The sequence below is a fragment of the Olea europaea genome, unplaced genomic scaffold (genome assembly GCF_002742605.1).
Source record: "Olea europaea var. sylvestris unplaced genomic scaffold, O_europaea_v1 scaffold1994, whole genome shotgun sequence".
Taxonomy (NCBI): domain Eukaryota; kingdom Viridiplantae; phylum Streptophyta; class Magnoliopsida; order Lamiales; family Oleaceae; genus Olea; species Olea europaea.
The window spans coordinates 659-72,747 of NW_019237810.1; the positions used below are offsets into that span (position 1 = coordinate 659).

General features: G+C 32.3%; 2 protein-coding genes and 1 long non-coding RNA gene across 3 annotated transcripts; 2 read left to right on the forward strand and 1 right to left on the reverse strand.

The window, feature by feature from the left end:
* Positions 1-4,715: 4,715 nt before the first annotated feature.
* On the reverse strand, positions 4,716-11,955 carry LOC111379475 (ubiquitin-conjugating enzyme E2 32-like). Its single transcript, XM_023002844.1, has 3 exons — positions 11,886-11,955; positions 10,862-10,989; positions 4,716-5,060 (listed from the first exon to the last, which is right to left on the reverse strand). Exons 1-3 carry the CDS (start codon positions 11,953-11,955, stop codon positions 4,716-4,718), a joined length of 543 nt encoding a protein of 180 aa, XP_022858612.1.
* A 2,568-nt stretch (positions 11,956-14,523) lies between these two features.
* On the forward strand, positions 14,524-15,127 carry LOC111379476 (BTB/POZ domain-containing protein At1g03010-like). Its single transcript, XM_023002846.1, has one exon. It carries the CDS (start codon positions 14,536-14,538, stop codon positions 15,049-15,051), a length of 516 nt encoding a protein of 171 aa, XP_022858614.1. The 5' UTR covers positions 14,524-14,535; the 3' UTR covers positions 15,052-15,127.
* Positions 15,128-34,208: 19,081 nt separating this feature from the next.
* Positions 34,209-38,408, forward strand: LOC111379473. Its single transcript, XR_002700050.1, has 3 exons — positions 34,209-34,330; positions 34,768-34,830; positions 37,775-38,408. It is a non-coding gene; the product is annotated as an uncharacterized LOC111379473 (long non-coding RNA).
* The last annotated feature ends 33,681 nt before the right edge of the window (positions 38,409-72,089 follow it).

Sequence of the window (72,089 nt, forward strand, 5' to 3'; positions counted from 1 at the left end):
GTCTACCATAATTTGAATTAATTGTTCAATACGGATTCTATTGTGAACAAATTTCTTTGATTTTGTTCTCTATTCAATTGACTCTTCTACTTCTTCAATCTCTACCAACATCTCAATTAACGTGCTTAATAGAACCAACTTTAAGGACTGAAAAAGAATGTTCAAATCGTTCTTAGCTACGTGGACTTAGACCTTACGCTAAGGACTGAGTAACTTGTTGTATTTATGGATAAAAGTTTTGTTGATGATCATTGAAATCGCATATGATCATGAACTGTAGAATTCCAAAATCATTCAGGGGTGCTGTGTCCGATATGGTAACTATTGTCAAGAAATTTATTGATGAAATTGAAAAAAAAAGCTTTGGGAAAAGCGATTAAGTCGAAACTAGTACGCATTTGGCAAACTTGATTTTACTAAAATATAAAGGTAAAGGAAACATTCTGAGTACATTATGCAGATGTCTCATCATGCTTCAATGCTAAAGACCCTAAAGTTAGAACTATTTGATGATTTGCTCGTACGTTTGGTTTTGATTTCTCTTCATGCACAATTCAATCAATTTAATGTTAGTTATAAATGTCAAAAGTAGAAGTGGACTCTTAATGAGCTCATTTCATACTATGTATAATAAGAAGAAAGATTAAAGCAAGACAAAATAGAAAGTGTTCACTTGGCTAGTACCTCTAAGGACAAGTTCAAGAGAAGAAAGAATAAGGAAATTACATCTTGTCAGGTCAAAAGAAACAACCAAAACTTGAAAAGGATGAATCATTTGATTGTTATATTTGTGGAATTTCGGGACACTTAAAGAGAGATTGTACCAAATACGTTTCTCACTTTGGTTTGTTCCGAAGTTAATTTAGTTTCAGTACCTAAACATACTTGGTGGATTGATTCTGGAGCAAATACTCATATAAATGTGTCAATGCAGGGTTGCCTGAATAGCCAAAAGCCAAATGATATTAAAAGATTCATCTATGTAGGTAATGGTGAATCGAAGGAGCATCCCTATCAATAATTATCTAGGAAAGGGTTGACCTTAAGGTTATAAGGATTTTTAGATTAATATTAAAGATTGATTTTTATTTGGATTTGAAGGAGACTTTTGTGGAACTGTATTTTAGACAGAATTTGATTTTTATTTCTGTGTTGGAGAAATNCGTGTCATCATCCTCTTAGTTCATACATCTAATCCTAGGCATTATTTTTGACTTGTTAGCGTGCTATACATTTACTTTTACTCATTCTAGATATCCAATTAGTATCAGTAATTCCTTCTAATACAATTGGGAATTTAGTTTATTATATGCCTAAATTCTTGGCTTTTTTCAAATAGTTAAGAACTATTCCAATGGCCTTCCAATGATCGTTATTCGGATTACTAGTAACCCTACTAAGGCCCCTATAACATTTGCATACTCCAATTGAGCAACTGATATCTCATCATTCTTTATAATCTTTAAACTTGGATCAAGGGGTACTAAATCTTTTTTATGTTTATTAAATGTTTGAACTTATTTATCACATTATCAATATGATGTGATTAACTTAAATAGTAATCCCCACAAGTTTTAATAACTTTGATACCTAAAATGGTATACGTTTGTCTAATATCCTTCATCTTGAATGTGAAAAATAGAAACCTTTTTGTTTCTTTTATTCCATTCATGTGATTACTCATAATCAATATGTCATCAACATATAAATAAATAATGTAACATAATTATCACATAATTTGAAGTACAAACATTTATTTACATTATTATCGATAACTTTTGCCTACTAGTCTAGCCTTAAAGGTATTAAGAGAACCATCAACATTGTATTCTCCTGAACACCCATTTACGTCCAATAGGCTTGGATTTGGGTGGGAAATAAACAAGTTTTCATGTACTGTTTGACATAATTGAATTCATTCCATCTTTAATTGCATCTTTCCAAAAGGCGTTCACACGAGAAACCATAGCCTTTCTCTAAGTTTTGGGATCGATTTCTACTTGCAAAACAAATGGAGTTGTTTTAAAGACTTCTCAATTCGAGTTCACTAGCATAACCAACATTTGATGATTTTTTTTAACTAAAGTTCTTTTTTTTTCTTTCAGTCAAACCATTTTGTTCGGGTGTCTTAGATGTATAATATTGATGAATTACACCCTATTATTTACAAAATGAATCAAAATCACTCGAAAAATATCAATCTCTTCTATCATTTCTTAAAGTTTTTATTTTCTAACTTAAATGATTTTCAACTTCATCCTTATATGTTTTATACATGTCAAAGGCCCCAAGTTTAGTGGTGGACAAAAACCAACCCAAACCGATCCAACCCGAGCGGTTTGGTCGGTTTTTGCAATGAAATGGGTTGGGTTAGGTTTATTTTTTGCCCTTTTTTGTCGGGTTGGGTCGGGTTATGGGTTAACCTATAAACCCAACCCAAAATTGCCCACCTAACCAATATAGAAATGTAATATAAAAAAGGGAAGAATACATAATTTAGGCATTAACTATGCCCAAATTCAATTTTAAGAGAAAATGTTTAAAATTTCAAAATTCAGGTTATAATTAACGAGTATTATATATAAAATAATATATTATATATCTAGTAAATATCCATCCGGATATCTCGACCCATTCCAGTTCCTTTCTTATTCTCTCTCTACCTCTCATTCTCTCTCTCTCTTTCCCTGTCCTTTTTTCTCTCCATCTTCTCTCTTTAACAGCTAAGCTCGTTGTCGGCATTCCTCAACAGTGATCTTCACTGTGCCCGACGAGACACAACATCGTTAACTGCATTGTGGCGCGTGCCTCTATAAGGCGGTCTTAGAAGTTGCGAACTTGGTGGAGGTGGATGTGGAGGTCTAGAAGGTGGGTGTGGATTAGGTGGAGGAGAAGGTGATGGTGGTGAACTGGGCAATGGAGTTGGCGATGGATTGGGGTTAGATCTGGAAGTGAACTTGGTGGAGGAGTAGGAGGCGAGTGGCAACGCTAACAATACGACATGTGAATTGTTACCTGTGACATGTTATCTATCCATAAATATATGAAAAATCTGATATGTGACCAATTAATATTGATCTGTGACCTACACAATATGATTTGTGACATGCAGAGTGCAACATTGACCTGCAAAACATAATCTGTGACCAATACTATATGATTTGTGACTTGTGGACATTTACCTGTGATGTATGTCTAATGACCCGTGACATTGTACATGTGACCTATCACCACCACCTACACCAATACTAGATATAAACATAGCATTTGACATACACTCTATGAACATGTCACCACCACCACAAAGCCATTCATTTATTATTTAAGAACGAATATTTTTTATTGGTTAAAATATCGATTTTATTGGTCACATTCACAAATTAACCCAATTAATTGGTCACAGTCACCTACATTATTGGTCATTATACAACTGTGACCCCTACCCAACCTAACCCAAACACAACACTATAACCACCACCATCTGCACCTACATTATTGGTCATTATACAACCCTAACCCCTACCCAACCTAACCCAAACACAGCACTATAACCATCACCATCTGTACCACTTCACTAAGATTTTCCAAGCAATCTACATTGATAAATACATTACCACATTCTGGGAAGCTTTATTACTATTAGTATTTGAAGAAAATCAGCAACTTAAAGCCCCATTTTCCCCAACCCATGATGGAAAATCATTCATATTCATAAAATGAAATTGACATTTACCACTTCTACAACACAACAAAAATATGATTAGAAAATCAACACACAGTAAAAAGTATAAGAGAACAAGAGGGAAGTGGCATACCTCGTTAATCAGCTAGAAAATGCTTCAAAATCTAATAGAAAAGGATTAATTTGTGTGTGGTAAATCTGAGGTCATGGCTTTGGTTTGACGAAGGGAAAAGAAGTAGCGATGCCATGGTGGCGAAAGGAACTCCGCCAATGAGAGAGATGAAGAAAAAGATAGTGAATTTAGCAAAATGTAGATGGAGATATTTCTGCAAAATATTAGCTGGATTATGATTTTTTTTCATAATTAGTAGATTAATTTAATTTATTAATATTATTATTAATATTAAAAGTTTAATTATAACCTGATTTTTGAATAGATTAATTTTAAACCTAATTTTTGTAGTTAAAAGTTAAAAACATGTGTGGATGTAATTTCCACAATTATTAATTTGTCATGTGAGCTTTCATATGTAATTAATTGTATATAAATGCTATCTTAAAGTTAAGCCCGATCTAATAAATAATTAAAGTAATAGGGTTTTGGACATCTAAATAAAGTGTGAGTCTAAGTATGTGTAGTGACCATATTCATTTAGAATTGTATTTCATGCAGACGAAATACATATTGAAACTTTATATAGAGTTGCGGTCCCTAATTCATGTGTAATTTCTCATTCTTTATGTCATTCCATCAACACAAGAATACAAGAGAAAACATATTTAAAAAGAAGATCCAAAACTCACAATCAAAATCAACAATCAAGAATAAAAAACAATAATCAAGAATTAAGAAGAAAGGATTAAAGCAATTAAATTGAAGAGCAAGGCAATTAACATTAAAAGCAAGAAGATAAATAAAGAGGGGATTGCAAGTTAATTTTCAAAATTAAATATTCAAGATACAAAGTCATGGATCAAGGTATACTTTCTTGGCAATTCATTAAGTTTTATAAAGTTTAAGTTTCATAAATATTCAACAAGTGGTATTAAGAAGCAGCTGGTCCTGTCGATACCAGCGTGCATATCGTGCCACAGCAGCAGGAGATGACGCAGCAGTAGGTTTAGGAGGGCACTTGTTTGTGCCATCCAGGTATCCCATCAAATCATATCCAATGAGAATGGTTAGGAAGGTTGCACGCCAGGAGGGATAATTTGAGGATGTGAGTTTGTATGGCAATTGGTTGGAAGTGTTTATGGCAATCAATGAAAGCTCGGAGGAGTCTGAGGTTTGTTGAGCCACTGGAGGAGGAGTGGAATTCACACTGAGGGACGACATGGAGGCTGGGAAAACTTTCTGTTCTCGTGAGAGAAGAATGCTCTGATACCATAAAAGGTTTACACAGATTTGGCAAAAGTGCTTACATATTATTCTAGTAAGTTATTTTTATATAGTACACGGGTTAGCTAAGAAAGGAATATTACAATCAGTTGACAGAATGAATTTTCTATACATATAATTTGATTGACAGAGTAATGCCTGCTAAATATTCCTCTAATCATGTGATTCCCTTATAGAAGTAATGCATTTACCTCAATTGAAGTGGCATCCAAAGCCCAAACCAGTGTAATTGAGATGAGGTACCACGATCTACTACGATCCATTCATGAAACACTAAACCTTTGACTCACAAGGCATCTTACATAGTTTTCCCTCATCCAAGAAATCATTTGTATGAGATCTTTCATACAACTGATTGATTTAATGTCTTTATAGCAGAGATGCCTTCCAGCCACATTGTCAATCTACTTTTCAGATGTCAGACCTAGATCATAGAATGGTTACTTTTTTAGAATCGTTAAATGTCATCCTTACCTTGAATTGCATATGTGACTCCCATGATAGTTATGCGTCGCCATCAAATGAGGTCATGTGTCATTCATCCAACAATTACCATCTTTCTCCTCTAATATAAATCTCAGACCCAGTATCTTTTACATGCTGTGGGAAAAATAAAATGGATCAAGGTAATATATATAATACTATATGAAGTCTATGATCGCAAATAAACAACAAGATAAAAGGCAAAGAATTTATTGACAGGGAAACCTAGTATTTTATTCAATCAACAAATATGGAGAAAACAAATATAATGAATGTGCCAACACAATTATTATATATTTCAATAATACAAAACTTGTGAAAAAAAATATAGTATTTAAATGGTAATCCCAAACCCTAGAAATACCACAAAGATGAAAACAAAATCAAAAGTCACATGGAATAAAGGAAATATATTTTTTCAATAAAAATGAGGGGAACAAAATAAATAATATTTTTCCAATAAAAGCATGTGGAATAAAGGAAACAATATTTTCCTAAATAATCCAATCTAATTTTAGTCGAAAATCCAACAATTTCCACATTTATACAAATTTCGATTCAACGAACCAAACACCAAAATTTCTCCACCTGAAAAAATAAATCCGACTGCAATGAAAAATTTGAACTCTTCACCAAGAATCAAACTTTATCTAACACAAAAATATTCTTTCTCTTCCACAGTATCCAACACGGATGCATGACCCCAAACATCGAGTTCTCCAAAATTCACAAAGAATTAAAAATTACCAAATAGTATCGAAGCACATTCTATATTAAAATCAACTCCCAATGCTTTCATAGAAGACACTTGACTAGTCTCAACACCTTCAAAAACTCTAAAAGCATGTGCAACCGGAGCAGCATTCACGTACCTATCTCTAATGAATCTATCTCTAGCAGTTGAATACAATGGAACTGAATGTAATGGTAGCAAAGCGAAATTATCCAAATCCTCCAAACTTGACTGAGTATTATTTTCCAATATGGACATCAAATGAAACCTTAAAGGTATTGTATCCAACTGAATCTCCACTACGATGCTAAATCTGTACTGACCTTTCTTCACAATTCTGCCTGACATTGCAAAATGTATAACTGGGACATCTTCTGTCCATCCAATACAACACAAACACCATTCTGAACCCTCAAGACTCCACCACCTTCAGAAAACATGTACCCTTTTGCATATAGAGTACTCAACAGAATGAGATTTTTCTTTCAGTCTAGAATATGTTGAATGTGATTAAGCATTTTACATGTTCCATCTCCCAACTTCAATTCCGCTCTACCAATACCAACTAAATGATAAGGTCCGTTGTTACCCATGACAACGATACCTTGCATCACCGTTTTATATGTTTCAAACAAATTTCGATTGGGACACGTATGGAATGCACTAGTTATATCTAAAATCCACTCCTCGTCAAGTTTGGATTTCATATCAAAAATCATCAAAACATTTCCATCACTGAAATAATTCTCGGCTATGTTGGTCTTGTCTGAAGTATTCAATTGCTTCCAATAATTTGCAGTCAAATTATCTTTCTTCGGCCATTTGTAGCAACCTCTATTAATGTGTCATTTCTTCTTATAATAATAACAAACATGATAACTAAAATTTGATCTCGACTTATCCCTTCTCTAATCACTATAAACAACAAGGCATTCTCCATCTTTGGCTTTAGATCCAACTAGATGCTTCATCTTTTCTTTTGAAAATAAGGCATCGTATGCATCTTCAATGGTGAGAGTATCACGACTATCTAAGATAGTGTCTCTGAATGAAATAAACAAAGTGGGTTGCAAACACAATTTGTTTGTCAGAATTTTAGACATGCACAAATACTCCAAACTCAACCACAATGCAGCTGTCATTTTCTCCTTCAAAACGTTTTGAAGAATGTTGCTAGAGAGATGAAAATGAATCGATGAAATTGCCTTTCGATCCTTCCAATGTTTCTCCTCCATCGTTCAAGTTGTGTGCATTTTGTTAGATCCCAACACACTTCCAAAGCTATCTAAATGAGTATAACTCGCTTATTTACTTGTCATAACAAATATCTTGTATTGTGATCTGAGAGCGAAATTCCATGCTTCATGGCAGCCATCAATAACAAAAACCTCGTACAAATCACAACCAATAGTTTAGGTACCACTTGTTAGGTGGTCTTAGTCCTTCTCAAATCCTAAAAGCTATTTCAAGAGTTGAGATTTTTTCTCACACTTATGAACTAACTGCCAGCCCCTTCTATAGATGATGTGGGATAACCTCAACAGATTTCACTTCATTTCAAAGATCGGGAAATGTACCAAAGTACGGGTTAATGGTGTGAAAAGCGGATTAATGGGAAAGTTGAAGGAGTATTTAAAGGCAATTTGTCAACATGAAATAGAGTTTCTGTGGCTTAAAAAAAAAAAAATCTCAGCCTTTACTATTATCTCCTCTGGGGATGTCAAGATCGTGAATACACCAATCGAGTTTGAAACAAAGAGTTTCAACAAAGATTTGTTGAGCTTGGATCCACCAGAATTGTAGCTTTACTGGAAGTCACGGAGATCTAGTAATAGACCAAAAGCAGGTTGTTGAATAAAGGGACAAAGGAAATAACTAGTTAACCAATGAAGCTACGTGACGACAATTCATGTATGAGATAATTGCTAACTACAGTAACTTCCTCGGAACCGTATGCAATAAAATATTTGTCATGAACAGTGGCTTGAATTCTGGTATCAAGAAATGCTCTGCAAAACCAAATTCTCACTAGCCATCACATAGTACAGAAACCATTTGTACAGTGAATATAGATAGCATATAGGTTGTGAAATTAGGATTGCATGGCCTGTGAGATTAAGTGGAAATGAGATAGAAAAATCACAAAGGAAAAAGAAAATGTAAAAAAACCCTTAAAAAAATATTAAAAATGAAAACTAAGAATCAAAATTAACCTTTGAATACTTATTAACATTTTTTCATGATCTTCAAAAAATTGAAGTATGCTTCCAAGGGTTTATTTATTGGGATGTGAATTTCTAAGCTGTAGACAAATTTTAACTCGATTGTCACCAGGGACGGAGCCAGAATTTTTGTATTGTGAGTTAAAAACAATATAACATTAATGAAAATAAATCAATATATTACTACAGTTGTAGCTTCTACTTCGACATCCTATAAAAACACTTTCTAGCAGTACCCAAATCGCCACATTTGGCATACATATCAAACAAAGCAATGTCAATCATGATACATGGTCCCAGACAGTACCTAACAACAAAGTTATGAAACCACTTCCCCTACTGGTTAGCCCGAATGAAAGCACAACCTTGAAGAAGGGAGATAATGATTATTTAATCCGAATTATGGCGTGCTATTCTCATTTCATTAAAGAGATAAGAATCTTATTTAAATTCCCATTCTGTACATATCCAGAAACTATTTCATTCTAGGTGAAAATATCTCTTTCATTCGTCGTACTGATAACATCATAACTCTGCTTTAAACGGCCACATTTTCCATACATAATAACAAGAGAATTATATGAAGGAATGTCTGTTACCATTCCCTGCTTTAACATGTAGCAATGTACAGAAATCCCTAGTCTGATGGTGCCCAATTGCCCACAGGCTGCAAGAACACAGGCCATAGTTCCAACTCCCAATTTTTCTAAATTTTTCTTGGAGGTTGATTAGGATTCGGAGAATTGATTCTTAGTGATTTGTTGTAGTGAACAATCATTTTATAGAGTTACCCCACCAAAAATTTCTATCATTTTTGCACTTATATATTTTTCAATTGACTGGTGCAAAACACTAATCTAATCGAGACTAACATATTCTTATTAGTTTGTCGTACAATTGTCAACTTTATTAATTATAGTACTCCAACTCTAATTATTATTTAATCAATACTTTTAATATGATCGTAAGATAGTGGTTAATCTCACAATATTAATTGAAATTCGACTCTTCATTAAATTTTAGACATATCGAATTGATCATTTAAATTTAATAGGTGCTAAATTCTATATTGGAATGTCTAACTTTATTTTAAAATACAAGTTTTAGAAGCATATACAATTTTTATGCCAAAAATATTTGATCAACACTACATATCAACTTTTTTTATATAATTATTTTCATAAAGATTACAACACTGAAATGCTTTTTTTCTTGTATTGTTTACTCTGTTTTCTTGATGAATCATTTGTACTTGTACATTTAGTAACTCCACTAGCAATACTCAACCAATTTATTAAACATGAACTATAGAGCATATCCAATCAAAGTTTACTACTTCGACACTCGATATAGAAATTAATTAATTCGACACAAAAATAATAAACTTGATATAAATTATCAACACATTGCATATTTATGGGACCAGCCCTAGGCCATTGATTCATACTTGGCTCTATCAGTTTTATACATGTGAGCAATTTCTGGAACCAATGGATCATCTAGGTTCGGGTCGGTCAGCAACGAACATATCGAAAGTAAAACTACACCAAACAAACAATATTTGCACTTAGAAACAATTTTAACAAAAACACTACATTATTAATTTCCATTAAATTCATAAATTTTCACATGTCTAATTTTCCGTGAAGGCCATGTGACAATCATAACAAAGATTTGAACAATTTTGATGATAATGAATGATTTATTGGATGGTATCGGGCCTCTCTCACCCTAAAAGCTAGCTCAAAAATTGAGGTTTTCCCTCACACTTAGAAACTGAATATCAATTTCATCCATAATCAATATGGGACAACCTCAACAATCCCCCCCTCCCCCCACTTCAGGCTTTGCGGGAGACCAAACAATCTCCCCCTCACACAAACCCGTATTTCGACGATTGTTGGGTCAGAGACTTGTTGATAAACCGGGCTTTGATACCAGTATTGGGTGGTATTGGGCCTTTCTCACCCCAAAAACCAACTCAAGAGATTAGGCTTTCTCTCACACTTGTAAATTAAATACTAACCTCATCCACAATCGATGTGGAACAACCTTAACATGATTGTACAATTATAAAGAAGCATGGGACAAGAATATTACATTTGATATGGTGAGAGCGGGGCTCCACTGATCCTTTAGAATATCCAAGCAAATATTACCATTATTATTTATATTTGGATGGAAAACTTTTGTCCTGAAGGCAACTATTTTAATTTGGAATGAAAAACTTTTTTCCTGAAGGCAACCTGCTCATCAATTTGTATCAATATTTTTTTTCTTTTTAATAATTAATAACTAAATGAAGAAAATAAATTAATTTGATTTTTAATTTAGATATGTACCTTGGGAGGTTTAAAAGGATAATCAGGTGGGAAATGGATGGTAACTTGGAAAACACCTCCTGCATATGGATTCTCATTTGGCCCAATTATGGTTGCTTGCCAGTGAAACATATCTTGTGCCACCGAACCTGGATTTAATATTAAAAATAAAGAAATAGGAATATATCGACTCCGACTGTTGTACATGGATATGTCGATGAGAGATGTGATCTAGTTTTGGACCTATATTATATACTACGACCTGTATGATGATGAGAAATTGAGTTCTTGACTGACATATGGTGAGGCTTAACATGAAAATGACACACCATTTGAACTTTATCTCCCAACTTTTTGGGCGGATTTATTTTTCAACGTTGTCCTCTTATTGATGGGAGGTCATGTAACGATCTAGGTCTCGTGTCCAAGTCACTAATTTATGTACTATTTATTTTGAGAGAGTGTAAATCCATTTTAATCTTCATTGATTTCTATCGTGTTCCCTGAAATTGGAAATCAAGACCTTTGCCATACGAGATATTTAAAATGGGTTTAGACTTTCTCAAAGCGGACAACATGTAATATTATTAGCGCAATTAGCACTAGAATTCAACTTAAGTCACTCATAAGAAAGATGTCTTGAATTTGAATCTTGTGGGATAGAAATCTGTGAGGGTAAGATGGCTTAGGCTCTCTCAAAATAAACAGTACATACGATATAACGGTTTGGACGCGAAGCTCAAGTTGTTGTAGGTCACGCTATAACCAAGATTGTATTTTGGTTTATTTGTATAATTAATAAGTGTCCTAGCTGTGATGGTTTGATTTTAGAAGAAAAATAAAAATGTAGGGAATACTATTGTACATAAATTAAGGGAAAGACGAACGTAATAAAAGAAATTTCAAAATTGACGTGATCTTGACAAACTGTGTCAAAATCTAAAAGGACTTGTTATTGACCTTCAAACTTTAGTTAGTTTCGAGCTTCAATTAGATGAACCATGAAAAATAAGGTTAAAGGTAAGTTGGGGGAAGTAATAGGTACCTGCACTGCAGGAAGTAGGAGGGTCTTTTTGCAATTCCCTGAGGTCTTTGAGAATTCTCCTTGATGCCATTTTGATTGGAGGAAGGAAGCAGCTGAACTTGAATTCTAGGACACTTTCTCATGGAAGAAATGAGGTGCTATATATATAGAAAAATTGAGAGAGAGAGAGAGAGAGAGAGAGATTCAATGAACTTTCTTATCAAGTGGGCACAGAACAGATTCCAATGAAAAAAAAGGTAGGAGCCAACAATTTTCCAATATGCTCCCAACATGAACAATAGTCTTAGTCTACTGGTTTATTCTTCATTTGGTCTTAAAGATCTTTAAAAACATTGGTCAGTCATCTACTTTATTGTCGAATTTTATTCAACCTTTGTTCGTCAACCATTCTACCACATTATTTTTTCTAGAGTACTCATTTTCAACCACACATTCTTCATTAAAATAATATTACACAAATCAAAAACTTTTCATTCTTTTTTAACCACACATTTCAACATCAATCACTATTTCATAATACACTTTTTGAAATTAAAGTGGCATAAATAGGCTCTCAGTATTATGTCCTAATCATGTTAAATTGGATAAAGAAAAGCAAAAAAGCCATCAATTCACTTCAAACTTTGTACATAGTGGAAAATCTAGCTTTTCGTGAAAGGATTCGTAATGGATTTTCGCCTCTGCGACCAACTGTCAGCCTCACCCCATTTCTTGAAATTGACAAAAAGAGATGCGATTGATAAGAAGCAATGGTCAATTTTGACTTTCAAGCGTCTAATTGCCTCTAATAAGGGAATCTTATCTTTTACTATTTCAACGTACAGAATAAAAATAGATATTAATAATAAGGCGGGTAGGTAGCTTGATATTAATAATAAGGTAGGTAGGTAGTTCGAATGTAGTATATAATCATGGGACACGCAAATGTTCTCATAATTTCTTTCGAGTGAGATCGAACCCATTTGATTACCTATTTTGATCATTCTACATATGGCAAATGCATGTTTGGTGGTCGTGGACAGTCGAATCACTGTTTTTAGCAGAAACGAAATAATTATCGTTTTATTTTAACTGAAACGATAAATATGTAGTTTTAGTTATGATTTAAACTAAAACGATATCAACTCGTCAAACTTGTGCTAAAACGATAATGATATTAATATGCATCAAAATCACAAGTAAAGTAAAGACATTCATATCGTTTTAGTACAAATTTGACGAGTTGGAAATCATTTCAATACAAATCACAATTACAACGATATAGATATTGTTACTTTTCATATAAAACGATAATGGTATCGTTCTGGCAAAAAACAACAATTCGACCGTCCACGGGCACCCGTCGTGCCTTCAATATAAATGGGACAATCAAAAGAGGTCATCAAGTGGATTGATGCTACTCGAATGGCTTAGAAAGAGTGAACAAAGATACTTTCTGCTGGAATAGTTCGAAAGTTGTATGCAATCATGGAAACACAAATGTTCCCATAGTTTCTTTCCAATGAGATCGAATCCACTTGATTGCCTATTTTGATCATCTTATATATGTCAGATGTATGTCTGGTGGTTGTGGACAGTCGAATCGTTGTTTTAGCAGAAATCATATAATTGTCGTTTTACTTTAACTGAAACGATATATATGTAGTTTTTGTTATGATTTAAACTAAAATGATATTAGCGTTGTCAACTTGTACTGAAACGATAATGATATCATTATGCATCAAAATCACAAGTAAAATAATGACATTCATATCATTTTAGTACAAATTTGATGAGTTAAAAATTGTTTCAATACAAATCACAATTACAACGATATAGATATCGTTTCTTTTCATATAAAATGATAATGGTATTGTTCTGGCTAAAAACAATAATTCGACCGTCCACAAGCACCCTCATGCCTTCAACATAAGTGGGACGATCGAAAGAGGTCATCAAGTGGGTTGATACCACTCAAATGGCTTAGAAAGAGCGAACGAAAATACTTTCTGCCGAAATAGTTTGAAGGTGGTATACAATCATGGGAACACAAATGTTCCCATAGTTTCTTTTGAATGAGATCGAACCCACTTGATTGCCTATTTTGATCATCTTACATATTTTAGATGCATGTCTGGTGGTTGTGGACAATCGAATCGTTGTTTTTAGCAGAAACGATAAAATTATCGTTTTACTTTAATTGAAACGATAAATATGTAGTTTTAGTTTTGATTTAAACTAAAACGATATCAACGTCATCGAACTTGTACTGAAACGATAATAATATCATTATGGATCAAAATCACAAGTAAAGTAATGATATTCATATCGTTTTAGTACAAATTTGACGAATTTGAAATCGTTTCAATTCAAAGTACAATTACAACGATATAGATATCATTTCTTTTCATATAAAATGATAATGGTATCGTTTTAGCTAAAAACAATTATTCGATCATTCACGATCACCCGTCATGCCTTCAACATACGTAGAATGATCAAAAGAGGTCATCAAATGGGTTGATACCGCTCGAATAGCTTAGAAAGAGCCAACGAAGATACTTTCTGTCGGAATCAAAGGTCTTATATAATCATGAGAACACAAATGTTCCCATAGTTTCTTTCGAGTGAGATCGAACCCACTTGATTATCTATTTCGATCATTTTACATATGTCTGGTGGTTTACTACCAACCCAATCAAGAAAAAGCACAGTTCCTATGGCATTTCTTTCAAGTTTGTTGAAATTTGCAATAGCAGCATCAGCATCAACATCTTGTAGATCTGATTTGGAGAGGCGGATTGGCCAGCAACTGGACCAAGCTATTATTGAAGACATTCTTATTCCTGCAAATCTGAACGGAAACAATCACTGCCCGTTGTATGACACAGATTCAGTCCTGAGGATTTTCTCTATTTTCTTAAATCTTGATGAGGATGATGAAGAGGATAATCATCCAAGGGATGAAAGTGAGATGGTTAATGACTTTGACATCCTTGGATCCCCAAAGCAAAGCTCGATAATTAAGGTGTCGAAACTCTTGGACAATTATCATGCGGAAGTAGCATTGGATTCAAACTTGACTCCATCAAAGTTCATAGCACTAGCAGAATTACTTCCAGACCATGCTTGTATGGTCTATGATGGACTATATCGAGCTGTAGATATCTTTCTCAAGGTGAGATGAATAACTCTTTCAATCTCAAACAATAAATAGCTATAAGCAGGTTCAAGCTTTTCAAATTATTGGATAGGCTGCCTAGGGACGTTGCCCATGCTAGCCTTAATAAAATAAATTATGTCTTTTGGCTATGTGCATTTTGCAATTTTCATAGAGCTTTCTATCTGCAAACTGAAGAAAAGCGTCCAACATGAGCCCGAAAGAGGCGACAGGTTTGTGGCTGAGACTTAATAATTTTTTTTGAAAGATATGGATGATATGGATGCTTTTTGGTAATTACCTAATTACAAACACCTTGCCTTGATTTTCAAAATTTTAGAAACCTTCCATGAAGTTTGCTTTTGATAACATAATCTTCTTGTAAGCAAAAGGTAAATATACATTTCTCACTTTACCTTCTGTACCATTTTGAAATTATTATTTTATTATATATTTTTTTCTTTCTTAGTATTGATCAAGATGTACCTCCTTCATGTTTTTGATTTAGAAATGAGAAAGGTAATTGAAATAACAATGAAACAACCTTTCGACTTCCTTATGGAACAAGGCTCCATCTGGTGTGAGAACTAGTAGAGGTGGGTAAAACTTTACAGATCCCGCCAAAACCAACCAAACCAAACTGAACCGATTTGGGCCGATTTTTTTCAATTTTTAGGTGATGATTCAGGTTATAGGTTGTTTAGGCGGGTGGGTCGAATTGAGTTGGTGATGGAAAAGCTACCTACAGATGCTTTATACCCAATCATTCTAGATAACACTTGCATCTTTTGTCTCACCCCTCCGAAAGAATATTTTTTTATAGACACACAAGAGCCGCAAGAGCGGTATCAAATCGAGGCAAACACTGAATACTAGATACGACCTCGATAGTAAAGTAATACTGTGATGGAATGGTGAAAAGAGCCCCATTGGGAATTAACCCATCAAAATCGATACAACCTGCCCAATTGACTCGGTTTGTCAAAAAGAAAAAAATTAAAATTAAAAAAAAGGAACGAAAATCACACAACAGAAGTCCTAAACTTAAACCGAGTCTCTCATTCTCTTTTGCTCTTCCCCAAAATCGTGAATGCTGACCTTCATTTTTCAGTTGCCGACGTTGGTCATCAATTGTCCATTGATAGTCAGTACTAATTGTCCTCCAATGTCCGACTAAATCCCGTTTGAAGTTGATGTTAATAGTTATAGCCAATAAGTTTCTTTTTTTATTCCCACAGTTTTCTTTGTTTGCTCCATTTTTCAAGATTTCGTTGTTAGATTGCATTAAATTCCTTATAGATGGTTTTTGCTATTTTAATTTCATTATATTCAAGTAATTCACAGAATGTTGAATGTTGGATAGTTTAATTTTTCTTAGATTACTCCCAGATTTTATTATCTTATAATGTTTGAATAATTTGAAGATACAATTGTTTGCTTGAGAATGTTTTATCTTATTATTTTAGGGTGAAATGGAGTAATCTTTAAGGAATTATCTATCTCTTTTGCTGCTACATTTTTTGCAGCTAGTGCAGTTTGACATTTATTTCATTTGTTATACAAGCTCTCCCTTCTAGTTTTGCATTTTTTGCAATTAGTATCAATTGCATCACTTTGAAGTGAATATTATTTCAAAGAATTGGTCATATATTTGTATCTCAAAGTTGATTTGATTACTCTATCAAAGGAAAATTACTTGAAATGGACTGTGTTTTTTATTCTTGTTCATTTGGTTTTGTGTGGTACTTGTGACTTGGATATTTACAGTTTTGAATGGGTATTTGGATGATTGTTTTGAAGAAATTTTATTTATGGTTTTTATTGTCCAACAGATCTTTTTGGTCTAAAATCTAAACTGACCAACCCAACTCGACCGAAACTTAATTGGGTTGGGTTGATTTTAGATCAAATCGACCATGTTATGTTGGGTTTGAGTTGGGTAAAAGACCGACTCAACCCAACCTATGCCCATTTCTAAGAATTAGTGATTTTAAGTAGGGATGTCAATGAACCGAGCCGAACCTTGAGGCTGGCTTGACTGGAATAAAAATGTTTCAAATTTTTTTGACCCAAGTCAAGACGAGCTTTTGCTCAGCCAAAAATCTAGTCTTGATCCAAGCTTTCGAATTGGGCCTTATCGAGTCAAGCCAAGTATTTTTTTAATAAAACATAGGGAGCTACTTGGCTACTTGTAAAAGGCGGCAACATGTTGCCTATTTGCAGGCAGTAACACGTTGTTTGTAACAAGAGTTGTTGCCTTTTGCACGTAGATAAGTAGCTTATTTTTTTTTCTCTCTTTTAAGGGTTGGCTCATTGTGGGTCAAAAATGGCCCATGACACAAGCCAGCACGTGTCTTGGTTGGCTCGAGCTAAAGCTTATTCTAGTTCGAGCCACGGGTGGCTCGAGCCTACAAGCCGAATTGACATAAATTTTGTAATATACAAATAGAGAATACTGGAGAGAAATTCTCAAAAAGGTCCCTTATACCTAGAGATGTAAATTTGACTTGCCAGCTCAAGCGGCCAGTGGCTCGGCCCGGGAAAAGCTCAAGCTGGCCTGACCCATGCCTATTAAGGCAGCTATTGTGGCTGCTTTAACAGGCTTTATGTCCATCATTAAATTTGAATATTTGAATTTCAAACTTAGTTAAAATGATTATATTTTTTTGCTATTCATATCAGTTTTTTAATCAATTTAAGTTTTAATTTACAGTATTTTAGTTTCAACATCAATCTCCAATTTCTTTATTCTAATATTTAGTTTCTTTAACTCTAATACTCAGTTTTTTTTTTGTTATAATAACCATATAATATAGATGGACTATTTGTTTCAAGAAAAATTGTACGCGAAATATTTTATTCATATATAATTTTAACTCCACCTAAATTGATTGTAGTCCGTCCCAAACTCAAAAAAATGAGGAGCGTTGTAATTTTATTTAATTTATAATTTGAATAAATTGTACAAATAAATTTTTTTTTAAAAATGTTAGAAATGTCGTGAAGTTTAGAAAAAATTGAGTCAGCTCTGCTCGGGAGAAAGCTCAGGTCGAGCCTAGATTTTTGGGCGAGCAAAAACTTGGCTCAGCCAGGGCATAAAGAAGATCGCACCATTTTACTCTAGTTGAGCCTTGAGTTTCGGTTCTCGAGTCGACTCGACTCATTAACATCCCTACTCATACCCAGTATGCCTTGGGTATTTATTGGTGACTCTTCGACCATGCAACTGCTAAGTGAGTTTTGACTTAACTTGGCTTGGCTCGATAAGGCTCGAGCCTAGATTTTTTGGGCAGGCAAAAGTTCAGCTTGGCTCGGGCTCGAAAAAGCTCATATTATTTTACTCAAGCTGAGCCCTAGCCTCGAGTTTCGGCTTGCGAGTCGATTCAACTCGACTCGTTGACAACCCTACTTATACTTGGTATGTCTTGGGTATTTATAGGTGACTTTTCAATCATGCAACAAGGAAGCGATTTTTCCGCCCATATGTATGGCGATTACCTTCCATTTATATGTATAATAGTTACCTCTCATCCATGTATATAGCAGTACTTGTATATATAACGGTTATTTCTCATCTAAAGATTACTTCCACTCATCAAGCAGTTAACAAAATTTGAGGTAGTCATTATGCAGTTTTTCATCTATGAGAAGAATATCCGAACAATTGAGAAATAGAGTGGTAGATCGAGCTTCCTAGTGATCGACCATCTAGTGGTCGGTCGATCATAGTGGTAGTTAATGAACAATTGTGGTAGTCGATCAATTGAATTGGCAGTCGGTAGGTCATCATGGTAGTCGGTAAACTATCTGGCAGTTAGGTGATTGATTGAAGTCAAAAGGTCATCGCGGTAGTCAGTTTATCATTGTGGTAGCCGGTCAACCATCTAATAGTTGGCCAGTCAATTGACTAACGTGGTGTCGGTAGGTCATCACGATAGTCGGTTGATCATCGCGATAGTTATTCGATTGACATGGTCTACGTAGGTCATTGTGGTAGTCGATCGACCATCGTAATAGTCGATCGACCGACATGGTATCAGTAGCTCATCGTGATAGTCAATCAACCATCTTGGAAGTTAGTCAATCGAAGTGGTGTCGGTAAGTCATTACGGTAGTCAGTCAACTAACGTAGTGTCAGTAGATCATCACGATAGTTGGTAGACCATCGAGGTAACCGGTCGACTGATAGGTGTCAGTGAGTATCGAGGTAATCGGTCGACCATTGTGGTAGTCAGTCGACTATCGCGGTAGTCGATAGATCAGTGTTAATTGGGAAATTATAGTGGTAGTCGAGCAATTGCTTTCATTTGATTTGCCATCGTAGTCTGCTATTTATATCACATAGTACCAGTAATGAAACACAGAACAAATAAGCATGGAAACATTGTCAATGAGTTCACCGATGTTCTCCGAGTTGATTGCTTTCGTTTGATTGGCCATCAATTTTCTAAACTGCGAATTCTTGACATGTCCCATAATGAGTTCACTAGTGTTATTTGAGTTGAATTTTTAGATAATTTCAAAGCCATGATGAATGTGAGTGATAATGAAACTGGTCTTCATATTCTTTCGACTGTTTTGCTGAAGGTGTACGAGTATGAGTTGTGGAGTATCCGAAGCGCCTATACAAACATCGATCTATCAAACAACAAAATTTTCAAGAAGATAGTCCAATTTCTCTAGGAAAGATCACGGGCCTTCACACTCTAAACTTAGCTTATAATAGTTTCATACATCATATCGCATCAATAGAAAATTTGACTTCACTTGAATCATTGGACCTTTGCTCAAATTAATTGGTAGGAGAGATTCTTTGGCAATACACAAAGTTGACTTTTTGTTATTCCTTAACCTTTCATACAATCATTTTGTTGGTCCCTTACCTTAGTAAGGGCAGCTTCTTACATTTAATAACAGTTTATATATTGTCAACCTAGAATTATGTGGATTGCTATTGACAAATATTTGTGGAAATGATGAACCAAAACTGAAGCTTTCAATGTTACGACATAGAAGGATGATGATTTCAATATCTTAGATGAATTTACCTAGCAAGCTATTGTTATGGGGTATAGATGTGGAATGTTATTTGGACTTTCAGTAGGTGACAACAATGACAACAGTTCAAAGTAGTTGTCGGTGGGTTACTGTTTGATTTAGGTTCTCCTGTGTTTATTTTAGAGAGGATTGAGTGGCTATCATTGATGATTGTGTTCGACTCGTCGAGATGCAAGTGGTGATGGAATAAGGTTCGGAGAGACAACTTCAGACCAAACTTTCCATGATGATTTTATTTTTTTACTTGCACTAAACAACTGTTGAGTTTTCCCTTCTTCCCATCTGTTGAGTCTACTATTGATGTTTGTGGGTTGGAGATGTGATTCTGTGCTAAAAGAACTGTGCAAAGATATGGCTGATGTCTCGAATATAGGTTATATGGAGCATGTGATCGCGGAAAGGGGAAATTAGGCATCGAAAAAGGTAAGTTTCAATGATTATTTAGAATATTTTGACTTTCTTCTCTTGGTTTCGATTTTTTTGGTTTTGTATTTTTTGTTTTTTCTGCCGGAGATGCTAAAACTAGGAAGTCAAGCTTGATAGTGATGGCTTTCCTATTGAATAGGGCAAATCTTTAAAAGTTGTGAATCCAAGTCCACACATGATCTATTTGCTGGTTTCTTTGTCTTTAACAATCACCATTTGTCATTTATTTTATGAACACTTTTGAAGTCAAATATCTTCATACATTCTTACTTCATGCTAGGGTAGAGGGTGTATTTTGGTTATTTCAAGCCCAGGAGAGCTTATATATATATCAAGAAAGTAAAATTGCTTCTACATTTACACTCCAGGTATTAGCAATGCTTTCAATATCTTGAAGCTCTTTTTTGTAATTATTGATAAGTTCAGGACAAATGCTAACATAAATTCTCTATGCCATTCTTATTAACAGAAAAAGATCATCAATCTATCCTTAGTTGGAACCATTAGAAGAGGGAAGACACTAGCTGAGGATGAAATTATCGAAATGATGTTACTAAAGGATGAAAAGCAATGTCCAAAATACATCATGCAGGTTGATTTGGGTCGAAACAATGTTTGAAAGGTTTCTTTTCACTTCAACTCCAAACAATATTACAAGAAAAAAATATTAAATGCTAAATTTTGACATCTTGTCATGTATTCGTGTTTTGTTCCCTGACATAATTTCTATGGCATGTATTTGCTTCCAGACTTCCTTTTATATATATGTTCCATGCTTTGTTACTATTATGCATGGGTGATTATCTATCGAAATTTTGAGTCATTATCATATGGGATTGTACTTTGCTCATTAGCCCTCTTCAAAGTCATTTCTACGAAGTTAATGACGATCTTTTTCGTAATAGGCTGTCAAATATACTCAATAAACTTGATACCTCTCAATGTGAGAGATTTTCTTATTAGATCGAATCAAAATCACAACTAAATATGCTAGCTATCAATTACAATATTATTAATGATAACCTATTAAATATAATAACTTTCTTTGTATTCGAGCTTTTTTTATATTCTACTGACATCCTTCTAAATTGATACCTGTACAAACATCAATTTGCAATATGAACTGGTGATAGTGACAATGCTCGTGCCCACGAGGAATAGACCCAGACCACATTGATCATTTACGAAAATAGTGACGACAAGAGACCCAAGCATAGCAAATAAACAAATACTTAGAAACATCCAAGAACTACTCTAAAACCACTTTAAAAGCACTCTAAAGCCACTCTAATGAGCTTACAGCCCCAAGAAGAACTTTCAAAAGAAATTCACGAAGTATGTTGACCTATAATGCACCAACATGGACAAGTGTATCAGATACGTCAACATACGATTTTTCCAAAAAAGTACTGACTCGATTGTTGATTAAATTCTTTAATTTTTTTTTAATTTATATAGTAAAAATTTAGTTTTATACTTGTTATTAATTTTTCTTATTGAAATCTTTTAAATATGAGTACCTATTTGTTATTTACAAATAACTTTGAGATAAAAATATATAATATTTTCAATTAAAAAGAAAAATGTTTAGGTTAGAGTATTTGAGGAACGTCAATATCAATATGTGTTAGACATGATGATGCTATCCTAGTTGAAGTGTTCAAGCTATAGAAATACCGACCGTACATAATAATCTCTATCAGTCAGAATAACTCGATTGAACACATAATTCATGTTCCAACAAAAGTTCTAACAACTAATGCATCAATTAAGAAATCCAGCAATACATTTTCCTTGTGCAGTTAGAAGAAATCCCACCAAATAACCTAAAAAAAAAAGAAAAAAAAAACTTAAGATTTTTTAGGATTTTAAATCAAGAGCTCAACAGATACAACCTATAACCTAAGCACAACATTTAGCTTACAATCCATTGAAAGTAGCCAATTAATCCAAAATAACCAAATCCACTCCCTATAACAACCCACTTATAGACTAGCCCAATACTAAAAGCCAAGCCCATAATATCCCAATAATCAAAACCACCCACAATAGCCTATTTTTTATCTGCTTTAGCCCATTTATCTAAGCCCACTGTCCTTATACATCTACAGAATAAACATTACCAAATTTACGCCAACCCCTAACGTCCGTCATCTTTCCCAAATCGGAACCTTGGCAACTCTGACTGCTGCTCCGTTGATTACCCCATACGCTACCGGTGAAATCTCAACTTTCCACCACCACAAACCACTGCTAATTGAAGGAAAACACCATCAAATTCACCATCACATAATAGTCGCTAACCACCACCACATCAATCGTGCCACCATGCTAGCCCTATTCATCTGCCGGCTGTACCAACAGAAATGTACACACAAGCAATTGCTATTTGCCACCTTCTCTTTAACCCTAAAAAACTATTGAAAATTGCCTTCATCACAATCCAACGCTAAACCTTGACACTATGCTGTCAAGACCTTCCAATACATCCCCTAACTCCAATAAGCTAAAACAACATGCATCTCCATTAGCAGCCACCACCAGTCGATGCCTGCAATCCTTTCATACTAACCATTTGTTTACCTTTTAATGCAATCCAATTCATTAACGGAGCATAAAATATTGCAAAGGGAATAAAGAAGTAAAATGTTCGCACATCTAGTTGTTAATCAATCCACGTATCTAGTCTGGCTACGGGCTGTCAATGGAAGGCACGTGGGCAAAATAAATAAATTGTGAACTTTTATTGAATCAGTTATAAGGTAGCTAATAAGGAAATGCCACCTGTCATTTCTTGACAACGACCAAATTATCCCAACGCTTGGAGAAAAATCTATAAATACCCCATTTCATTTGAAGGAAGACATGTAATTTAAATATCTCCCATTAAATAGTTATTTCTCCCTCTTGCTCCAGTTTACACATTTAGAGTAGCAAATTTAGGAGGTGAAGCTCAAAGTTAGGTGAGAGGATTTGTTGATTGTATTTATGTTAGGTAAAATTTCACAAGTGTATGTGATCATTGACAAGTAATAGATAAAGTGAGTTTAGAGTTATCGTCCTACAATAAATAATGTTTAATTTCGCTTTACTAGTTATTATCAAGTATGATAAAGAGTAAAATCAAAAGAGATTTATTGTAATTTTTTAATCTAATTTTAACTAAGAAATCATTTAAGAGTGGTTTTAGCTAAAATGTGATGAATGTATTGGATTTCTAAATCCCCGTATTAGTGATATTTCAATTCTCGAAGCAAAAAGTAGTATTAATTTTCTAATGTTAATGACAATCAACAATTCTATTTTGTTTAATATCATAAAATATTATACCTATGCTTAACACGACCCGGTCTTATTCCTAATCAGAATTCACATGAAAAACATGTATTTAATAATAAGATTATTTCAAGCGTTGTATACTCCATACATATTATTTCTAACATCTATTATCTGTGTATTAAATATGCAGTGCTCTATTTATTGTGAGCCTCCCAACACTATGAATAGGCAACAAGTTATCTAAATGGTAAACAAGCATTTAAACAACACAGTGTAGATGCATAAATAATCAACAGACTCGAAAAATTACTTAGCTAACGAATCTTGAATTAAAAACAACTAATGATGAGGTTCATCATTCATCTAATATAATAAAAATCTTAGCTTAACGTTCTTATAATTAAATTATCCAAGAATAATAGAAAAAAATTACCCAAAAATAGGACAGATGGAATGCATAAATAATCAAGAGACTCAAGAAATTACTTAATTAATGAATCTTGACTTAAAAACAACTACTAATGAGGTTTATCATTCATCTAATACAATGAAAAATTTAGCCTAACATTTTTATAATTAAATTACCAAAGAATAATTGAAAAACTATTACCTGAAAATGAGAAAGATGGAAAAAGTAGGAGAAATTGATGTTGTTGATTCAAATCTTGAAATCGGGCTATGAATCTTCACGATTCTTGTATGATTCACCTTGAATTGATGTATAGACTTATTGTTTGCCTCCAAAATAGGTAAAATATGAAGAAATTTAGGTCAAATGGAAATCCCCATGTTTTGGTTGAGTTGATGTTTAAAGGATGGAAAAAAGATTGCATTGAATTGTTACTAAAAGTATCATTTTCTCAATTTGAACGTTTGTTATACCAAAAATAGGTCTCAATTTGAGCAATCCGTTGAAGTATCTGCCATGTTACGAAATTCTGGGCGCAATCTATAGTATAAAAGATATGCCTGTGCCTGCTTAGGAATGCCAATTTTTGGACACTTCTTAAACGTGCTCTAGAACATCTCTCATGCCTCAGAATATGTCTCAATATCCCTTTGTTTGAAAGTATAAACTTTATTCCAAATTTGATGGACTGGAGATTGCAAGAAGAATTTCGTTGTGAACTTTTGCAACATGTTATTCCAAGATAATATGCTCCCCCAAGGTAATGAGTAGAGCCATGCTTTTGTGCTATCCTTCAAAGTATGATGGAATAAACACATCTAAAAGACATCTAATGACATCCCGTCATGGTTGATGACTACACATAACATCAGAAAAGCTTGGATATGCTCCTGTGAATTTTCCGTAGCTTTCCCAAAAGTTTTGATGTTATGATGATTCTATAAGAGATTGATGACACTGGTATGATTTAGAAGTTAACCTATTCGAAGGATGAGATGATAGGAGGTAACAATAGTACAGGCATTGGATTCACATAGTCTCTACTAGTATTCGATCCTCATTGCAAATAGGTATCTGTGGAGCTGGTGGTGGTTGTTAAATCAAATGTTGAATATGATTTTTGATTTTGATTCTCAACCATTACCTTGCTTCTCTTTGTTTTCTTCTACGTTTTCTAAATGTTCTTTCGATCTTGTGGTCTACTGGAGCTAGATCATCTCGTTAGAATCTTGTAGAAGCTGATGACAACTCTAAAGAAGTGAAACAGAAAGAATTCAGATAGTATAATGAATAACTTCAAAAAAGGAGAAAAAGAAAAAAATATTGAATCTAATATAAAATAATAAACTAAAATTAAAACTATTATTTTCTAGAGAGATGCTCCTTGTCCCGGGTTGGGGGCAGGGATAAAAACAGGGGCGCCTGCCCCTGGTCGGTACCCCTCCAATAGGGGGCGCCATTGACCCTGTCCCCAACTCGAGACAGGGAGATTTATTCTATTTTCTAACAACGACGCCAAAAACTTTTTTGGTAAGATCTTTCAAGCGTATGAGTTCGTTGACAAGCAATAGATAAAGTACGCTTAGAGTTATCGGCCCACGAGAAATAATGTTTAATGGTTATTATCAAGTTCGATAAAGAGTAACATTAAAAGAGATTTGTTGTGATTTTGTAATCTAACTTTAACTAAGAAAGCAATTAAGAGTGGTTTTTAGCAAATATGTGATGAATGTATTGGATTTCTGGATCCCATTATTAGTGTTATTTCCAATTCTCGACCCATAAAAACTAGTATTATTTTCCTAATGTTAATGAAAATCAATAATTCAATTTATTTAATGTCACAAACCTACGCTTAACATGATCTGATTTTATTCCTATTCTGAATTCATATGAAAACTATGCATTTAATGGCATGCTTATTTCACGTGGTTGCAAACGCTATACATGTTATTCATAATATCTATTGTCCATGTATTAAATATGCAGTATTTTACCTATTGTGAGCCTCCCAATACTGTAAATAGGCAATAAGTTATCTAAATAGTGATCAAGCATTCAAATAACACAACGTAGATGCATAAATAATCAAGAAACTCTAGAAATTACTAAATTGACGAGTCTTGAATTAAAAACAACTAATAAAGCTTGTCTTCTGTCTAGTACAATGAAAATTTTAGTCTAACATTTTTAAAATTAAATTACACAAGAATAATTGAAAAAAATATCAATCAGGAATAAGAAATATGGAAGAATTAGGAGAAATCTACGTTCTAGACTCAAATCTTGAAATTGAGCTATGAATTTTCAAAATCCTTGTGTTATTTACCTTGGATAGACGTATAGACTTATTCTTTACCTCCAAAATACGTAAAATATGATGAAATTTAGGTCGAATGCAGGATCTCTACGTTCTGGTCGAATTTCAGTATTTAAAAGATACTAAAAAGATTGCATTGAATTGTCACCCAAAAAAAAAGGAAAATTGGATTTTTTCCATTTAGGTATAGCTAAGGCGCGCAACTGGCTTGTTTGGGGAGCCTCAGGTTCCCCTAGAAGTACCTGCTCTGCAGGTCTAGGCGCGCACCTAGGATTGTACTGAGCAATTTTCAGTATTTTTTATTATAACTTTCTTTCTCAATACTTGATTAAGGTGATTAAAAAATATGTTCGAAAGCTAACTCTTGAGGTGATTGAAAATGTATTGGAAAGCTAACCCAAAGGGATATAAGAATATCATTTTTGAAATTCACAATTTGCTATACCAAAGACGGGTCTCAATTTGAGGTTGAAAATCGGCTGAAAATCCAAAGTATAACTCTTATGGATAGAAATTGACGTTTGATAATATTTTGCCTACATTTCAGGTTTTTTTTTTTAACTTATTTTCTCATCCAATTGGTCTATATCACTCTCGAATCTTCATCATGAGGTCCATTACAACTTTTGAGTATTTGTAATTTAGTCCTCACACTTTGAATTTCGCCATTCTTCTCTATTTTAGCTCGTTTTCTCCAATTCTTTACCCAATTATGAGTGTTACCTATTAAAAACAATAAATAACAAATTAGATAGTATGTCAATTAAGGAATTATAAAATATCATTATTAAAGGCCCCGAATAAATCCATAAAATACACTTATCAATTTACATTGATCGTTGATTGTAATTGTTTATCAATAAAATCATTTGATCTAGTTTTTACCGTCAATAGTTCATATTCATAGTTTATAACACTGAGGTAGAGTATGAGGTCTTTGCCGTCTAACTATTAGGATATCAACCCATTGGAGTGTAGGTATATTGTAATTCCTAATTGATATCGATGATGTCAGTTTCCAATTTAAGGTTTGAAAATGAATCAACCATAACTTGGAAAAGATGAAAATACATTAAGAAAGCTTAAGACATTGCTATTATTCGAAGACTTAAATTAGAAATGCATAGCCACCTCGCCAACCTGGCTTTGACACTTCTACACAAAACATTTTAATTGGAGTCTTATCTTTACAATATAATTTTCTGAATTGTGTGTCCAAAAAAATTTAGTATATAAGTGTAAAAATGAGCAAAGATTAATAACATTGAATGTAATAAAAAAGTAATGCAACATTCAAAAATAGTTGTCTATATAATTACCTGAAGTTTTATCACAAAGGTAAATTTACCATTGTCTTCACAAAAAAAAAATAATAAAATAAAATAATAATAATAATAATAATAATAATAATAATAATAATAATAATAAAATGAAATAATAAAAATAAAAATCAAATGTATAAAGATAAAGGAAAGAATTCTTCATTTTTTTATTATTATTTTTTAAAACCCACGTCAAAGTGATTGGCAAAAAGTTGGGAGGCGGGTTGGGATAGTAGGGAAGAAAATTTTCATTTTTATTATTATTCTTCATCATTTAATTTTTTTGTTTATTTGTCACAACCTATTTAAAAAATAACATTTTTCAACTTCATTTCAAATAATCTCTCCCACACAAACACTAAGGGTCCGGTTGATTGCAAATATGAAATTTGAGTAGAAAGAAAACGAATTCTAGGAAATTGAATTGCCTAAAAATTATTTTACTGTGAATTGTTAATTATTATGTTTGATTGGTATAATTTTTCACGTGAAAAAGTTAAAATAAAAGTATTTTTGGTGTTCGTTTGGCTTTGTTTTACATGAAAATTGTCAATTAAAGAAATAAAATTTACTGATACTAGGGATAGAATTTGTTTCCATTGCCCAAAAAAATCAAGAAAATCATCTATCTTTTGGTACTCATTTGACTTTGTTTTACATGAAAATTGTCAATTTGTTTCCATTGCAAAATAAAAATAAAAACATCTACTAGCAGCCTAGAAAATGAATTAATTCATTTTCATCAATTTGGTGAAAAATGGCTGAGGTGGCATGAAGGTGGAAAAGTGAATTGCCTAAAAAAATATATCTATAAAACATGCATTTTTGGTGGGATTTCCATTTTCTATGGAAAGCGGGCCTCATCAAACAGAGCCTAATAAAATTATAACTTGTTAATGGGTAATTATATTCAGACATCATTTCATCTGTTAACTACACTAGATTTTAAATTTTATGAACGCCTTAACTTAACATTTTTCAATTATGTCCCTTACCTTTTTTTTCTTTTTCTTTTTTTTTTTGGCACAAATTTTTACCTTCGACTTTCTCTTATTTTGTAAATTGTGTCATTGATAGTAATTTTCTTCAAAAAAATTTCGTAAAAAGACTCGGCCTTTGTTTGGGAAGAATTTATACATTGTTTAATTTATAAATAAATAAATAAATATGAGCGGTAAATATTTGAATAGTACTTGTAGATCCATTGAATATGAGACATAAAATGAAGTTTGAACAATTTACTAATGATTTATAATTTTTTCAACTAGAGGCTTATTTGTCTATCTCATTTTTTATAAGCAAAATAAAAAAAACAAATTCAAAGTTGTAATAAAATATTTGGTCATCATTTCAAAACACAATGACAAAATATTTGGACAAAAATCATTATCAGCAATATAATGTGGTAATTTAATTAAGTAAAAAATATATATTATTCCGATATACCTTCTCCCAGTTAATTAAGGAATGTTGTTTCCACAATGAAAAATGTGATGAAAAATTTTCTTGCGATTTCTAATCGTGATTTATATAGTGTCAACTTTGATGTAATTATTATTACCACTATTTAATTAATAACAAGGTAAAATTGTTCCATGTGACCTCGAAAGAGCAAATATTACGTTATGAAGATTGGGGACCAATATGTTAAACACGTCAAAGTTCGGGAACATCCTCATATTAATTTAATAATTTTTTATTACTGAAACGACGCTGTAAGAGACGGACATGCAGTTGGTGAACAAGTTGAAAAAAAATAAAGAATAAAAAAACTTTGCTACTTGTACAGTTTTCATTACACCTTTAGACACGATCCGTCCCGAATCACCTTAATAGATTCGACTCGTGCCGTGCGCCGATGGCTAATACCAGCTAAACGCTGGACTCACCACCAAGGAGATTTTGACTTGCTTAGTTGAAAAATATTTTTAACAAAATTTTAATAGAGTTTCTCTTAAAATATGAACTAAATCACCTGAACAATAATCAATTTTTCCTCAAATCCACACCTATAATATTAATCAGGGTACGTCAGTTCTTCAAAATACAAACTATTCAAATAAAATGTTGGCAAATAAATATTTACCCGCTTTACAACCAACAATTATCAAATATACTAAAGATACTAAATATACAATAAACCCATGATAACATTTTCTAACATAAGCTACATATAACCCAAGAAATAGGTACTACCTAATCTGATGAAATAGGCCATACAACTAATGACGTGTGGCTCAATTCGGCGAATTGGCAAACTCTAATACTGCTCAACTCGGCTACATCTGATATTGAAAAAGGTGAAAAGAAATACGAGCTTACAGCTTAGTGAGTGAATAATTTGCAAATAAGTATACTTTTCTTTTATGCATATTTTCTGAAAATTCTAGCTATATTAAAATTTTGAGACATTCTGAAATTTGGTAACACTTCTAAAACTCAACATGATTGCATTGTAAAATTCTTTGTTCTTAATTCTAAATAAGGAACTGCAAAGTATAATTACATAAATAATTTGATATCCATGAAAATCTATAAAATATTGCTGCTACTCAACATTATAAGCCGAAAGCTTTATTCTGGAAACTGAATTAACTGAATTCTATAATTTGAAATCTAATAAGCTGTAGAAATACTGAAAAATCACACCAAAAAGGTGCCTAATGAATAGCCTTACTCATTTACAGAGCAATCTCGATGTACAAGGCAAAGCCATTCAAATATGATAATCTAATATCCATAAGCTGAACTGTAAACGGAGAAATGTAAGCTGAAGACTAATAATCCACTATATATTTAAAATTCACATCAAAATATACCCCATATAAACATCTACAAATGATCTAAAAGCTATAAAATTATATGCATATAAACTGTCTTATCAATACTCTGTACACGGCCGTAGCCCCTCAGTGCACAAGATGGAAACAATATAATCATCCTTATAAATGGCTGCAGCCCCCAGTGTATAATAGGTACTTTTACCTATGGCCATAGCCCCTTGGTGGATAAGAGTTATCCTTACACATGGCTGTAAACCCTCAATGTATAGGAGTTAAATACATGACTCTAGTATACGGTTGTAACCCCTCAGTGCACTAGAGTAAGATAATTACATCCCTTATTTTCTGATAATTTCAAAACAATCATGCTCATTTACTAATTTCTGGAAAATAAGACATTTCATGTAATTAATATGCTTCTATAAAATAAAAAGAAAATCTGCTTTTTGGGAAAGTAGGTTCTCCAATCACCAAGACAAGTTATAGGCTATGAATGCTAATAAACTTTTCCAATATCTTAGTCACCACCTTGTTGAAATTTGAAATTAAGTAATCCCCAAGCTTGAGCTCCAATTCGTACTTATCTGACCTCTCTTCTTCTTCCCTTTTTCTTCCTTTCTTTCTTATTCTTTTCCTTTTTCGTTTTTCTTTTCCTTTTTTCTTCTCTTTCTCGGCCTTCACGCTTCATTGCCCGATTTTTCTAGTATGTGTGTGCATGTTTTTGGGAGACAAAATGGTCAAAGGTTGAATATAAAGGCCCACTTACTAAAAATTGCAAGGGAAGTTCCTCAACTCCATTTTAATATAACATTTAATCCTTCTAACTTCCCTTAATATAAATGTAAATTCCCAACTTTAAATTATATCCAATTAAACACTCATATATTGCCAATTATAAAATAAACCCCAAATTTTTATTAACTTTGACATTGACTAGTCAATTTTTGATTTTTGACCAAGAAAAATTGAATTGTAACACCTTTAGTGAACAAGTAAAAAAAACTAAGCCGCGTAGCAGAAGCGAAGAGAAATGACTGTCCAACGGGATCTTCGGCCTTCAACTGAATGCCTTTTACATGCATTGAGCACTTTTACATAGCAACTAACGTAAAAATCAAACCCTCACCATATATTAAATGTATACTGTATCTTCATATATGTATATCATGTATTGATTGGGAAAGGAAACATGTTTGGAAATTTTGTTGTTCCTTTTGAATTTTAGGACTCCAATAATTTCAAAGATGCACTCAATTTTAGACAATATGATAATTGTAAAGCGTCTTCTCTTTCGAAGACTCCAGTTGGTTGTAATGTTTTAGTATAAATACATTATTAATATATCATTCTTTTGACATCCAAACCTAGCACTTTCAACCCATTTTTTTTCTTTATATGGTATCATAGCCAAATTAAACTTGCACTTTTTTTCCAGTTCATAAATCCGCAAATGGCCTCACCTGAAACAAATTTCTCTCCCCTCAACTTTGTAAGCAAAGGCACAAATGGATCCTTTAACCTACGTTATCTTCTACCTGCCTCCTTCAAGCTTGAAGGATCTAACTATCTAGGATGGCAATCGTTGTCTCTACCATTTTCCAACCAATTGCGGTCAATGATGGCTCATATAAAGTATTAGTTACAGACACTTGCACAAGGTAGTTGCACCATTTATGACTATCTTCAAATTGCTAAGTGCTAAGGCTCTTGCCGATCAAAGGACTGCAGCGGGTTTTGTCCTCCAATACTGTCATTTTGCACTCATTTTTAATAAGTAGAAGAATAGTCTCTCACAGAAAAAAGAGACCTCCCTGCAAACAAATTGGCCCACACCAAATACTCGAAATGATGGTTCCTCCAATGTCCCGCAATATACACAAGCGTCAATTTCGAATCAGGGACAATATTCACTAGGAAATCGGCCCATATGTCAAATATGTGGGAATACAGGTCATACTGCTCTTGACTACTTCCACATATTTTATTTTTCATACCAAGGCCGACATCCTCGTGCCAAGCTTGCAGCAATGGTCGTTGAATCTAACGGTGCTTATAAGCACCAAGTATGGCATGCTGAAGTTTGAGCACCAAGTATGGCATGTTGAAGGTTGGGCCATTATGTTCTATATAAAGGCCCATTAGAGATGAATTATGCTCCTTTGCCATATAAATGGTGACAAAAGTAGTGATCGATTAGAGATTGCATTATTAGATGCAAAGCCAACAAGACGATCTCGGGTCCCATCAAAAAAGGGAAAAGTAGAACCCGAAAAAGGGGAAAAAAAAATAATCCAACTATTTATCTAAACATTTTAACATTTTATTTTTTAACTACACTTCGACCCAAGTTGAGTTTCGTTTCAACCCATTAGCTATTGAGGTTCTTGATCTTTTCTTTTCAATGCTAGTCTAATTTTTAAAACACTAATTTTACTTGTAAAGTCTCAACCACCTTGATCACTGTCACAAGTTAGCTTCCGTCTGAACCCCATTATTTCAATTTATAATTTCTGAAATATTATTTTTTTGAAGAATGTATGTGAAAAGGGAAAAAAAAGGTTTTTAATTTATGTGTAATATTATTTTATAGAAGATCGTGTGATTGAAAATAAAAGAGAAAAAATTATAATTTGAAATAATGGGAGCCAAACGGGACTAGTTGAATTGAATATGCCTTTAATAAGAAACTAGCACACACTTGGAAATAAAACATATCTTATCCTATTCTATATATATAAAAGAACGAATCTTTGGTGGACACATGTCGCAATTTCAGCTCCGTGCATTTTTTATTTTTTATAATGGGCTTTATTTTGGGCCCTTATTTTTTATAATATGGTATCCAATACGCATTTTAATCAGATTGCTTAGGGCAAATTCAATTTTTTCGACGGAATATTACTCGCCGGCATCGCCTCTTGTTAGGGTTCTATCTCAAAAGTATTTGCCTTTTAGGTTTTGAAGGAAAAAAAGGTTCTTTTCTTAGTTCTTTTGAGAATCAAATTCAGGGGTTTTTCATTTGTTGGCTATTTGTCGAAGCTTTGATTTTTCTACGGCGAGATGAAGCTGCGGTAAAAATTAGATGAAGTCTCAGACAGGTGAATCGAAAGAAGAATGAAGGCAACTGGCGGCAGAACACAACCGGCGAACCCTTCGTATTTATGTTGTATGTATATGCATTTTCTTGATTTCTCCATACAAATCCTTGTAAACATCGTAGATTCTAACATACGTTTTGGTCTTTTTCAGTATACTTTTTGATTCTCATGTTCTTTTAAAAAATTAATAACCTCCAATTGCTTTGGGAATTTTCACAGGCAAACAGAAGAAGGGCATAAACCCAGAGCTATGGCAAGCTTGCGTTGGTCCACTGGTAAACCTGTTGGCAGCTGGGGATTCTTCAGTCGGCTTCGTTTTGCCTCAGAGCCTACTCTTCTTTCACTCAGACATCTCCCAAGGCAAGTTTTTTCAGAAAAAAATTAACTAATATTGCATCTTGATTATGTATAATTATTTAAATTCTGTTGTTGTTATACAGTAATTGCATATTTTATTGACGTTTTAATTGGAAAATTTTGTTGCCCAGATGGACTCTGAGAGCTATATGTTTGGACCCTATAAGATTGACTCAAAGGAAGTGTTTTACTATACAGAGAATGTTTCAATATCGGGCAACGTTGGGCTACTAGCTGCGGCGAGGGCGTTGGAGGTTTACATGCTATTCTTCTTTTTTTCATTTTTGTATTTTCACTAGGGAATTGATACAATTTTCATATTAATGGCGATTAGGAATCAGAGGTTGATCACCAAACTCTCCCCTTTCTGCCCTAAATCCTGTCATTTCTGTCTCTTTTTTTAATAGATGTTTTGGTTTGTCTTCCATTATTTTGTTTATCACCTAATGAATTTTATTGAATGGTGTTGCGTTCATCTATGTGAAGGAATTAGAATTTTCAATTGATATTTGACGGTAATATTTGTTCGGTTCAATTTTGCCAGTCGTGACAGGTTGCATTTTGATTATTGAAGTTTCTCCCAGCCTCCCCTACGCCCATTGAAATAATACTCCCAATAATTATGTAATCACAGTTATCTTCATTGCTTTACTGTGGTTTATGATTTAATGAATTTTTCCAATTCAAGCAGCTTCTGAAAATCCTTTCAAGGGAATTTTTACTGCGCTTCCCAAGCCCGGAGGAAGCGAGTTTGGTAAGTTTTACAGCCTTCCTGCTTTGAATGATCCTAGAATTGGTATGTGACTAATTTTTGCACCACTTGATTTCTACTATCCATTTTCCATTTATGTTTCATCTCCTCTTCTAATTGATATCATGAGTTTTTGGCGTTGCTGGAGACATTTTAGGCTATTCATGAGATGTCTAGATAATTTTTATCATATTGAGTGTTGATGTTTATGTTTATTTTACTTCAAAATGAATCTTACATTTCTTATCTGTGACATTTTAGGCCATTCATGAGTTGCATTTGAATTATATTCTTATGATATGTGCTTTGATGATCTGAATGCGCTCAAAGTTGTTGCTTTAATGTGCAATTTTCAAAATTTTCTCATGTGAGGTGTTGTTAGATTACTCTATGACGAGACTTTGGCAACGATATTAATCTCCCCTTCACATGTTTGTCAACCCATTTACTGCAATAGACTGAAAACCAATAGTTTAGGGCGGAAATAAGAGGATCAAATTCATCTTGAGGAGTATGTATGATTTCCTTTATTGTATAGGTTCCAAAGTGCAGTTCAAATCTTAATTTTGAAGTACTGGAACGAAGTGGTTGGTGGAATGAAAACATTGGAAACCTATTGAAACTTTTTATCTTGTTAGTTGAAGCACTCATGTTTCTTTAAGCCAATGCACTAAAACACGTAGTCTGTTGCACTTCTATTTAATCTTCAAATTTTTTTTTTAATGATCATTTAGCGTATGTTTGGGGGGTGATTATAATTTGTTCAAATTATAATTAGATAGAAACGAGTGGTAAAATAAATGAGGAGTACATGTTGGTCCCATTTGATAAAAAGTAGGTTTGACTAGAAGTGATTGAAAAAATACGTACCACACATGCTTTAATTCAACCGTATGCAAAAAAATTTCAATGCCTCTTCCTTTTCTTTTATTTACACCGCAATAAAGTTTACAACTCCAGTATTTTGTCTGAAAGCATCAGTGGAAATCTTTTCTAGGATTAACCGACACCTTCTTATGATGTGTAAGATACACTTATTTTGTCCCATTATACATAATCTTTGATAGAGCTTTTGCTTAGGGGGAGTGTTGTTTAGTCCTTCACTTTTAATTGCGGTCATTGTAACCCTTCAAAGCAAGCACTGGTTTTAAGCTGTGGCAAATATTAGCTTTATAGGAAGTGTATAAGTATTAATTTATAGTTCCATTTTCCTGTAAGCACTACGCGTGGATCAAATGATACTAAATGCCAGATATGATAAAGTGTATTTTGCACGTATATGAGCGGATTGTTAGTAATATGGTAATACCTTTATAATGACATCAGAGAAATCATTTTCACGGTCCACGAAGTGTTTTTCTTTAACGTTCGTCATCAAGCAGTTAATTTGGTTTGTTAGTTTTTAACATTGAACATGTATCCTTGAGCAGTCGGTAAACTTATGTACCACATATCTCTGTGTAAAGCATTAACAATGTGTGTGAGAGAGAGAGAGAGAGGGAGGGAGGGAGGGAGTGAATTATGATTTCATCCGAACCCAGTGGGAGAGTTGCATGCACCACTAATCCAACTGTAGTCCATCCCTATCTGTTCAGTGTTATTTACTTTGCAGTGCATCATATTTTTGGGTCCAAAACATTTGCTGTGGTAAATTATCTCTAACTTTTATTTTTGGTATGGGAAAGTATAGTTATTATTTTCAATTGAGTGCAAACATGAGAAATTTGCTCAAGAAGAAGCTAGCTGATGCTGATGTATAAGATAAATATCAAAATTACCTATTCAAATTTTTAGAGAAGAATGAAACTGAATATATGCGCATTCAGAGACACAAAATGGGTGTTGATGATTTTGAGTTACTGACAATGATTGGAAAGGGTGCTTTTGGGGAGTTAAAGATTTTTGCTGAAAATATGACTGACTTGACCAAATGATAAGATCTCTATTATCAATAATTAGTTCCGCATTTACTATCTAATATTTGATATGCAAAATTTATAAATCATGTACAAAATGTCAAACTTCATTCTTAAGCACACATTCTAATAGATCCAAAAGTATTATCCACAACCCATTTATAAACAGACCGTTTATAAATTCTTCCAACCGGACTTTGTACTTCAATTTTTTCCTGTCCTTTTTTATGACCATCTAAAAGTCATTATTGTCACTTGGGTGTAATAGCTATATGTTTTGATGCTAAGCATAACATCTAAATATGCCAATCGTCTTGACATATTGCCCTTCACCAATGATGAAGAGCCAAAGAGGCACTTCTGTTTTTGTCTCCTTGATGCCTCATACACACCATAGGGTAATATATTATACTGGGAGTCTTTAATGAGTACACTTGGGTGAAATAACTATTAAAAGCTGAATACAAAAGGTGTAGATGTTACTAATGCATATAATGATTCCGAAGTTGTTTCAACTGTGTAGTTTATTACTGCTTGAGATTGTGAACATCTGAAGCAATTTGCCTTCGAGTTCACATGACTCCTTTTGTTACCTCTCTCAATAGAAAACATTAATCTCTATGTTTTGATCATTTTCTACATGGCCAGCTTATTGAATAGTATTTGACAGGGTAGACATCCCTTCAAAGTGTGTTGTAGTATTTGTATGGCAGCATAAAGTAAATGTCTTGCGAGGTTATGGGTGTTGGGTTTTGAATCCAAAATCACCACCATATATTAATGTGTGGAATTAATAGGTCCTAAATAACTATGTTAACTAAATGCCAAAGTATGTTGTTTTCGTTCGCTTATTTAGTTGATTAATTAGTGCAATTACATTCAAGACAATGGTATCTCCAACTTTGATTAATTCTATTTGGGAGTGCTTGATAAATGCAATTTGTGCACTTATTTAGGCCACATTATTAAACTTTAAGTCATTAAATTATTAATTTATATTTAACTTTGATCAATTTTCTTTTTATTTTCAGTGATGGACTTGCCGGAAGCAATTGGAGAGAAAAGGACGATTATCGAATAAAAATGCAATTTTGGGATCAAACTCAACGTGCTAGAAATTAAAAGACTTAAGTGCATTAATTATAAGGAAATGAGGCCTTGAAAGATAAATTGTACCTAATTGGGCCTCAAATAAATGGAAAGTGAAAAATAATATTTGGGCCTCAATAATTGTAGAAAATGGGCTGCCTTGGGATTTATAAAAGATAGATAGAAAACGGCAGCCAGGAGAAAAAGGAAAATGGAAGAAAAACCTAAAAGAGAATTTAGTCTTCTTTGGGGAGTCAACAAAAACGGCTGCTAGGGGGGAGAAAAGAGGAGAATTTGGACGGCTGCTGGTAGAAAGAAATTGAGTAACAGTAGGGCTGCCAAACTATATTATATATATACACATTGGGAGGCCGCTAACGGAGTTGCTGGGGAATTAAAAAGGCAGCTGCTTGGAGGAAAATAAAAGTTGGCGTTGAAAGTCAGGCATTGCAGGCTGTGGGAAGAAAGGAAGGGAAGAATTCTTGGGGCTTTGCTTTGGAATTCAATCACAGTGGCCAGCCAAATTAAAGGAAGCAAAACGGGAGAATAATCTAGAGAAAACTGGTCCCTTTTTGGTAACAGTAGGGCTGCCAAACTATATTATATATATACACATTGGGAGGCCGCTAACGGAGTTGCTGGGGAATTAATCTATAGACAAAAAGGCAGCCAATTGGGGGATTAATACACATTGATACACACGGAACCGAGAGGAAGAAAAACCATAGAAAAGCTGGTTGGAAATAAGAGATTTCACATTGGATTCCAAGAAAGGCTGCCGGCTGAGTTTTTTGTGCAACTTTCTTCAATAATTGTGCAAGGAGCTTGAAAATTGAATCACTTCCCGTCGATTTTCGGTGATTTCCTTCCACTTTTATTTGTTTAATTCAACATGATGCTAGGCTAAATCTTTACATATTTGCGCACCATTAGGATAATAAATTGCTTATTCGTAGTGTTGGAAAACTCATGATAGCTAGAGAACTATTATTAGGACACACGGACAATAAATATTAGGAATAATATTTGTGACGTTTATGATTATATGTGAATTTTTAAATGTCAATGCATGTTTGCCATATGAATTTGGATTAGGAATATGATCGTCTTGTGGTAATCATAGGTTTATCATATCTTAGAAAAGAATAATAAATAAAAGTGAAATTATCGATTGTCGCAATGGCAAAAAATTTACGTAGTTATTACTGGTTGAGAATTAGAATTAAGTATTGATCATTGGCGTCAAAAATCTAATACGTTGACACATTTGATTTTTAAACCAACTTTCATTGTTTTCGCAAGTTTTAGTTATAAAAATTCGTTAGCTATTCATTCGATCTTTTTTATTACAAACACGAATTTAAATATATCAAATATATTAGAATTGATCATTATTTCATGTGGGACAATAACTCTTTCATCATGATCATTACTTATACAACGAACCCATATGTTTGTGAAATTTTGACGAACAGTGCTTATTAACTCTAACTTTAACCTATGTTTGTCTCTTTCTTTTCTACTGCATTAAATATTAGCATCAAGTTTAGATTAAATTGATTTCATATACTTCTATAACAACTTAATCTACTTTGGTCCGGTGTAAATATAGGTGCTGACCTTTTATTCTACATTTTCTGAAAGGGATTGCTTTTGAAGAAGAATGCAAAATTTCTGAACTTTAAGAATGATTTTTGTTTTTGGAAATGGGATTGCTTCTAACAAAATCCATTGCTTTGAGACCTGTTTTTTTTTGTAAGTCAGTAAATCTTGTTTAACACGGTCATCCATATTTTATAGGCTCTTCAACATGCAAAAGAAGCCCTGAGGTTACGAAAGAAGCTTTTAGCTAAAATGTTTTTTTTACTTAATTGTGAAAAGGAAAGAATTTTATGAATAAGAGTGGAAATGTTAAAGGAATACATGAGTATTGAGGCGTTAGAGATTTCTTATCTAGTAACGATTGATTTTTTTTTGGGGGGGGAGCAATTCTTGTGAATTTGACTACATTATTACTCCTTGGAATGTACTTAGCATTTACCTTGATCGCGTCTTTTAGGTATAGAATTCTTTAATTCAAATATTTTGGTTAAAACTTTATATGAAATAATGTTTCTGTTATATATCATTATTTTATTTCAATTATTTGTGAGTCAGAGGTTGCAAGCATAAATGAGAATATAGGAATTGCGCAAGAAGCTCAAACTTCTTTACTATGGGAAAAAGCATCTTCCAATTTCAGGTTTGACACTTTTTGGAATTTATTTTTCTTCTATGTTCAGATGATTGCTTTATTTTTTTTCCCCTTACTTTATCATAATTTAACCAAAGATATTAATGGTATGTTTGATTGCAAGTATGAAATTTACATGAAAAGAAAATAATTTCTAGGAAAATTGTCAATTAAAGTGTTTGATTGATTTTATTTTCAACCTAGAAAATGTTATACTTGTCAATTTTTTATTAATAGGTAAATAGGAGAGAGGGGGAGGGAGTAGATGAGAGAGAAAAAAAGAATGAATTACCTAGAAAATAAAAATCTACTCTCGAGGAACATATTTTCCTTGTTTTGAAGGAAAATATAGTCATGTGACCAAAAGTAGGAAAATATTTTTCATGGAAAAAATCAATCAAAATAGCTATGAAGTAGGAATTTGGGTAGAAAAATATTGGAAATTAAACGCACTATTAACTTATATTAAAACTTTATCCTGAAGATTATACGGCAAAAGGTTTTGTTGGAGCCAGTTAGAAAATGTGTTATGTAGTATATGATAATCGCGCAGTTATTACTTGTACGAAATGTTCAAATTCTCTGAAAGTGACAATTAATTAGGAAACGAGAGATTTACTTTTATGTAAATCTTATAGGAATGTAGAAAGGTCGCCTATCAATGAATTATATCGTGTTAAATATATGTACATATTGACATTAAATAAGTTAATTTCTTCTGAGTGGAGGCATGTTGACTATAAGTCATTGGATAAGAGAGTTCATTTGATGATTGTGTAAAAGAGACTCAGAGCTTGTTTGAGAGTAATTTTTCATCCCAAAAAAATTGATCTTTTGATCGTTATTTCACTATTCCAGCTGTGAAGTTTGACTTCTTCTCTCATGGGTGGCTCTCACTTTTCTCCCAACGGTCACAAAATTAATTTTCAAAATCATTCCCAAACGGGGTCTAAGAAGAAATTACAGTATGATATACTCGATCTTGTATTGACTAGTTTTGAGACTAATCAAATTTATCGCCTTTGTGACTAGATATGTTGGCGGTGTGTTTATCTTGAAACTGTTAAATTTGATTCTTTGAGGATGTTTATATACATGAACTGTGACCTTGTCCAAAAAAAGCTTTTTCTAAAGCTACTGATTAGGTTGGGTAATATGATATTTAATTATTTTCAATTTTTAATCGGTCCATGTTTTTCTATTTATCTTATCAAATTTAATCCATTAGTACTTGCTAGCATTTGAATATATGAAATTGTACAGTAAATTGCAAGTTCTGCCATATAAGATATTGTAAAAAAATTGGTAATATACCATCGTTTACGCTTTCTTTAATTACGACTTTATCCTCCTCCTAGCATAGCCTCATGCTTTGATCCAAAAATTGACTAAGGATAGAAGCAAGCTACATGCATTAGAAACCGCTTTCGTTTTATGGAAATGGGATCCCCAATAGCTAGAGACAAAAGATTCATATGAGAAAACATAAGTAAATGGGCCTCCACCTGAGCCTCCAAAGATAAAGGTACATGAATAGCCATTTGATCCCTATCAAAATCTGCATTGAATTCCTTACAAACTAATGGATGTAAACAAATAGCGTGCCCTTCACTAAAACGGGCTGGAATGCTTGTATGCCTAATCTATGTAGAGTGGGTGCTCTAATCAGCAATACAGGATGCCCTTGCATAATTTCCTGAAGCATTTCCCTTACAATCTTTCCTTTTTCCCGAATTTTACTCTTAGCAACTCCTATGTTCGGAGCAAGATGTCTAATTAGACCATGAATTACAAATGTCTGGAAAAGCTCTATTGCTATTTCGCGCTACAATCCACATCGATGTAATGAAAGTGAAGGACCCACGACAATGACGAAACGACCTGAATATTGGGTTATCCATTTTTTGTAAGTTATTATTTAACCTCATTATTTGAAATTTTAGAGTAATGCTATATAGCCACATTGAGTTGCAACCCTAGTTTAGCTGATTTTAGATGATAGACTAAATGAAAGGTAAAATTAAATGACTTATTTAATTCCACTTATTATTTAATGTCTAGTTAACGCCACCTAGACTGGGGCTGTAACCCTAGTGGGGTTAATAGGATTACTCAAAATTATATGGTTGGGATATTGTTGTTGATATTGGGATTTTTTTTTTTAAATTGTGTGATTGAAAAAGAAGAAATTTTTTTGGGATTATGTATAATATTATTTTATTGAAAAATGTATATTTGATAAGAAGATAGAGAAAAATGAATTATAATTTTAATAGGGCTAAACACGGGTTAAATAATGTATGCAAGTTGCAGAGCTTGTAAAGATTGTTTTCTCAGATGGTAATAGTCATTATCTTTAATCATACCATTTTTTTATTTAACATTTAATTGTATTTATTATGCTGGGAATTTTTGGGACTTGTATGGTGAAAAGCATTTGGCAGATCAACTTTTTCGAAGTACATCAATTTTGTTTGGCAATAGTTCATCGTGTTCCCATCAAATTTCTACGCCTAATGCTTTGTTTACTAACTTGATTAGAATCAATTTTCCTAGGGATGTGTTAGCTGTTGAACAAGCCAATTTGCTGTGTTATATATGTAGGTTCACTTTTAATACTCATCCGGAGACCAGATATATAATAAAAATATTTTTGATCTTCATGTTACCAATAATATAAATGATTGTTTTAATGTATCTTGTTATTGTAAAGTAGAGTACTTTGTATTGATATTTGCACATCGAGAAAGGTCATTTATACTTAAGTCGGCCTTTATAATTTGTTGTGACGTTTCTATACTTTTTCAAAAGGTTAGACTGTGATTTTTCTCCCATTGTTGTTATTTAAATGCTAATGTAATGAGAGAGGAATGTTTCACCTTTACTTAATGAATTTCTTCTTTTTCCTTTTTTAATTAAATTTAAAATAATGAATTATGAAAATTGGCTTCATATGCACCAGCCTTTGTGCAGGGAAGGCATGTGTGCAGGCTAAGATGAACATATTTTCGTTTGCTTATTTTCATAAATTTATAATTATGCTACTCTTCAAATACACTCTTAAGCACTTTGAAGCTATGTTCTTAGAATTTAACTCATTGAGTTGTTGTTTGTCTATCATTCTCCAAAAATTCTTTTTTTTTTTTTCCTTTTTAAACCCATTTTCAATCATACATTATCATAATGAAATATTTTGCATGTGAATTCAAAATTTTTCTTACCTTTCAACCACACATTATCAGAAAAATACTATTTCAAAACTTATTCTCCCAAAAAATTCTTTCTAATATGCATCAAATAAGTGTTGATGTCGATATAATAAGATTGTATTGTTCTTCTATTGTCAAAATATAGATTCTAGTGTTCAATTTGAATTTAAATAATTAATATATTATACTTTTGCAACTGGATAAAATATTGAAAGGTGTTTTAATTCAAAAACTATGGGATTTGTAATATAATGCATTCTTTGTGAAAAATGGTAAAGCTTGATTCTTTTGTACTTTTACATTACAAATGACACAGGTTCCGAATAAGGTGTCTCCCAATGCAACGGTTTTGTTAATAGTTGGACATCACATTGTGGTTCCATTGTTGTAGATGACATAACTCCAAAGTTCATAGAAATTATGGAGAGTCGACTAGAATGCTTTGAAAATGACCCAAATATTGAAGATTGAGAGTCTGTGTGTTCGTTGTTTTCCAAATTGTATACAGTTGATAACATCATCCATCAATTGTTGTAGTAAATTTTTTAGATTGATTTTAATGTATTCATTCATGGAATACTTTACATTTGTATCGTGGCATCAATTTGCTTGTTTATGTTAGGAATCTTAGTTCATAGCAGGAAATTTATTAACTTTAAAATGATAGATTGTTTATTTTTTTATTCAATTAGTCACGTGCTTGGAAACATGTCATGTTGGGGCAGTGTTCAAGTTTTGAACATCTTGTATTTAGGAAAGAGATGTTATGTTTTCATCAAGATATTCAGTAAATATCTCTCGCCTATGGATAAATATTTTTTTCTGAATACAAGGTGTTCAGAGCTTGGCCATTGCCCCCAGCATTATATGTTTTCAAGTACCAATTGAATAAAAATAAATAATCCATCATTTTAGCGATAGTGAATTCGCTGTTATAAACCAAGGTTCCTAGCATAATCAAGTAAATTAATAATTCTCATTGATTTCACTACACAAATGTAAAGTGATTCATGAATGAATACATTAAAATCCATCTAAAGAATTCAATTGACGGATACTGTTATCAATTGTATACATTTTAAAAAACAATGAATGCAGACTCTATCTTTAATATTTTGGTTGTCTTCAAAGCATTGCAGTTGACTCTCCATAATCTTTGTGAACTTTGGAGTATGTCATCGACAAAAGTGGAACCCCAACGTGTCGTCAAATTATTGACAAAATCATTATATTGGGGTAAAAGAATTAGACTTTACCATATTTCACAAAGAATGCATGATGTTCCGAATCCCACATTTTTTTAATTAAAGTTCCTTCCAATGGAGAAGTATAATATATTGATTATCTAAATTCAAATTGGATACTAGAATTCATGTTTTGACAACGGAAGAACCATACAATCTCATCATATCAGTATCAGCACCTATTTGATGTTTATTAGAAATAATTTTTTTGGGAAAAATGAGTTTTGGAATGGTAATTTTTTTTTTTTTTTGATAACATTGTTGAAAGGTAATAAAATATTTTATTGTGAGAATGTGATTGAAAGTGAGTTAAAAAAAGAGTTTTTTGGGGAACGATAGACAAATAAGACTTAAATGCCAATAATCACAGCTTCAAAGTGTTTTAGTATTTGGGAATGATATCATTTTAAATTTATGAAACTAAGTAGATAAAGATATTTTTATCTTGGTCTTTTCACATGCCAAAGGTTGATGCATATGGAAGTCAATTTTAATAATTTATCATATTAAATTTAATATAAAAGAAGAAATTCATCAAGTAAAGGTAAGACATTTCTCTCTCATTACAATATCATTTAAATAATAACAATGGGAGAAAAATCGTGGTAGAACCTTTTGAAAATGTACATGAAATTCACGATAATTTATAAATGTTGACTTCAGTAGAGACGACTTTTGATATCTCAATGTGTAAAATCTCACAACAAACTACTCTGCTTTACAAAAATATGGTACATTAAAACAATTATTTATATTATTTGTAACATGAGGATCAAAAATATTTTTATTATGTATATGTATTATAAGTGAAACTGCGTATATGATACAACAGATTGGTTTGTTCAACAGCTAACACATACTCAGGAAAATTGATTCCAATCGAGTTAGTAAACAAAGAATTAGGCGGAGAAGTTTAATGGGAACACATGAACCATTGCTGTACAAAATTGATATACTTCAGAAAAAAAGTTGATGCGTCAAATGCTTTATACCATACAAGCCATAAAAATTTCGTGCATAATAAATATAGTTAAATATTAAAGAAAAATGAATGGTATGATTCAATATAGCGATTGTTTCAATCTCAGAAAAACAAGCTTTGTAGTGTGCATCATTTAGCCTTTGTTTGTCCCTATTGAAATTATAAATTTTTTCTCTATCTTCTTATCAACCATATATTCTTTAATAAAATAATATTACACGTTATCCTAAAACTTTTTTTCTTTTTTAATCACACAATTAAAAAAAACACTATTCCAACCATTAAAATTTCTAATTATGGGGGTTAAATAGTGACTTACTAAAAATGGATAATCAAAGACAAAGGGTGTATAATCAAAGCAGGAGGCTATGCCAGAAGAAGAGTAAAGTCGTAATAAAAGAAAATATATACGACCTGATATGTTAGAACTTGTCATTGAATGCACAATTCCATGTATTCACATACTAGTGAGTACTAACGGATTAAGTTCGATAAACTAAATAGAAAAAAATGGACCGGTAAAAAATTGAAAATAATAGAATATCATCTTACCCAAACTAATTTGTATCTTTAGAAAAAGCTTTCTTCGGACGAAGTCTTAGTTCATGCATATAAATTTCCTCAAAGAACCAAATTTAACAGCTTCGAGTTGAACACATTGCCAACATATTATCTGGTCACAAAGGCGATTAATTTGATTGGTCTCAAAACTAGTCAATACATGATCGGATATATCATGTTGTAATTTCTTCTTATTCTCTTTTGCAAAATCATCAAATGAACTCTCTGCGCCAATGACTTGTAGCGCCCAAACTTTTTCGAGATCGGGGTTAGAATGCCTCCACTCAGAAAAATTAACTTATTTAATGCCAATATGTAGAAATGTTTAATGGCGGCCTTTTTTACATTTCTATAAGATTTACATTTTATGTAAATCTTACATTTCCTGATTAATGATCACTTCCAGAGTATTTGCACATTTTGCATAAGTAATAATTGCGTGATTATTATCCACTGCATAGCTCATTTTCTAATTGACTCCAACAAAATCTTTTGCTATATAGTCTTCGTGACAAAATTTTAAATAGAAGTTAAAATCTTTAGTTGAATTATGATAAAGTAATGGAAACGAATAAAACAACCAACTTAACATTTAAAAAAAAAAAAGAGTAAATTTCAAAAAGTGTCAATCCTTAAATTGAGAGATGCTCTTCCGCCACATTAAAGAAGCTTAAGCTTCTTGCATATTTTCTATATTCTCATATATGCTTGTGATTCATAAATAATTAAGATAAAATAATGATATATAACATAAGCATTCCATCCTACATATAAAAGAGTGGAAGAATTAACGGGTTTCAAGATGTCAATAGTTGAGTAGTTCTCACTTTGTGTGTTTGACCTGTTGATTAGTGGTGTTTCTTAAAAACATTTTTTTCATTCTATCTGTCGATTGTATCCTTAGTTCTAATATTCCAGTTAAGCAAAAGATCATTTGTTACACAAAGAACTATTTAAGTGATTTTTGTTGTTGAATAATAAGAGGCTACATCATAAGTTTGAGTTACATAGATGAGTAATATTGTTCATACTACTCGCATTCACAGATCCTTTATCAGCTCCTCCAGCAACTGTAGTTTTTTGGTTAATTTGATTGCATCTTCTTTTATGCATGTTTATTTGTTAATGTTAGCTGTCAATTGCTTTTGTCGTTTTAGTAATTCTATTTTCAGTAACCTTTGGTCTATTTCCTACTACTGGATTGAAATTTTTAATCATTACATTGTGTCAAGTTTCGAATTGTTTTTTCAACAATGTCATCTTGGAGTATTACGCTAGATTCCTATCTTATGATGATTTCGATATTCCTTTTCCAATTGTCATGCTATTATCAATATTAAGGTGATAATTTCAGATAGGTTTGATCATTGAAGACTTTATATGAGAAGACCGATTGTCAACATGGCCCATTGTTGAAATTGGCTCTACAATGAAATGTTGTGCTCAGTGCTCTAGGGGTGCTACTGATCAGTCCTTACAACATGTGATGTCAATCTTCTATTGATTTGTGACTTTGTTTAAAGCTACAACACTTTTTACATTGCAAATGTTGTTTGTTCTTTTCTGATAACAGTGATTCTTCCTATTTCTTAAAATTCTTCTGAATGTTGGTAGTATCTATTGTTTTAACAATTTCAAAAAGTAAGTTCTTGGATTTTTTGCTAAGTTAATAATATATAATAGGGCAAGCCAAAAATGAGAAATGATTGCTTGTTCTCTAAGTAACTTTAACAATAATGCCTAACTGATTAGTTGATCATATTCTATTAACTATTTATGTGTTTACAGGTTGAGAATGTTAAGCAACATTGTTTTCCTATTTTCCTAATGCTTTTAATTGTCCCATGCTAGAAGAGAATGACTTCAGAAATGATAGTGTGAGTTGCTTTTGATTTCTTTTTATTTTTAGGGCTAGAGAAAGTATACCTATTATTTCACACAATTACAAAAATCTATAGTTCTATGAGAGCCATATGTGATGTTGGTATGGTTAAGGGATTCAGAAAGACCCTATACATGACCAAGGGTGGTGGTGCTAATGTAGTAGCCTACAGTTACACCAAGGGTGATGCCCTAGGTGCTGAAATTGTCGTTACCTCTGCGCTCGTTTACAATATTTTCTCTTCTACTGATGCCAAACATAAAGCTAGAGACTCACAAGTTCCTGTAAGCATTCCACCTGTCTTTGCAAGCCTGTTTCTCTTGACATTATTGATTAGACTTAAGTGAATATAAATCGTTCTTCATATTAGGTATGATTAAATGTGATTGAGCTTGAACAAGGATTATCTTCTGTATCTATAAGAATCTCTGTTTAGGTTTGGATTTGAGTTTATGTATACTCTATATATTCATTTTACTCTATTTACGACATTTCTTGATTACTAAGATAAATCAATATCTTTGGCTGATGAGTGTGTGTTAATATAAGTGGTTCCTCGCCTATCATATTCTCAAACGTCCTTGTTCGGAGCATATTTGGCTAAGCTTAAGCTTTACTTATATTTATTAGGTAAATAAGTAAGTTGTGTAATAAGCATATTTTTTATTGGTCAAGGTTGTAACTTGTTATTATTTGAAAGTAAGAAGGGTAAATGCATTTGTAAATAATGTAATTTTTTAAGCGTAGCCAAGTATTCAAAGAGTTATTATTTTTCCATGATTTTAGCTATTTTTGTTTTGTTTTTTAGTGTTGATTTATGTATTTTATTTAATCGGTCAAGATGAAGATGTAAGAAAGGTTGAATACAGAGTATGGAATCCTTTCCACTCGAAATTGGCAGTTGCCATTCTTGGGGGAGTCGATGATATTTGTCTAATATTTTATTTATATCTATTACCCTGATAAGATGTGTGTTTTTGTCATTAATGTTGATGCATTTTATATATCCAATAATCTTACCTACACAATTTACTTTCTGGTCTGTTTTGTTTTGAAACGTGGTGCTCGGTGTCTTTTATCTAGGAGCTACTTCAAGAACAATTATTTCTCATGTATCTAATTTTGTTGGCCCTGCAAGTAATTTTCTTTGTCGGAGCTCTATCATTTCTCCATATATTTCATGGTGTGGTGTTTATGAAATCCTGTTTGTAATAACGTTATTTGCTGACTGGAATGGTATACGCAATGAAATTTTCTCACATAAGCAATAGGGACTTGGTCAACATGGCGAATAAGAGGGTGAATGCTATTCCTTTTTTTAAATCATTTTTGCAAACCACGTTGAGAAAGGCCAACCTCCTATGTACCGTACTCTTTTTGTACCTCGAAAGGGAGAGCGGGACCAAGCATGTTCTCGCCAGAAGTAGAACACCGTATTTCTTCTATCGTGATTAATCTTCCATCTACTCATCCATCTACATATAGTGTGTGTGCATAATCTGAACAAGGTGTTGCTCATGCCATTATATGAGGGAAAATAGACTTGGAAAAGGAACCATGGCCAAGCATTCAGAAAGTGTCGAGAGTCTTGTATGAAAGATATTGGAGCCACATCCTAAGCTTCGACTCACTACAAAACAATTTCTGGGTAAAATATTGTTCGCGTTTGCTAAGTTATTTAATCAATATAAAATCCTTTTCATTATGCTGTAAATCAATTTGTTCGAACAATCTTCATTCTCTAATCTTCTATTTCAGGCTTTGTGCAATTTACCTATTTCTTGGGGCTTTAGTGTTCATTTTTTGCTTGGTTGCCTCTTTGCCGAATCTTGACATGTTTTCTATTTTTAAGTTTGTCAACACAATTCTTTTGCTCTTGATTTGTGTTCCATTATGCATGTATAATTGATTCCGCTCCATAGTAAATTTAGTTTCAAGGAAAACTTAAAAATATCTAATAATTTAAAAATTTTGTAGTTCAACAAAGTGTCTAGCTGGTTATTTATTGCTAACAATAAATATCAAACAAGTTGGCCATGAGAACCATACTCCATAAGGGGAAAAAATGATCTTTGCACTATCAGATTGAGTGGAGTAGTTGTTGTACTCAATGTTTTTAAAATCAACTCGGTCATCAACCCGAAAAAGAGAAAAGGGTCAAGGGTCGAAAGGTCGAATCAGGGTCGAACCGGGATTGAACCGGTGACTTTCATAAAATCAAAATGAAAAATATACATTTATAAAGAAGGGAAAAAATGAAAAGCAAATATTGAAATCAAATCACAAAACAATAAAAAATATTTCTATAAGCAAATTTCGATCACAAGTGTAGCAAAAACCAAACAAATTTTTGAAAAACAATAGGCTTTGGCTCCATTCAATGGTTGACAAACTTGTTCTCTTCGTTAATTCATTTGCCTCTCTCTCTCTCTCTTCTCAAGTGTATTAACCATTTTGTGGGTTTAATCTCAAACATAGTTTTCTTTAATCTGAAGCTTTATTTGTGAATTGCCTTCTGCTGTTTCTGGGTATTGATTTGCAAACAAAAATGGCTGTAACTTTATAACTCTCTCTTTCATTTTTATTGTTTCAAAGTTTTTTCGAACAATCTGGATTACCAATTATCACACAAACCATCTCAAAAAAAAAAAAAAAATGATTAATTCCATCAACTCATTATCATTTATAGGAAGCACAAACAACAAAACCCAACAAATTTTTTAAAATCTGAAATTAGATATGAAAATATTAAAAAAAAAAAAAAAGCCAACATATTATTTGAAACTTACAGAATATGAAACAAAATCTTAAGTAATTAATGCATTCATACTTGAATTATTATGATATATTAACGCCTATATGCACCAAGTACCCTTATATTTTGATTTAGGTTGCAAATGGATGGATACAGTAGAATTCGGGAGGAAAAGAACGAAAATTGATAAAAATGAAAGCAAGTGAAAGTTCAAAAACCTGCAAAGATGAGAAGGGCGATGGAAATATGATTTGACAATGCTGGGGGTCAATTGATTGCAATTAGAAGTCAAAAGAAGTGAAATATGATCATAACATTTTCACAAGTCAATTTTCAACTGCACAAGAATATTCTAGATTTTTAGTTAGAGATTGTGATCTATTTTTGAGCTAGTAAACTTTTGAATTGGGAAAGAACTATTTCAAGCAAAACTGTATCCTTCTTGTTAGCTTTCCAATACACTTTGAATCGCCTCAATCAGACATTGGAAGAAAAAGTTATGGCCAAAATATAGAAAACTGTCTGGTAAAAAAAGGGTAGGAACCATGCGATCGCATGGTGTTAATTGCATGTGGTCGTATATAGGTGTGCAGGGAATTTCAGGTATGAAATTGATTCAATGTTGCAACCACAACTTTGTACGTTGCGGTCGCATAAAACAACTATGGTTGCGATTTTTCAGTTTCATAATTCCGTTCAACCACTTATGGAAACAAATCTCTGCACCATATATAAGCACTAAATCTTGTCTAAGATCGGGAGAATGCTCTCATACACTTTTCTCTCATCTTGGTGCTCAAAAAACTCCATGAAGAACTAAAATCGAGGTGAAGCTAGGAAGGAACTCTTTGGATTTGGTAATTTCACATTCATTATTTCATGTATTCTGGTTTATCATTGTTAAACAATTCTAGTATTTAGATTTTCATTCTTATGAAATTACATTGAAATCGGTTTAACATTTACAAGATTTTTCATGGATTCAGTCATAGTTTTTTCATTGTTAAATTAAATTATTTGTTGAGTTTCAATTTCAATTACTTATTGTTGAGATTATTTTAACTTTTATCAAATTCTTTATAAATCTAGTCATGCTTTTTCTATCGAAAGATCGAAATAATTGTTGAATTTTAATCTTAATATTACTTTATTGACAGATTAATTACTGCATTATGCTTGATGTATATGGTAGATCTTTGATCTTGTTCCAACAAAAATGTGCGAATATGTTATAAGTCTAAATTTTAGGATTGCATTGTGAGTTAAATTGATCTTTATTGTTAAATCTTTCGATTAGAGAGTTGAGATGAAAATTCTCCAATTGAGTAATAAAAATGAATAATAAATGTGATTGACCCAATCCAATTGAGGGAATTTCAACGCTTCACCATCTCAAGACATTAACCTTAATTTCATTACTTTAACATTGAATTCTCCTACACATTTCAAGAGGACAATCAACCTTTTTGGATTCTTCGATTATTTTTCCATCTCCTTGTGGAATCGACACCCCAAAGCTATACTACAACTATCGCGTTATTATTTGGGCGTAATGAATAACTGAGCAATCCGTTGAAGTATCTGCCATGTTATGAAATTTTGTGCGCAGTCCATAGTATCAAAGATATGCTCGTGCTTGCTTAGGAATGTCAATTTTTGGACACTTCTTAAACGTGCTCTTGAACCTCTCCCATACCTCGAAATATGTCTCAATATCCATTTGCTTGAAAGTATAAACTTTATTCCGAATTTGATGGACTCGAGATTGCGAGAAGAATTTCATTGTAAAGTTTTGCAACATGTCATTCCAAGATAATATGCTCCCCGAAGGTAATGAGTAGAGCCATGCTTTTGCGCTATCCTTCAAAGTATGATCGAATAAACACATTCGAAAGACATCTAATGACATCCCCTCATGGCTGATGACTACATGTAACATTTGAAAAGCTTGGATATGCTTGTGTGAATTTTATGTAGTTTTCTCGAAAGGTTTAATGTTATGATGATTCCGAAAGAGATTGATGACACTGGTATGATTTAGAAGTTAGCCTATTCGAAGGATGAAATGATAGGAGGTAACACTAGTACATGCATTGGATTCACATAATCTCCTACTAGTATTCGATCCTCGTTGGAAATAGGTATCTGTAGAGCTGGTGGTGGTTGTTAAATCAAATGCTGAATATGATTTTTGATTTTGATTCTCAACCATTAGCTTGCTTTTCTTTGTTCTCTTCTGCGTTGTCTAAATGTGCTTTCGATTTTGGGGTCTACTCGAGTTAGATAATCTTGTTAGAATCTTGTAGAAGCTGATGACAACTTGAAAGAAGTGAAGCAGAAAGAATTTAGATAATACAATGAATAACCTAAAAAAAAGGAGAAAAAGAAAAAAAATATCGAATCTAATATAAACTAATAAACTAAAATTAAAACTATTATTTCTTGACAACGACGCCAAAAACTTTTTTGGTAAAATCCCTAAAGCGCACGGGTTCGTTGACAAGTAATAGATAATGTAAATTTAGAGTTATTAGCCCATGAGGAATAGTGTTTAATTTTGATCTACTAGTTATTATCAAGTTTGATAAAGAGTAATATTAAAAGAGATTTTTTTTTTTTTTTTGTGATTTTGTAATCTAACTTTAACTAAGAAAGCAATTAAGAGTGGCTTTTAGCAAATATGTGATGAACGTGTTGGATTTCTGAATCCCATTATTAGTGTTATTTCCAATTCTCGACCCATAAAAAATAGTATTATTTTCCGAATGTTAATGAAAATCAATAATTCAATTTATTTAATATCATTTTCCAAGAGAATCAAACCTATGCTTAACACAATCTGATTTTATTCCTAGTCTAAATTCATATGAAAAACATGCATTTAATGACATGATTTTTCACGCGATTGCAAACGCTATACATATTATTCATAATATTTATTGTCCATGTGTTAAATATGCAGTATTTTACCTATTGTGAGCCTCCCAATACTATAAATAGGCAATAAGTTATCTAAATAGTGATCGAGCATTCAAATAACACGATGTAGATGCATAAATAATCAAGAAATTCAAGAAATTACTAAATTAACGAGTCTTGAATTAAAAACAACTAATAAGGTTCGTCATCTATCTAATACAATAAAAAACTTAGTCTAACATTTTTATAATTAAATTACACAAGAATAATTGAAAAAAATATCAATTAGGAATCAGAAATATTAATTAGGAGTTTTATTTATTTATTTATTTATTTATGTTCTAGACTTAAATCTTGAAATGGAGCTATGAATTTTCAAAATCCTTGTATTATTTACCTTGGATAGATGTATAGACTTATTCTTTACCTCCAAAATATGTAAAATATGATGAAATTTGGGTTGAATGCAAGATCTCTACATTATGGTTGAATTTTGGTATTTAAAAGGTGCTAAAAAGATTGCATTGAATTGTTACCAAAACAAAAATAAGGAGAATCGGATTTTTTCCATTTAGGCATAGCCAAGGCGTGCAGCTAGCTTGTTTGGGGAGCCTCAGAGCCAAAAGTATCTCCTCTACAGGTCTAGGCACGCGCCAAGGATTTTACTGATCAATTTTCAGTATTTTTTATCATAACTTTCTTTCTCAATATTCGATTGAGGTGATTAAAAATGTGTAGGAAAACTAACTCTTGAGGTGATTAAAAATGTGTTGGAAAGCTAACTGAAAGGGATACAAGAATATCATTTTTCAAATTCGCAATTTGCTATGCCAAAAAGTGTATCAATTTGAGGCTAAAAATCCAAAGTATAACTCTTTTGGATAGAAATTGATGTTTCATAATATTTTGACTATATTTCATTTTTTTTTATACTTCTATTCTCGTCCAATTGACCTATAGCATTCTCAAATCTTCATCTTGAGGTCCGTCACAACTTTTGAATATTTGTACTTTAGTCCTCATCTTGAGGTCCGTCACAACTTTTGAATATTTGTACTTTAGTCCTCACACTTTTGAATTTCGCCATTCTTCTCTATTTTAGCTCGTTTTCTCCAATTCTTTACCCAAATATGAGTTTTACCTATTAAACACAATAAATAACAAATTAGATAGTATGTCAATTAAGGAATTATAAAATATCATTATTAAAGGCCCCGAATAAGTCCATAAAATACACTTATCAATTAACATTGATCTTTGATTGTAATTGTTTATCTATAAAATCATTTGATCTAGTTTTTACCATTAATAGTTCATTTTCATAGTTTTTAACATTGAGAGATAGAGTATGAGGTCTTGGCCGTCTGACTATTAGTATATCAATGATGCGAGTTTCCGATTTAAGGTTTGGAAATGAATGGACTATAACTTGGAAAAGATGAAAATGCATTAAGAAAGCTTAAGACATTGCGATTATTTGAACACTTAAATTATAAATACATAGCCGCCATGCCAACTTAGCTTTGACACTTAACTTTTACACAAAACTCAACATTTTAATTGGAGTCTTATCTTTTCAATATAATTTTTTGAATTTGTGTGTCCAAAAAAATTTAGCATGTAAGTGTAACAATGAGCAAAGATTAATTACGTTGAATGTAACAAAACAGTGATGCAACATTCGAAAACAGTTGTCTATATAATTACCTGAAGTTTTATCACAAAGGTAAATTTTATAATCTTCAAATAATAATAATAATAATAATAATAATAATAATAATAATAATAATAATAATAATCAAATGTATAAAGATAAAGGAAAGAATTCTTTATTATTATTATTATTATTTTTTAAAACCCACGTCAAAGTGATTGGCAAAAAGTTGGGAGGCGGGTTGGGATGGAAGGGAAGAAAATTTTAATTTTTATTATTATTCTTTATCATTTAATTTTTTGTTTATTTGTCACAACTTATTTAAAAAATAACTTTTTTCAACGTCATTTTCAAATAATCTCTCCCACACAAACACTAAGGGTCTGTTTGATTGCAACAAACACTAAGGGTCTGTTTGATTGCAAAGATGGAATTTGAATAGAAAGAAAACGAATTCTAGGAAATTAAATTGCTTAGAAATTGTTTTACTGGGAATTGTTAATTATTGTATTTGATTGATATAATTTTTCACGTGGAAAATATTGAAATAAAAGTGTTTTTGGTATTCGTTTGACTTTGATTTATATGAAAATTGTCAATTAAAAAGATAGAGTTAATTGGTATTGGGGATAGAATTTGTTTCCATTGCCCAAAAAAAGTCAAGAAAATCATCTATCTTTTGGTACTCATTTGACTTTGTTTTACATGGAAATTGTCCATTAAAGGAAATATTTTTTTAAATTAGGGATATAATTTCTTTTCGTTGCCCAAAAAAAATAAAAATAAAAATTGACCAGCAGTCTAGAAAATGAATTAATTCATTTTCATCAATTTGGTGAAAAATGGTTGAGGTGGCATGAAAGTGGAAAAATGAATTGCCTAAAAAAATATATCTATCAAACATGCATTTTTTTTGTAGGATTTCCATTTTCTATGGAAAGGGGCCTCATCTAATAGAGCCTAATAAAATTCTAACTTGTTAATGGGTAATTATATTGAGACATCATTTCATCTATTAACTACACCACATTTTAATTTTTATGAACGCCTTAACTTCATATTTTTCAATTATGTCCCTTGCCATTTTTTTTTTCTTGCACAAATTTTTACCCTCAACTTTCTATTATTTTGCAAATTGTGTCATTGATAGTAATTTTCTTCAAAAAAATTTCGTAAAAAGACTCAGCCTTTGTTTGGGAAGAATTTATAAATTGTTTAATTTATAAATAATACGAGAGGTAAATATTTGAATAGTACTTGTGGATCAATTGAAATATGAAATAGAAAATGAAGTTTGAACAATTTACTAATGATTTATAATTTTTTCCAACTAGAGGCTTATTTGTCTATCTCATTTTTTATAAGCAAAATACAAAAACAAATTCAAAGTTGTGATAAAATATTTGGTCATCATTTCAAAACACAATGACAAAATATTTGGACAAAAATCATTATTAGAAATATAATGGGGTAATTTAATTAATTAAGAAAAATATATTATTCCAATTCACCTTCTCCTAGTTAATTAAGGAATGTTGTTTCGAAAATGAAAAATGTGATGAAAATTTGGGGATATAAAAAGAAAAATTTTCTTGCAATTTCTAATCGTGATTTAAATAGTGTCAACTTTGATGTAATTATTATTACCACTATTTAATTAATAACAAGGTAAAATTGTTCCATGTGACCTCGAAAGAGCAAATGTTACGTTATGAAGATTGGGGACCAATGTGCTGAACATGTCAATGTTCGGGAATATCCTCATATTTATTTAATAATTTTTTATTATCGAAACGACTCTGTAAGAGACGGACATGCAGTTGGTGAACAAGTTGAAAAAAAATAAAAAACACTAAGAACTTTGCTACTTGTACAGTTTTCATTACACATTTTGACACAATTCGCCTCGAATCACCTTAATGGATTCGACACGTGTCATGCGCCGATGGTAGATACCCGCTAAACACCGGGCCCACTACCAAGGCAATTTTGACTTTCTTGACTGAAAAATATTTTTGACCAAATTTTGGTAGAGTTTCCCCTAAAATATGAACTAAACCACCTGAACAATAATCAATTTTTCTTCAAATCCATACATATAATATTAATCAGGGTACACCGGTCCCTCAAAATACAAACTATTCAAATAAATATTTACCTGTTTTACAACCAACAATCCTCAAATATACTAAAGATACTAAATATGCAGTGAATCCATGATAACATTTTCTAACATAAACTATATATAACCCAAGAAACAGGTACTACCTAATCCTGATGAAATAGGCCATACAACTAATGACATGTGGCTCAATTCGATGAATTGATAGGCTCCAATACTGCTCAACTCGGCTACTATCTGATATAGAAAAATGTGAAAAGAAATACGAGCTTACAGCTCAGTGAGTGAATAATTTGCAAATAATATACTTTTCTTTTATGCATATTTTCTGAAAATTTTAGCTATATTAAAACTTTGAGACATTCTGAAATTTGGTAACACTTTTAAAACAAAACATGATTGCATTATAAAATTCTTTGTTCTTAATTCTTGATAAGCAACTGCAAAGTATAATGACATAATTAATTTGATATCCATGAAAATTTATTAAATATTGCTGCTGCTCAATACTATAAGCTGAAAGCTTTATTCTGGAAACTGAATTCTATAATTTGAAATCTGATAAGCTGTAAAAATACTGAAAAATCACACCAAAAAGGTACCGATGAATAGCCCTACTCATTTACAGAGTAATCTTGATGTACAAGGCAAAACCATTCAAATATGATAATCTGAAATCCATAAGCTGAACTGTAAATAGGGAAATGAAAGCTAAAGACTAATAATCCACTAAATATTTAAAATTCACATCAAAATATACCCCATGTAAACATTCACTAATGATCTGAAAGCTATAAAATCATTTGCACATAAATCGTCTTATCAATACTTTGTACACGGCCGTAACCCCTCAGTGCACAAGATGCAAACAACATAATCATCTTTATACATGGCTGTAGCCCCTAGTGTATAATAGGTACCTTTACCCACGGTCATAGCCCCTCAGTGAATAAGAGTTGCCCTTACACATGGTTGTAACCCCTCAATATATAGGAGTTAAATATATGACTCTAGTACACGGTCGTAGCCCCTCATTGCACTAGAGTAAGATAATTATATCAATTATTTTTTGATAATTTCAAAAAAATCATGCTCATTTACTAATTTCTCGAAAATAAGACATTTTATGTAATTAATATGCTTCTATAAAATAAAAAGAAAATCTTTTTTTTTTTTTTTGGAAAAGTAGGTTCTCCGCTCACCAAGACAAGCTATAGGCTATGAATGCCAATAAGCTTTTCCAATATCTTAGTCACCACCTTGTTGAAATTGGAAATTAAGTAATCCCCAAGCTTGAGCTCCAATTCGTACTTATCTCACCTCTTTTCTTCTTCCCTTTTTCTTCCTTCCTTTCTTATTCTGTTCTTTTTTCTTTTTTCTTTTCCATTTTTCTTCTCTTTCTCGGCCTTTATGCTTCACTTCCCGATTTTTCTAGTATGTGTGTGTGTGTTTTTGGGAGACAAAATGGTCAAAGGTTGAATATAAAGGCCCACTTACTAAAAATTGCAAGGGAAGTCCCTCAACTCCATTTTAATATAACATTTAATCCTTTTAACTTCCCTTAATATAAATGTAAATTCCCAACTTTAAATTGTATCCAATTAAACACTCATATATTGCCAATTATAAAATAAACCCCAATTTTTGATTGACTTTGACCTTGACTAATCATTTTTTGATTTTTGATCAAGAAAAATTGAATTGTAACACCTTTAGTGACAAGTCCAAAAAACTAAGCTGCGTAGTAGAAGACGAAGAGAAATGGCTGTCCAACGGGATCTTCGGCCTTCAACCGAACGCCTTTTACATGCATTGAGCACTTTTACATAGCAACTAACCCAATAATCAAACCCTCACTATATATTACATATATACTGCATCTTCATATATGTATATCATGTATTGACTGGGGAAGGAAACCTGTTTGGAAATTTTGTTGTTCCTTTTGAATTTTAGGACTCTAATAATTTCAAAGATGCACTCAATGTTAGACAATATGATAATTGTAAAGCGTCTTCTCTTTCGAAGACTCCAGTTGGTTGTAATGTTTTAGTATAAATACATTATTAATATATCATTATTTTGACATCCAAACCTAGCACTTTCAACCCATTTATTTTTTTCATGGCATCATAGCCAAATTAAACTTGCACTTTTTTTCCAGGTTCATAAATCCGCAAATGGCCTCACCTGAAACAAATTTCTCTCCCCTCAAATTTGAAAGCAATGGCCCAAATGGATCCTCTAACCTACGTTATCTTCTACCTGCCTCCATCAAGCTTGAAGGACCTGACTATCTAGGATGGCAATCGTTGTCTCTACCATTTTCCAAACAATTGTGGTCAATGATGGCTCATATAAAGCATTAGTTATAGACACTTGCACAAGGTAGTTGCACCATTTATGACTATCTTCAAATTGCTAAGTGCTAAGGCTCTTGCTGATCAAAGGACTGCAACGGGTTTTGTCCTCCAATACTATCATTTTGCACTCATTTTTAATAAGCAGAAGAATAGTCTCTCACAGAAAAAAGAGACCTCCCTGCAAACGAATTGGCCTACACCAAATACTCGAAATGATGGTTCCTCCAATGTCCCGCAGTATACACAAGCGTCAATTCCGAATCAAGGACAATATGCACTACGAAATTGACCCATATGTCAAATATGTGGGAATACAGGTCATACTGCTCTTGACTACTTCCACATATTTTATTTTTCATACCAAGGCCGACATCCTCATGCCAAGCTTGCAGCAATGGTCATTGAATCTAACGGTGCTTATAGGCACCAAGTATGGCATGCTGAAGGTTCGGCCATTTTGTTCTATATAAAGGCCCATTAGAGATGAATTATGCTCCTTTGCCATATAAATGGTGACAAAAGTAGTGATTGATTAGAGATTGCATTATTAGATGCAAAGCCAACAAGACGATGTTGGGTCCCATCAAAAAAGGGAAAAGTAGAACCCGACAAAGGGAGAAAAAAATAATCCAGCTATTTATCTAAACATTTTAACTTTTTATTTTTTAACTACACTTCGACCCAAGTTTAGTTTCGTTTCAACCCATTAGCTATTGAGGTTCTTGATCTTTTCTTTTCAATGCCAGTCTAAATTTTAAAACACTAATTTTACTTGTAAAGTCTCGACCACCTTGATCACTGTCACAAGTTAGCTTCCGTCTGAACCCCATATTTCAATTTATAATTTCTGAAATATTATTTTTTTGAAGAATGTGTGTGAAAAGGGAAAAAAAAGGTTTTTAATTTGTGTAATATTATTTTATAGAAGATTGTGTGATTGAAAATAAGAGAGAAAAAATTATAATTTGAAATAATGGGAGCCAAACGGGGGCTTAGTTGAATTGAATATGCCTTTAATAAGAAACTAGCACACACTTGGAAATAAAACATATCCTATCATATTCTGCATATATAAAAGAACGAAACTTTGCTGGACACATGCCGCAATTTCACACCGTCTTCTTTTTTTTTTTTTTTCTTCATTTCATTGTTTCTTCATTTTCCCACGCCATCGGCCATACCTCTTTCCTTCTCCATTTTTCCACGTTATCGTCATACCTCTTTAATTCTCCAACACAGTCACCCATTTACCCAAGAATACATGACTTCTGCACGGTGCTACCCTGATTCATGAATTAAAGTTTTTCTCTCATTCTCTTCCCTAATTGTAAACTTTCTCTGGACATTGATCAGAATTTTAGCCGCCTCATTTGCCTACTTCCAGGTAATGATTTTAAGAAATGGAAATAGTGACGCTGGAGTAATTAGTCGGATGCCAGGTGTGTGCTCTTCTCCGACTTCATTTTAAATTTTAAAATCTCTCTCTTTTTTTTTTTGTATATTTCATTTTTCATTTGTGTTATAGGACGGTAATTTTTTTTTTAATAAATGAAAACCTGGCTGGGAGAAATTTTTTTTTTTAAAAAAAAAGCAAAAAAAATTAATAATAATAACATTTTTTTAGGGAAAAAAAACATGGCTCTTTAGCTCCTTGCGTGAACGGAGCAAAATGCTCCATGTAGCAGTGCATGATGCTCCATGCATGCACGGAGCATTGGAGAAATTTATTATTATTTTTATATATGCTCATTCAGATTTTCCTTTTTTCTTTTTTTTTTTTGTTTTGTTTTCCTTTCTAATTTTTGTGTGTGAGTATATGTTTATTGGATTTTGTTTATTGTTAGTCAGTTGTAAGCGTCCTGTTACCAAGAGTACAAAAAATGATCTTAATATTATGTTTCATAAAATCTGTAAATGCTAAAAGGTACTATGGGATGCAGATATGTTTATATGTGGCATGCTTTAGCTGGATACTGGGAAGGAGTTCCCCTTCTTTTGAATCACTAAAGAAGTACAATCCTAAGCTTGCTTATCCAGTTCGATCATTGGGAAATGCACCATAAGTTCCACCATAAGCTCTAATAATTGTACGAAGTATTTTCTTCATTTTAGATTGTAAGAGCAGGCATATTTATACTAATCAATGTCTTTATATTTCCTTTTGGAAGGCTCCTAAGGTTGATGAGTTGAAGTTTCTTGCATCCCAACTTTACTATAGCAATTCCGAAGGTTTGGTTTCAACTGGAAAATTGATCGAGGTAAAATTTCAAAGATACATTGCTTCCATAAATGTTTTGTTCATGCAATTTCATCAATATAAAAAGTATGATCATTGGAGCTACATAATAACTTAAAAGAAGGGGGCATAAAGTAAATGTCTTGCGAGGTTATGGGTGTTGGGATTTGAATCCAAAATCACCACCATATATTAATGTGTGGAATTAATTGGTCCTAAATAACTATGTTAACTAAATGCCAAAGTATATTTTTTTGTTCGCTTATTTAGTTGATTAATTAGTGCAATTACATTCAAGACAATAGTATCTCCAACTTCGATTAATTCTATTTGGGAGTGCTTGATAAATGCAATTTATGCACTTATTTAGGCCACATTATTAAACTTTAAGTCATTCAATTATTAATTTATATTTAACTTTGATCAATTTTCTTTTTATTTTCAGTGATGGACTTGCCGGAAGCAATTGGAGAGAAAAGGACGATTATCGAATAAAAATGCAATTTTGGGATCAAACTCAACGTGCTAGAAATTGAAAGACTTAAGTGCATTAATTATAAGGAAGTGAGGCCTTGAAAGATAAATTGTAACTAATTGGGCCTCAAATAAATGGAAAGTGAAAAAGAATACTTGGGCCTCAATAATTGTAGAAAATGGGCTGCCTTGGGATTTATAAAAGATAGATAGAAAACGGCAGCCAGGAGAAAAAGGAAAACGGGAGAAAAACCTAAAAGAGAATTAGTCTTCTTTGGGGAGTCAACAAAAACGGCTGCTAGGGGGGGCGGGGAGAAAAGAGGAGAATTTGGACGGCTGCTGGTAGAAAGAAATTGAGTAACAGTAGGGCTACCAAACTATATTATATATATACACATTGAGAGGCCGCTAACGGAGTTGCTGGGGAATTAAAAAGGCAGCTGCTTGGAGGAAAATAAAAGTTGGCTTTGAAAGTCAGGCACTGCAGGCTGTTGGAAAAAAGGAAGGGATGAATTCTTGCGGCTTTGCTTTGGAATTCAATCACAGTGGCAGCCAAATTAAAGGAAGCAAAACGGGAGAATAATCTAGAGAAAATTGGTCGTTTTTGGGTAACAGTAGGGCTGCCAAACTATATTATATATATACACATTGGGAGGCCGCTAACGGAGTTGCTGGGGAATTAATCTATAGACAAAAAGGCAGCCAATTGGGGGATTAATACACATTGATACACACGGAACCGAGAGGAAGAAAAACCATAGAAAAGCTGGTTGGAAATAAGAGATTTCACATTGGATTCCAAGAAAGGCTGCCGGCTGAGTTTTTTGTGCAACTTTCTTCAATAATTGTGCAAGGAGCTTGAAAATTGAATCACTTTCCGTCGATTTTCGGTGATTTCCTTCCACTTTTATTTGTTTAATTCAACATGATGCTAGGCTAAATCTTTACATATTTGCGCACCATTAGGACAATAAATTGCTTATTCGTAGTGTTGGAAAACTCATGATAGGTAGAGCACTATTATTGGGACACACGGACAATAAATATTAGGAATAATATTTGTGACGTGTATGATCATACGTGATAATCTTAAATGTCAATGCATGTTTGCTATATGAATTCGGACTAGGAATAGGATCGTCTTGTGGTAACCATATATTTATTATATCTTAGAAGAGAATAATAAATAAAACTGAAATTATCGATTGTCGCAATTGCAAAAAATTTACGTAGTTATTACTGGTTGAGAATTAGAATTAAGTATTGATCAGTGGCATCAAAAATCTAACACGTTGACACGTTTGTTTTTTAAACCAACTTTCATTGTTTTTGCAAGTTTTAGTTATAAAAATTTGTTAGCTATTCATTTGATCCTTTTTTTTTTTAATTACAAACACGAATTTAAATATATCAAATATACCAGAATTGATCATTGTTCCCTGTGGGACGATAATTCTGCCATCATGATTATTACTTGTACAACGAACCCATATGCTTGCGGGATTTTGACGAACAATGCTTATTAACTCTAACTTTAACCTATGTTTGTCTCTTTCTTTTCTAGTGCATTAAATATTAGCATCAAGTTTAGATTAAATTGATTTCTTGTGAATTTGATTGCATTATTACTCCTTGGAATGTACTTAGCTTTTACCTTGATAGCGTCTTTTAGGTGTAGAATTCTTTAATTCAAATATTTTGGTTAAAGCTTTATATGAAATAATGTTTCTGTTATATATTATTATTTTATTTCAATTATTTGTGAGTCAGAGATTGCAAGCATATATGAGAATATAGGAAATGTGCAAGAAACTCAAGCTTCTTTACTGTGAGAAAGAGCATCTCCCAATTTCAAGCTTGACACTTTTTGAAATTTATTTTTCTTCTATGTTCAGATGGTTGTTTTATTTTTTTTTCCTTTACTTTATCACAATTCAACTAAAGATACTAAGGATATGTTTAATTGCAAGCATGAAATTTACATGAAAAGAAAATAATTTCTGGGCAATTGAAAATTGTCAATTATAGTGTTTAATTGATTTTATTTTCAACCTAGAAAATATTATACTTGTCAATTTTTTATTAATAGGTAAATAGGAGAGAGAGGGAGTAGATGAGAGAGAAATAGAGAATGAATTACCTGGAAAATAAAAACCTACTCTTGTTTTGAAGGAAAATATGGTCATGTGACCAAAAGTAGGAAAATATTTTCCATGGAAAAAAATCAATCAAAATAGCTAAGAAGTAGGAATTTGGGTAGAAAAATATTGGCAATTAAATGCACTATTAACTTATATTAAAACTTTATCATGAAGATTATAAGGCAAAAGATTTTGTTGGAGCCAGTTAGAAAATGAGTTATGTAGTATATGATAATCGCGCAACTATTACTTGCACGAAATGTTCAAATTCTCTGAAAGTGACTATTAATTAGGAAATGAGAGATTTACTTTTATGTAAATCTTATAGGAATATAGAAAAGTCGTCTATCAATGAATTATATTGTGTTAAATATTTGTACATATTGACATTAAATAAGTTAACTTCTTCTTAATGGAGGCATGTTGACTATAAGCCATTGGATAAGAGAGTTCATTTGATGATTGTGCAAAAGAGACTAAGAGCTTATTTGGGAGTGATTTTTCACCCCCAAAAATTGATTTTTTGATCCTTATTTCACTATTCCAACCGTGAAGTTTAACTACTTCTCTCACGGGTGGCCCCCACTTTTTTCCTAACGGTCACAAAATCAATTCTCAAAATCACTCTCAAACGGGGCCTAAGAAGAAATTACAGTATGATATACTCGATCTTGTAATGACTAGTTTTGAGACTAATCAAATTCATTGCCTTTGTGACCAGATTTGTTGGCGGTGTGTTTATCTTGAAATTGTTAAATTTGATTCTTTGAGGATATTTATATACATGAACTGGGACCTTGTCCAAAAAAAGCTTTCTCTAAAGCTACTGATTAGCTTGGGTAAGATGATATTTTATTATTTTCAATTTTTAATCGGTCCATGTTTTTCTATTTATTTTATCAAATTTAATCCATTAGTACTTACTAGCATGTGAATATATGAAATTGTACAGTAAATAGAAAGTTCTACCATATAAGATATTGTAAAAAATTGGTAATAAACCATCGCTTACACTTTCTTTAATTACGACTTTATCCTCCTCCTAGCATAGCCTCCTGCTTTGATCGAAAAATTGACTAAGGACAGAAGCAAGCTACAAGCATTAGCAACTGCTTTCATTTTATGGAAATGGGATCCCCAATAGCTAGAGACAAAAGATTCATATGAGAAAAGATAAGTAAACGGGCCTCCACCTGAGCCTCCAAAGATAAAGGTACATGAATAGCCATTTGATCCCCATCAAAATCTGCATTGAATTCCTTACTAATGGATGTAAACAAATAGCATGCCCCTTCACTAAAACGGGCTGGAATGCCTGTATGCCTAATCTATGCAGAGTGGGTGCTCTATTCAGCAATACAGGATGCCCCTGCATAACTTCCTGAAGTATTTCCCATACAATCAGTTCTTTTTCCTGAATTTTACTCTTAGCAACTCCTATGTTCGAAGCAAGATGTTGTTTAATTAGACCACGAATTACAAATGTCTGGAAAAGCTCTATTGCTATTTCGCGCAGCAATCCACATCGATGTAATGAAAGTGAAGGACCAATGACGGAATGACCTGAATATTGGGTTATCCATTTTTAGTAAGTTACTATTTAGCCTCATTATTTGAAATTTTAGAGTTATGCTATATAGCCACAATGGGTTGCAACCCTAGTTTAGTTAATCCTAGATGGTAGGCTAAATGAAAGGTGAAATTCAATGACTTATTTAATTCCACTTATTATTTAATGTCAAATTAACGCCACCTAGATTGGGGTTGTAACCCTAGTGGGGTTAATAGGATTACTCAAAATTATACGGTTGGGATATTGTTGTTGTTGTTTTTTTTTTTTTTTAATTGTGTGATAAAAAAAGAAGAAATTTTTTTTGGGATTATGTATAATATTATTTTATTGAAGAATATATATTTGATAAGAAGATAGAGAAAAATGAATTATAATTTTAATAGGGCCAAACACGGGTTAAATAATGTATGCAAGTTGCAAAGCTTGTACAGATTGTTTTCTCAGATGGTAATAGTCATTATCTTTAATCATACCATTCTTTTTTCTATAATATTTAATTGTATTTATTATGTTGGAAATTTTAATGACATGTATGGTGAACAGCATTTGGTAGATCAACTTTTTTTTCGAAGTACGTCAATTTTGTTTGGCAATAGTTCATCGTGTTCCCATCAAACTTCTTCGTCCAATGCTTTGTTTACTAACTCAATTAGAATCAATTTTACTAGGGATGTGTTAGTTGTTGAACAAGCCAATTTGCTGTATTATATATGTAGGTTCACTTTTAGTACTCATCCGGAAACCAGATATGTAATAAAAATATTTTTGATCTTCATGTTACCAATAATATAAATGATTGTTTTAATGTATCTTGTTATTGTAAAGTAGAACACTTTGTTGTGATATTTGCACATTGAGACGTCCAAGGTCATTTATACTTAAGTCGGCCTTTATAATTTGTTGTGACGTTTCTGTACTTTTTCAAAAGGTTAGACTGCGATTTTTCTCCCATTGTTGTTATTTAAATGCTAATGTAATGAGAGAGAAATGTCTCACCTTTACTTAATGAATTTCTTCTTTTTCGTTTTTTAATTAAATTTAAAATAATGAATTATGAAAATTGGCTTCATATGCACCAGCCTTTGTGCAAGGAAGGCATGTGTGATGGCTAAGATGAACATATCTTCGTTTGCTTATTTTCATAAATTTATAATTATGCTACTCTTCAAATACACTCTTAAGCACTTTGAAGCTATGTTCTTAGAATTTAACTCATTGAGTTGTTGTTTGTCTATCATTCTCCGAAAATTCTTTTTTTTTTCTTTTTAAACCCATTTTCAATCATACATTATCATAATGAAATATTTTGCATGTGAATTCAAAAATTTTCTTACCTTTCAACCACACATTATTAGAAAAATTACTATTTCAAAACTTATTCTCCTAAAAAATTCTTTCTAATAGGCATTAAATAAGTGTTGATGTTGATATAATGAGATTGTATTGTTCTTCTGTTGTCAAAATATGGATTCTAATGTTCAATTTGAATTTAAATAATTAATATATTATACTTTTACAACTGGATAAAATATTGAAAGGTGTTTTAATTCAAAAACTATGGGATTTGTAATATCACGCATTCTTTGTGAAAAATGGTAAAGTTTGATTCTTTTGTTCTTTTGCATTACAAATGACACATGTTCCGAATAAGGTGTCTCCCAATGCAACGGTTTTGTTAATAGTTGGACGTCACATTGTGGTTCCATTGTTGTAGATGACATAGCTCCGAAGTTCATAGCGATTTTGGAGAGTCGACTAGATAGCTTTGAAAATGGCCCAAATATTGAAGATAGAGAGTCCGTGTGTTCGTTGTTTTCCAAATTGTATACAATTGATAACATCATCTATCAATTGTTATAGTAAATTCTTTAGATTGATTTTAATGTATTAATTCATGGAACACTTTACATTTGTGTTGTGGCATCAATTTGCTCGATTATGTTAGGAACCTTAGTTCATAGCAGCGAATTTTTTAACTTTAAAACGATAGATTGTTTATTTTTTTATTCAATTAGTCACGTGCTTGGAAACATGTCATTAAGGGCAGTGTTCAAATTCTGAACATCTTGTATTCAGGAAAGAGATGTTATCTTTTCATCAAGATATTCAGTAAATATCTCTCGTCTATGGATAAATATTTTTTTCTGAGTACAAGGTATTCAGAGCTTGGCCATTGCCCCCAACATTATATGTTTTCAACTATCAATTGAATAAAAATAAATAATCCATCATTTTAATGATAGTAAATTCACTGTTATAAACCAAGGTTCCTAGCATAATCAAGTAATTTTGTAATTCTTATTGATTTCACGACACAAATGTAAAGTGGTTTATGAATGAACACATTAAAATCTATCTAAAGAATTTACTATAACAATTGACAGATGCTGTTATCAACTGTATACAATTTAAAAAACAACGAATGCATACTCTATCTTTAATATTTTGGTCGTTTTCAAAGCATTGCAGTTGACTCTCCATAATCTCTGTGAACTTTGGAGCTATGTCATTGACAAAAGTGAAACCCCAAGGTGTTGTCCAACTATTAACAAAATCATTATATTGGGGTAAAAGAATCAGACTTACCATATTTCACAAAGAATGCATGATGTTACAAATCCCTCATTTTCTTAATTAAAGTTCCTTCCAATGTTTTATCCAGTGGGAGAAGTATAATATATTGATTATCTAAATTCAAATTGGATATTAGAATTCATGTTTTGACAACGGAAGAACAATACAATCTCATCATATCAGTACCAGCACCTATTTGATGTTTATTAGAAAGAATTTTTTTTGGGAAAAATGAGTTTTGGAATGGTTTTTTTTTTTTTTTGTTGAAAGGTAATAAAATATTTTATTGTGAGAATGTGATTGAAAGTGAGTTTTAAAAAAGAGTTTTTTGGGGAACGATAGACAAATAAGAGTTAAATGCCAGTAATCACAGCTTCAAAGTGTTCTAGTATTTGGGAATGATATCATTATAAATTTATGAAAATAAGTAGATAAAGATATTTTCATTTTGGTCTTTTCACATGCCAAAGGTTGATGCATATGGAAGCCAATTTTAATAATTTATCATATTAAATTTAATATAAAAGAAGAAATTCACGAAGTAAAGGAAAGACATTTCTCTCTCATTATAATATCATTTAAATAATAACAATGGGAGAAAAATCGTGGTAGAACCTTTTGAAAAGGTACATGAAATTCACGACAACTTATAAATGTTGACTTCAGTAGAGACGACTATTGATATCTCAATGTGTAAAATCTCACAACAAACTACTCTACTTTACAAAAAATATGGTACATTAAAACAATTATTTATATTATTTGTAACATGTGGATCAAAAATATTTTTATTATATATATGTATTATAAGTGAAACTGTGTTTATGATACAACAGATTGGTTTGTTCAACAGCTAATACATCCCCAGGAAAATTGATTCCAATTGAGTTAGTAAACAAAGAATTAGGCGGAGAAGTTTAATGGGAACACAAGAACCATTGCTGTACAAAATTGATATACTTTGAAAAAAAAGTTGATTAGCCAAATGCTTTTCACCATACAAGCCATAAAAATTTCCTGCATAATAAATACAATTGAATATTAAAGAAAAATGAATGGTATGATTCAATATAACGATTGTTTCCATCTCAGAAAAACAAGCTTTGCAGCGTGCATCATTTAGCCTATGTTTGGCCCTACTGAAATTATAATTTTTTTTCTCTATCTTCTTATCAACCATATATTCTTCAATAAAATAATATTACACGTTATCCTAAAACATTTTTTCTTTCTTAATCACACAATTTAAAAAAGAAACACTATTACAAAGGGTGTATAATCAAAGCAGGAGGCTATGCTAGAAGAAGAGTAAAGTCGTAATTAAAGAAAATGTAAATGACTTGATATGTTAGAACTTTTCATTGAATGCACAATTCCATATATTCAGAGTACTAACGGATTAAGTTCGATAAACTAAATAGAAAAAAAAATGGACCGGTAAAAGATTGAAAATAAGAGAATATCATCTTACCCAAACTAATTAGTAGCTTTAGAAAAAGCTTTCTTTGGACAAAGTCCCAGTTCATGCATATAAATTTCCTCAAAGAACCAAATTTAACAGCTTCAAGGTGAAGACATTGTCAACATATTATCTGGTCACAAAGGCGATTAATTTGAATGGTCTCAAAACTAGTTAATACAAGATCGGATATATCATACTGTAATTTCTTCTTATTCTCTTTTGCAAAATCATCAAATGAACTCTCTTCGCCAATGACTTGTAGCACCCGAACTTTTTCGAGATCGGAGTTAGAATGCCTCCACTCAGAAAAATTAACTTATTTAATGCCAATATGTACAAATGTTTAATGGCGGCCTTTTTTACATTTCTATGAGATTTAGATTTATGTAAATCTTCCATTTCCTGATTAATGATCACTTCCAGAGTATTTGCACATTTTGCATAAGTAATAATTGCGCGATTAATATCCACTGCATAGCTCCTTTTCTAATTAGCTCCAACAAAACCTTTTGCTATATAGTCTTCGTGATAAAGTTTTAAATATAAGTTAATATCTTTAGTTGAATTGTGATAAAGTAATGGAAGAGAATATAACAACCAACTTAACATTTAAAAAAAAAAGAATAAATTTCAAAAAGTGCCAATCCTTAAATTGGGAGATGCTCTTCCCCCACATTAAAGAAGCTTGAGCTTGTTGCACATTTTCTATATTCTCATATATGCTTGTGATTCACAAGTAATTGAGATAAAATAATGATATATAATATAAACATTCCATCCTACATATAAAAGAGTGGAAGAATTGCCGGACACATGTTGAGCCAAGCACTTGACGATATTCAGTTAGATCACATCCAGGTGAGCCATCATCAAGCTTGAGCGTTTCTGAAATAGATATTGGGGTACTAACTTCCTTTGCCTCTTGCATATTAGTTCGTTGAAGAAGCTCTAGAAAATACTTTCTTTGAGATAAGAACAAACCATTGAAGGTCCGAGTTGTTTCAACACCTAAGAAGTAGCCAAGTTTATTGAGATCTTTGAGAGAGAACCTATTAGATAGCTAACCGGTGAACTCTTGAAGAGTTGGAGGATGATTGCTGGTGAGTATAATGTCATCTTGGAGTATTACGCTAGATTCCTATCTTATGATGATTTCGATATTCCTTTTCCAATTGTCATGCTATTATCAATATTAAGGTGATAATTATAGATAGGTTTGATCATTGACGACTTTATATGAGAAGACCGATTGTCAACATGGCCAATTGTTGAAATTGGTTCTACCATGAAATGTTGTGCCTAGTGCTCTATGGGTGCTACTGATCCGTCCTTATAACATGTGATGTCAATCTTCTATTGATTTGTGACTTTGTTTAAAGCTACAACACTTTTTACATTGCAAATGTTGTTTGTTCTTTTCTGATAATAGTGATTCTTCCTATTTCTTAAAATTCTTCTGAATGTTGGTAGTGTCTATTGTTTTAACAATTTCAGAAAGTAAGTTCTTCTTGGATTTTTTGCTAAGTTAATAATATATAATAGGGCAAGCCAAAAATGAGAAATGATTGCTTATTCTCTAAGTAACTTTAACAATATTGCCTAACTAATTAGCTAATCATATTCTATTAACTATTTATATGTTTACAGTTGAGAATGTTAAGCAACATTGTTTTCCTGTTTTCCTAATGCTCTTAATTGTCCCATGCTGGAAGAGAACGACTTCAAAAATGACAGTGTGAGTTGCTTTTGATTTCTTTTTATTTTTAGGGCTAGAGAAAGTCTACCTATTATTTCACACAATTACAAAATTCTATAGTTCTATGGGAGCCATATGTGGTGTTGGTGTGGTTAAGGGATTCGGAAAGACCCTGTA

Bases quoted from the DNA above. Each gene is read 5' to 3' on its own strand.
- LOC111379475 (XM_023002844.1), bottom strand. From the start codon at position 11,955: ATGGCATCAAGGAGAATTCTCAAAGACCTCAGGGAATTGCAAAAAGAC. The intron at 10,990-11,885 runs GTACCTATTACT...TATTAAATCCAG, and splicing joins TCCTACTTCCTGCAGTGCAG to GTTCGGTGGCACAAGATATG. The intron at 5,061-10,861 runs GTACATATCTAA...TTATGGTATCAG, and splicing joins ATCCTTTTAAACCTCCCAAG to AGCATTCTTCTCTCACGAGA.
- LOC111379476 (XM_023002846.1), top strand. From the start codon at position 14,536: ATGTCTGGTGGTTTACTACCAACCCAATCAAGAAAAAGCACAGTTCCT.